The sequence below is a fragment of the Polypterus senegalus genome, chromosome 7 (genome assembly GCF_016835505.1).
Source record: "Polypterus senegalus isolate Bchr_013 chromosome 7, ASM1683550v1, whole genome shotgun sequence".
NCBI lineage: Eukaryota > Metazoa > Chordata > Cladistia > Polypteriformes > Polypteridae > Polypterus > Polypterus senegalus.
Window position 1 is genome coordinate 51,211,046 of NC_053160.1, and position 72,089 is coordinate 51,283,134.

A 72,089-nucleotide genomic window follows, 5' to 3' on the forward strand; every position below is an offset into this window, starting at 1 on the left:
TTGGAATGTATTTTGCAATGCATGTAGTAATAAAATGCATTGCATCTGTCATTCCAATAGATGGCGAGTCAAAAGCATTTGTAGTAATAAAATGTCTCTGTTATATGCCATTTGATATGGGTTTGTATAAGCAGTGTTAATGTTTATTAAATATGCCATCTGTTGGAAATACACACACATAGCAACCAGATGGACACACAGACATTTATTTTTTTATTAATGAGCATAAAACTTTTTAAGGATTACTTTTTCAGTAGCAAGTGTGCTTTAAACATTAGCCTGGGTACAGATGAGCCAATTACCTGACTTAAAATTGGGGAAGGTATAGAAATAAAAGCGAGCTATACACATTAATTTCTATCAACTGTTATTAGTCTTTACAAAGAGTTTATCCACTCTTCTTAAAATCAAAGTTAATTATCTTTAAAAATAATGCATATACAGAATCAAGGACCATAATAACAGAAAACAACCGATAACTCTCTTCAGAATATTCTGTGAGACAAAACAGTACTTAACGCTGAAAATGTGAGAGTAAATGTTCTCTGTTATGGAACATGTAGGGTTCAACAAGTTTCAAACGATATCTAGTTCAGCTGTATTTTTTAAACATTCAGAATATTCTAGTCAGCAGTGAACTAACCTTTGTAACCCAAAGACTACTACACATTACAATAGCAAGGATGAATGGAGTTTTGCCTGGCCCTATAAAAATGAATTTGTTTTGAGAGTTGTGGAAACTCCTGGGTTCTGCTTAACTTATTATAGCCATATTATTTAGTTAAAATGTTTACCATCTAATTTGATGGAAAACTTTCTACAGCATAATAGTTTTCACATACCTGATTGCACACTTAGTGATTTTCAAGTTCTCCTTGATCACATGAATTTGGTTACTTACATTTTAACTATTTTTAATGTTTGTCTTTCATTATAGCTCATGTTGTATTTGGTTTCATAGCTTCGTGAGATGTTTAATTTTAAAAAATCTTTTTATCTTGATGTAACAATTTAGTCATATCATTATTGGAGCAGTTAAGTGTTCATTAAAATATAGCCACATTTACCGTATCTGGTGTCTGTTCACAAACATTCTGCTGTTATTCCATTTAACCTATTGGTTTCTTGCATGACAACATTATATTATGTTTGCCTAGAAATCAGAGGATTTCTGTTTTAACAGACAATGGGAAATGAACATTAAACTTCATAATTGGTTCAGATATACCTTAGCAGGGTTATAAGGTTAAGCAATACTGATGTTGTAGAATGTAGAGTGTCTTGGAAAATGCAGTCCTGACCTTTACACTGATTATACATATGATTAATTTAAAATTGCAGCAGTCTTCCATATGGTGTTTTATAAATCACAATAACATATTAGCTCACCTTGACACTGAAGGCCATATTGTAGCTGGGCACTCAATTATACATTTTTCTTTCATTTCATTTAAAAGGACAGTCACATTGCTTCTTCTTTTCCCTGACTGCAATAGAGAAATTGAATATAAGAATGTATGACAATGTATTTTAATGTATCATTGATTATAATTCAACTGCTTTCAACATATTATATATTCTTCAACAAATTGTTTCATGTGAACATTAACTACAATGAGATTGGATTTAGCTGCAAATTACTGCAAAAACTGCAAAATTACAAACCTGAAAAGGACAATGATTGACTGACTGACTGAAAATCTATCAATCCTCGCAGTTATTAATAATCCTCCATTCCAGGACCTTGCGGACCGGAGCTCATTACATTAGTGTCAAGTACAAGTACATAGTATGCTAGACCATTGAAAGCACTAAATTGTAACAAACAAATGGAGATGAAGAGGACAATAATGCTTTTCTCTCTGTCAGAATGTATAATCCTGTGACAGAGCAGGGCAATTGTGGCATAGAAATGAACATTCAAAAAAGAAAATTTTTGTTGATATTGTCAGAGCAAGCCTTAGGCTTTTGGGTCTGCTTATAATAATGTTTACTATGATCAACATATGTCTGCTTAAAAGATGTTACCAGTGGCCTATTTATTCATGTTGCCTTCATTTTGAAAATAAACTTTTTTCAATTACCTCAACTATTTCACTTCTTCCTTGTGGTTAGCTGCACAAAAGTAATCAATCCTGTAAGGCCACCCAACTACTTGCAGAGTGTCCAAGCAGATGTACTGTAATATGAAAAACATGGCCAAGATTATTTCCATACTATAAAGATAACAAGATTTTGGCTACAAATCTTTCACACCACCAGGTATGAAAGTAATGGATGCAAAGCAGAACAGTGGTTTGAACTGCTCCCTTACAACTTTGACAGATTAGTTTTTAGTTTTTTTATGATTTTGTTCATGACATAGTCACTGTTTGCAGAAAGTTTCCATATTCTACCTGCATGTCTGAGGTTCACCTTCCAGGCTCATCAGAGGTAAGTAGTACCACTCTGGGACAAAAGGGGACGCTGTCTCTGTATCATCTCTTTTTCCTCTAAAGCCTGCTGAAGGCATCTGACTCAACCCTTTCCAGTCCCTCCACTATAAAGCTAAGGTGCTCCCGACAAGCTTTGTCTCATTTTGGAGAGAGCAGACCAAAGAACAGAGCACCCACCCCCACAATGTGGTCCCACCACTGACCATGTTAACAGAACCCAGAATCCTCTTGTTTACTCTTTGTTTTTTTCACTGCTTTGTGTTTGTTATTATCTGACATGCCATCGAGGATCTGTTTATTTTGGACATTACAAATATTAAAAGAGGCCCCAATATTTTCTCTTGAAACAAAGTGTTCCCTCGGTTGATGGCAACTTGCAACACTAGTCTGGGCCTCTGCAAGTGGGTATGGACATCTTAATAACTGAGCATTGCAATGAACTAACTCTCCAAGAAGGGCTTGTTCCCGTCTTGCACCTAGTACACAGGATCTGGCTCCTGCAATCCCGGAAAGTGAATTGAGTGGGTTTTAAATGGATACACGGCATGCAGATTTGCCACTAAAGCAAAATACACACATTGACAAGCTAAAGTTAAGCTGCTTTCATGTTGTACCTTCCATTACAGTAATCATGAAACACCCTGTGAACTCCTTCCCTGAGGCTACAGCAACATTTTGTGAAGTATAAACAGATGAATGGAAGTGGCACGAACTGGTAATGTTCACCAACAGTGTTTAAGAACTGGGCACATCTCACTTCCAGTATTTAAAAGCTCATTTAACTACTCACAGACAAATTGCACAGCAGCCTCTGGGAGCTTCCAATGTGTAAGACCAAATACTGAGGATTTAATTTTCCTGGGAAATCTGCTTTTGATTTTAATTAGTGTATGTTCACTTTTCATCTTTTAATCCCTCTGTTGTATTCTATCGTTTTCCCTTTACACTTATAACAAACATTTCCTTAATTTGCACAACATAATGTTCCCAAACCTGCTTGATCTATATCAGGGTCCCATAGGACCGGTGGCTACACCAGCAGCCAGTCCATTGCTGGGCACACTCTCATGAACCCACACTCACACTCATTCTTACGGGGTCAAATCAGAATTCCTACTGTAATTAACCTTACACACATGTTCTGAAGATAAGTGGGATATTACCTTAATGTAGTTAGCATGAATAAAGTCAAATTGATAAGGAGAAGTGTTGAACTTATTTCAAAAACCCCTTCAAGAAGAATTTGATTAACACAGATGAACAAATAATGCAACAGATGGCGCAACAAGAAAATGCACTCTGATAACCTTCTCCTTTAAACAATAATCTAAGAAGCAATGTTTGACTTTTTCAGGTTCATTTCTTTTGACTTGCTTCTGTTTTCGGTAGTTTACTTAAAACCACTATGGCAATATTTTTAGCACTTCATGGGACATTATTTAACTTATTAACACATTTAAAACATTATGTATTAAAGAACACAAAGGCATTTTTTCTTTAAATATGGCGACTTGTTTGTCAAGAATAAGGGCATATTCTGGGTGCACAGGGAAGAATATTCCACAATTGTCTGCTGGAAGAGAAAGATTAAAAAACACACAAGAAGTTTGCAAATCAGCATGCCAGTGTTCGAAGCATAGGGTCACAAGAGGATGACAGACCTTTTAAGTCATGTACCCACTGAAAGTCAGTAGCTATGGGGGCCTTTCCAAAGTGGGGGATTACTACCTGAGCAGCAACATGTAATGCTATTATATGCTGTTATAAGGCAGGTAAATTAGTGCATTTCAGGGAAGCTTGACACTCAAACTAAGGCAGAAACTCTAGAAAGGTTTGGCAGCCAGATAAAATGCATCCTGGCAGATACACATATGATTCCTTTTTAATGGTGTTTACTGGGAGGAGGTCATTCATAATCTTCCAGCATGGTGGCTGCACATGGTCCCTGACTTGAAGAATTTGACTGTGTTGATTGTCTAACAAAGAAAACCTAGAAGTTGTTTAAAAGATCTGATTGAATGTGACCCTGAAATGAATTCAAGACTCATGTAATTCTACTCAGAGCAGGAATTTTGTTTTGCTTGATCATTTGTAAGCAGAATTTACAGCTTTGAATCTTCTTGGGTAAGTCTATACAAGCTTTACTCAGCTGTATTTGTTCAGTTTATCCCATTCTTCCTGGCAGATCCTCTCAAACACCAATAGACTGGATTGGGATAGCCTGTAAACTGCTATTATCATGTCTCTCTAGAGATGTTCAATAGGATTTAAGTCTGGGCATTGTTAAATGAATCCTACCTAATTTCCCATATCTTACACACATGTCAGTCTCAGAGGTCATACCTGTTAGTATTGATGAAGATTCAGTAAGCATTTCAACAATATATCACAATTACTGTTTACTCTGTACAAAAGTGACTTGAGACAGAACAATGACCACTGCTCCATTATCAAGTATGTGGATGACACCATGCTCATAGGATGCATATCTGGGAAGGATGAAATCCACTATCTAAATCAAGTGGACTGTATGGTAAACTGGTGCAATAAAAACTCTCTCACTCTGTATGTAAAAAAGACCAAAGAAATGATATTTGATTTTAAGAGACAGAAATCTGTTATGTTCACCTATTGTAGTTCTGGGAGAGGAGGTAGAAATAGTGACTGAATATAAATACTTAGGAACTTACCTAGATAACAATCTTAACTGGAATACAAATACAAAAAAAATATTCTCTAAATGCAACCAGCACTTATTTTTCCTCCATAAACTCAAACTATTTAAAGTAGACAAGGACCTCATGTTATCCTTCTATCGCAGTATGAGCTAATCTGTGATCACTTTCAGTTTCATTGCCTGGTTAAATAGTCTGACAAACCAAAACTCAAAAAAGCTCCAGGAGATTACTAAGTATGCAGCTGAAGTTATTGGGGCTGCTATGATGATTTGACTAGTGTGTGTCAGAGGGCAATGTTAAAGAAACTAGAAATCATTTCAAATGATGACAGTCATCCATTACATGTAGAACTAAAGTTCAGGAAATCAGGAAGGATAGTCAATTTGAAAACACACAAAAATCGCTCCAGAAACTCCTTTCTTCCTAGTGCCATATGACTTCTCAATAAGAAATATTGTAGATAATGATTAAGGTTTTGATATATATCCTGTAACCTTTTTTTTGGTGTAAATATGTATTATCTAACTGCCTTACCTTAACCTTTCTTGTTTCTATTTGTCTGCTTTATTTAATTTATGTCTGTTATTAGATGCAACTGAGAAGGCAAATTTCATGTTTTCTTGTGTAAACATAACTAAATAAAGAAACCTTAAACCTCAACCTTAATATATAAAAATATTTCTTATTTTAAATTGTCCAAAATGTACCCAACCAGCAAGCACTGCCATCTAGCTCCAGCATAACTAGGCCAAATGCTTTGGAAATACACTAAATTAGCATTATTTTGGGGCAAAAATATTTACATACTTCTCAAACAGCCTTGGTGTTACACTCACTCCTAATACATTAACAGTGGTATTTAGGGTACTCTCAGATGGCAATAAAGTGCACATGGATAAATCGATTGTATTATTCTACACCAAACAACCACACTACTACCACACAGACTTATCCTGCTCAACTGGAAAAATACCAACCTGTCCTCAATAACTCAGTAGGTAAGAAATGTACTATAGTCTCTCAAATTATAAATGGCAAGAATTCATTAATATAATTTTAGAATAAGCATGCTAGGTCTCCAAATAACTTCCTTAAGTTATTATTTTTTTAATCATATTTAAAAAGGTTTGCTTGTGTCTCTCTTCTTTTATTCTTTCTCTTGGGGGGGGAATTAAATCTTATTTTTCTTTGTTTCTTACCTTTGTAGCTCTTTTTTTTCTTGTATTCCTTTTAAGTGCATCTATCCATTCATTATCCAACCCGCTATATCCTAACTACAGGGTCACGGGGGTCTGCTGGAGCCAATCCCAGCCAACATAGGGTGCAAGGCAGGAAACAAACCCCGGTCAGGGCACCAGCCCACCACAGGACACACACACAGCACACACTAGGGACAATTTTGAATCGCCAATGCACCTAACCTGCATGTCTTTGGACTGTGGGAGGAAACCCACGCAGACACGAGGAGAACATGCAAACTTCATGCAGGGAGGACCCGGGAAGTGAACCCGGGTCTCCTAACTGCAAGGCAGCAGTGCTACCACTGTGCCAACGTGCCTCCACGGCATCTATTATGTTATTATTATATGCTTGATTGAGTAGTATGCCATTATAATGTTCTACATTTTGAAAATAACATATTAAAGAATGATCACATACGTCTCTCAAATTAACACTAGTGTTGTCTTGACTGTTTGCTTTGGGTCATTGTTGTGATGAAATGTAAACTGTCACCACAGTCTGAGATTATGTGCACTCTTGGCTGGTTTTCTTTAAGGACCTCTCTGTATGTTGTTGCATTCAACCCTCACTCAATTCCGACCAATCTTCCTGTCCTTGTTGCTGAGAAGCACCCTTATAACATAGACAGATAGATAATGTAGATACTTTATTAATCCCAAGGGAAAATTCACATAATCCAGCAGTAGTATACTGATACAAAAAACAATATTAAATTAAAGAGTAATAAAAATGCATGTAAAAACAGACAATAACTTTGAATAAAGTTAGTGTTTACCCTACCGGGTGGAACTGAAGGGTCGCATAGTGTGGGGGAGGAACGATCTCCTCAGTCTGTCAGGGGAGCAGGACAGTGATAGCAGTCTGTCACTGAAGCTACTCCTCTGCCTGGAGATAACACTGTTCAGTGGATGCAGTGGATTCTCCATGATTGACAGGAGCTTGCTTAGCGCCCGTCGCTCTGCCACAGATGTTAAACTGTCCAGCTTCATTCCTACAATAGAGCCTGCCTTCCTAACAAGATTGTCCAGGTGTGAGGCGTCCTTCATCTTTATGCTGCTTTCCCAGCACACCACTGCAAAGAAGAGGGCACTCGCCACAACCGTCTGGTAGAACATCTGCAGCATCTTATTGCAGATGTTGAAGGACGCCAACCTTCTAAGGAAGTATAGTCGGCTCTGACCTTTCTTACACAGAGCATCAGTATTGGCAGTCTAGTCCAATTTATCATCCAGCTCCACTCCCAAGTATTTGTAGGTCTGCACCCTCTGTACACAGTCTCCTCTGATGATCACGGGGTCCATGAGGGGCCTGGGCCTCCTAAAATTCACTACCAGTTCCTTGGTCTTGCTGGTGTTCAGGTGTAAGTGGTTTGAGTCGCACCATTTAACAAAGTTTTTGATTAGCTTCCTATACTCTGATATATATTCCTATACTCTTCCAATACATGATACTACCACCACCATGGCTTTCCGTAGCAATGGTTTTATTGGTGAACAGTGTCTGTTCTTTGCCAGACGTACTGCTTGGAGTTCTTCCCAATGAGTTAAATTTTTGTCTCACCAGGCCAGAGTCCTTTAAATACTATTTGGCAAACTCCAAGTGGGCTTTGGCCTTTTACTCAAGAGTGGCTTCCATCTAGCCACTCTACCATAAATGCCTGACTGATACAATGTTGCTGAGATGGTCATTTTTCCAACAGGTACTTGCATCTCAGCAAAGGACTTCTAAAGTTCTGTTCTGTTCTGATCCAGCCTGTTTGTGCATTTTGGCCATCCAACTCTAGGAAGAGTCCTTGTGGTGCTAAATCTCTTCCTTTTCACAATTACTAAGATCATTATGCTCCTGGAAACTCTCAAAGCTTTAGAACTTGTTCTTTACTCTTGCCCTGATCTATGCCTTACTACAATTTTATTGCTGAGGTCCAGAGAGTTACTTGGACCTCATGGCTTGGTTTTATCAAAATATGTAGTATGAGTAACTGGTCCTTATATATACAGGTGTGTGCCTTTCTAAAATATGTCCAATCATTCAACTTGCCACAGTTACACTTTTAATCAAGTTCTAGACACATTTCAAGGATAATTAAAGCACACAGGATAAATCTGACCACAATTTGGTGTATCAGAGCAAAGTGTTATAATATTTCTATAGATGATAGATTTCAGTTTTTTCTTTTTTAATTAAACTGTAAATCTTTCTGAAAACGGGTTTTCACATTGTCACTACTTGTTACGAGTGTAGATTGATGGGCAGAAATGGAAACTTAAATCTAAAACACAATAAAGTGTGTAGAAAGTGATGGGGTCTGGAAACTTTCCAAGTCTACTGTGTTTTAATTATTCTTAATGAAAACTAATTTCTCTTGATCCATTTGCCGTTATAGGGTTGTTTGGATTTCTGAATGTTAGACAATGTGTAATAATTCATTTGAGTGTGCATTATGCTATATACACTACATTATCTGACTGATTTAGTTGCTCACAACCTATCAGATATGACTGTGACATTCTACGGAAGGGTTATCATTTTCCATCCAAGCCAAGTGTCCCAGAAGCTTTGTTAATTTAGCATCTCAGGGCGCAACTTAAAAAAAAAACATTCTGACCATAGTAAGGATTGGTCAGAGGAGCAAATCTTGTTCACTACAGGTACCGAATAATTAAAAGCAAGATTTCATTGCTAACAGCGATGCTCTTAATGCTGTAAATCTGAAAATACATGTCCGTCAAGCTCATGGAACACTTTCCATGTAGAGTTGTCTCTGTCACTTAAACTCTGGCCCTTCTTTTTGTTCCACTATGTGCAACCCTGCTATATTGTAAATGGCAAAAGCTTGAAAGTTTCCAGACACTCCTAAACGATTCATAAATGCCATCCACCCACTGGAACGGCCTCTCTCTGCTTGTATACCTGGAGCATCACAGCTTTGTGGTTTTCAACTCTATGTGTAAATTAGAGTTTTGTTTACATTATCTAAGGAGAAAGATACTTAGGAAGTCAAGCTGCATTTGACAGGTGGGAATCCAGTATTATGTATTCCAGTATTTGGAATCCATCCATCCATTTTCCAAACTGAGTAGTGCCATTTTAGTGTCACTAATTGTAAAAATCAATCTCGGCAGCATTATGTGCAAGGCAGGGAATCACCTTTTCGTACATTCACAAGCACCAGGCCAAATTAGAATTCAATGTAGGGTATCTAAAGAATGTGCAAATACCACATAGACAGTAAATCAAATTTAGTTCCAATGAAATGTAAGAGAGCAACACTAACTACAAACTACTGATGCCTCCTATTCCTGCAGCATCTTAAGACAAGCACAATGAACTTTTATCTGTAAGTACTCCTTGGCAATGTATCTGTATGAAAAAATCATTATGAATAAGTGCTTAGTAATAAAAACAAGGATATATATAAACAATCAACTTCACCAGTATTGCCAAGCTATTAAAATACATGGAACCTTTCTGGGACTCAGAGAGTTTCTATATTCTCACACTTCTTTTACTAAACAATTCTTCTACTTAAAATAAGCACATAAGAAAAGCCGGCTACGTGTTCAAATTTGCTTTAAGATAACAAATGGATATCTAATTTCTTTATTCTGTTAATGACACATGATATAGGTTATTTATAGGATATAGGTTCAAAACTAACCTTGTATGAATCAGCCCCCAATGTACTGTATGCATCCACTTTGATAGACTTGTTTCCTGCTTCGTGCCAAGTGCTGCTGCTACAGGTTCTAGCTCATCACAATTCAAAACCGGATTAAGTAGTTTCTGTGAATAGATAGGTTACATGCATACTGTATATACTATAAACAAAGGGTATATATTTATTTATTACAATATTTAAATATTCTGTATTATGAAACATGTTAATGCTTAAACATGACACTCTCTTTGACCTAAGTACAGCATTTGGCACCATCAACCACAGTATTATTTATAAATCGCCTTAGACAGTAGATGGTGATTCTTTTTGGTAATGTCTTAAGATGGTTTCACTCTTATTTAACAAGTAGAAAATCCTTCCTTCGTTGTAGCGATCATAGTTCGGAAGTTAGTGATATTGTATATGGTATACCTCAAGAGTCTATTCTGCTTTTTTCAACCTACGTGTTTCCATTAGGCCAAATTATGTTGATACTACAGCTATGTACACGATACACAGCTTTGGTTATCTATAGTATCTGATGACCTTGATGCTTTGGTCACTCTAATACAATGTCTTAATTGTATTTTAGAATGAATGAGTAGTAACTTTCTCAAGCCAAGGAAGAAAAAATAGAAAGTGAGGGTATTACAAACTAACTTAGCAGTAAAAATCAAGGCAGAGGTAAAGAAATTAGGTGTAATCATGGACTCTCACCTAAATTTTAAATTGCACATTAACCAGATCAATAGCATGGCATTTTATTTACTTAAGGAACATTGCAAAAGATAGACCCCTTACCACAGTGCAAGATGCTGAGAAATTAATTCACACTTTTGTTTTCAGTCAACTAGATTAGTGTAATGTACTCCTAACAGGACTACCTAAGAAAGACATCAATTGGTTGAAATTAGTTCAGAATGCAGCAACAAGAATGTTAACCATAAAAAGAAAATCTGAATACATCTCTTCAGTTTAAGTGTCATAATATTGATTGTCTGTGACCTTTAGAACAGACTTTAAAATAATGCTAATGGTATATACAGCTTTAAATAATTCAGCTACTTCCTATATTTTGGAGTGTATGTTGCTCTACATTCCAAGTTGTAACCTTAGATTGTCTAATTATTGTCTGATTAATATTCCAAAAGTGAAGTATAAAAGAAACCTGTCCAAGAAACCTACTGTGTTGAATTCTCTGGGACAAAGCCTGGAAACAATGAAGAATGACTTAAGAACAATAATGTTAGGTAGAATGCCCACTGGGGAAGGGCAATCCTTTAGCCTTGGACCTCCTGCAGAGTTTTTTTTTTTTGCTTCAGCTTAATTGGAGTTTTGTTTTTTCTGTCCTCCCAACCATCTGAACTTACCATCATGCTCATATTAGAGACAGAATACAATATTACATATAACAGCTCTACATTTCTACTCATTATATATCTATGTTATGTAAGGTTGCATTGATTTAATATTAACTCATTATTAGCCTTGCTTAATTTTTTTTTTTTTTTGGCAACTATTTCTTTGACATCTTGTAAAGCACTGTGAGCTACATTCTGTGTATGAAAATGTGTTATAGAAATAAATGCTGCTGTTGCTACATTCTTCTAAAAGTGCAGTTCTCACTTCTTGTTTTAATGTAGCCTTTTATCTTATTCTTCTGATAACCAGCAATCTTCTTGGTCACAAGACTGCTGTGAGTTTTAAGTCAGCATATTTATTAATGACCTGTTCATTCAGGTCAAAACAAAAAAAAATTAAACACTGCAGCATTTATGAAATGCAAATGCAATATCTTTTAAAATGGTAAAAATGGAAAAAAATGGAAAAGGAAAAAACTCTGCTCAAAGAAAGACTTGCCTCACTAACTTAATACTATGTCTAGATTTGAAGTTTTTCGTAAAGCAGCATATTTGCTAATAGATTTGCTGGTAAAGTGAATTTTGATTGAATAATAAACCACTGTTTACTTCAGTTTTACTAATCATTACCTATGAGCATTTATAACTTTATCATGTTTGAAATAAAGCCAGTGCAAGTGTGGGTTTAATGAGCTATATGACGATAAGTACTTTATAATAGGATGGCTTTAAGTTAAAAGCACCCTTTCTTAGTATACAAGTACAAAAAGTTTTTATTTGCATGACAAATACTTCTGTGACTTACACTGTAAAAAATACATACTGTTTTACTTTAAAGGAACCTACAAGATTCTGGAGACAAAGATAACGATTAGAAACAATCCCTCTCCCAGTCTCTTGAGAGGGGGGAAAAAACTTTGAAATAGCCCAGCACTCAGCTGCTTTCTACTTGGATTATACCATTTCACAAGCAGGGTAAAAGACAGTCACCTTGAAAATCATGCATACTTGTTATTAACAGGAACTTAAACATCTGCAAATAATTAACAGAGTTACATTTTGAGACTGCAAAAGAAAAAAAAAAGAAAATTTTATAAAGTGGCTAAAATACACAAGTGTGCAAGTGAACTTTGTACCAGTTCTCAGCTGTGAAAAACAAGAGGGGTATAAATACCAGAGGCCAGAGAAGGTTGTTGACAAAGAAGGGAGGCGAATCTGAGTTCTGAGGAGCAGAAAAGAAAGTAAGTTTTACTTTTGCAATAGATTATAGGGTTGTAAAACAATTAAATATTTCTTACACTTTTTAAAGTCTTATTTAACACACAATGAAAAAAGACATCTTGTTTGATGTTGTTAGCTTTAAATGCTCTAAAAAATCAATAAGGTACAGAGATAGACTATAGGTATAGAGATAGTACTTTATCCATACCTAAATATATTTGAATATTATCAAAATAAAACGCTTCAAAATGAAGCTAATCAATCATATCTAAATAAGAATACAGCAAAATCATAAGAATATTTGATTTTTATCTATAAATGTAGTTATTAAAATTTAGAACTAAATTACTCTTACTTCGTTAAAAAAGCAAAACATCTACATTTTTTTAATTTCCAAAAGAAAACATAATACTTAGTCATAATAATGGCAGCATATGTCATTGTCTAACTATTGGAAGAATACGTACAACAGTTGTCAGGGTAATAATAATCTTAAATTATAAATTTCTCAAAGTAAGTGGGTTCAGTCTAAAGTTGCATTATATAAACTAAGATATGTTGACATCAGAATTTTCTTAAAGTAGTCACAAAGCTGTTTTCATGTTCTTTTTCTTGCATTTTTTTGCTTTTGTGTGTATCTAATCTGTTAAAATAATCACTCTATGGATACAAAATGTACCAATAAGAATAACAATTGTGCTAGGAAAAATATTTTTGGATAAATACTGTAATGAAAATCTTTTCAAAATATCTTAAGTAGTGTATAATTATAATAACACCTGTAGAAAAACTGTAAAAAAACATTCTCCCAAATTTCCTGTTTTTTTTTTTTAAATACTTGCAGAATACCTACCCTAGCCATGTGGACAGGGCTTAGCCTTGTCCTGGCTCTCTCCCTACTACATGGTAGTAGGGGAGAGAGTCAAGGACAAGGCGGCCGTTGTCAGGACGCCCCGGAGTGGGCAATCAGAGATGAAAAACCTATGGAAACGTCACTGGGACGAGTGACTGTAGTTGCACTTCTTCAAGCTAGCTGACAGTTATGTATAATGCAGGCATCCAGGTATTTTATTTCAAATTACTGTCTAAAATTATTAGTGAATGTTTTTATCAATGTTAAGTATGCCACAAAACAAACAGGATTATGTATCTCACCAGTTAAAACTAATATACATCTTGCACAGTTCAGAAGAAAGGAGTTTGTCAATTTATTTAATCGAAATGAAATAAGACAAACAATGAAACAGATTTGTTGTATTTTGTAGAGCATGCTTTCATAGCACCTTCTACTGGCAAACCCATAATCCTGAACACAATTATGTTAGACTCTACCTATAAAACAAAATTCCTATTGGTTTTGTATAATTTTCCAGGTTGAATGTATTGATAAATTGTTATTTTTCATGTATTCTTTCTTCAGAATGGAAAACCTGCGTCAGAAGTTAGACAAAGAGGGCCTTGTAAACATTACATTCCTAATTGTAAACCACCATGACCAGAAATCCCGAAATCAATATTCTACATTAAAAAGAAGTGTTTCGGAGTTTATCAAGGTGTATGATCAGGAAATAAATCAAAAAGATGTCTGGAAAACATTATCTGGAACAAAAGATGACTTTCTTATCTATGACAGGTTAGTGTAGTACTGAAAACAAACTTGCCCTAAGTTGGGCTGGGATCCTCCTTAGGGTTGAATTTCAGGTTATGCCCAGTTTAAAAAAAAACCTGATAAGCAATGTACTACAATGTTTATGAATAATGACCTTAGTACTGAGATCTATACTATCAAATGCCTTTGCCATATAAACTACACTGTGAATGAATCATTGAAGAGAGGCTGGGGAAAAAAAACTTTTTAGGATATGTTCTTAGGTTGTTTTTTCATAGTGGCAAATGGCAATGCTAATGACTGTGCAACTCAGTAGATTACAGGTGAGCTTATGCTTTAATTTTTATTGAGTGTGGCCATGACTTTTTATTAGATATGATGTTTATTAAGTGACTACAGGAGTAAAGGGCACTACAGTGCAATTACATTTAATATGCTTGTTTGATTTTGCAGAGTGGCATTTATGTGGGAAAGGCGGGGCTACTTGAGCGATTTTAAATCAGGGGTGCCAACACTTTTTCGGCTTGCGAGCTACTTTTAAAATGACCAGGTCAAAATGATCTACCTACATTAAAAATGTTCTACCTACAGGTAGATCATTTTGACCTGGTCATTTTAAAAGTATCTCTCAAGCCGAAAAAGTGTAAGTATCAGAGGTGGGTAGTAACAAGCTACATTTACTCTGTTACATTTACTTGAGTAACTTTTTAAAAAAAAGTGTACTTCTAAGAGTAGTTTTATTGCACCATACTTTTTACTTTTACTTGAGTACATTTGTGAAGAAGAAACGCTACTCTTACTCCGCTACATTGGGCAACACTCAAATCGTTACTTTTTTTCCATTAGATAAAGTCTGACATACAATTTTCAATCTGCTCTGTGTAGTGTATGCTGTCAAGTTGTGCACACGCCTTCCATTGCGTCTCCAGCTCTAACGCGAGGTTTTGGATATTCCCCAAATCAAGGCGTTGCTGTTTGATGACAGATGTTGCATTTTTCATTTGAAAACGTTAACTGAGCTAATCACAATGACAATGGTTTTCTCTTTTCCTTGCAGCTGTAAATTAAGGTCATTCAACATGTTGGTGAGATCGGAAAAAAAATGCCAAGTCTAGCAGCCATTGATCATTATTAAGTTGCTTGTATTATGAATTTTTAATGACAAAGAGAAACTCCTTTTTCTCCGGCCAGGGGTCTTGAAATCTAAGAAGGAATTTCTCCCTAGTCATCCACCTCAACGAAGGCATCTTTTATCATCTCTCGATCTTGGCAAGACTTCTTATGCTTAATGATCGAGTGAGTCACCCGGAATGATGATTCGGTGTGTCTGCCTTTGCTTTTGAATTCAGCCGAGTGAAAAATGATGGCTGTCTGATTAACTGCGATTTTAGTTCCCTCTCCTTTCTCAGATCGCTTTTTAGAAGGAAGTCAGTTTCGTAATTGTTATGAACAGTTCAGAAGTGCCTTTCCACATTTTCCTTCTTTGGAATAGCAATGATAGATTGACAGATCAGACATAAGCACTTCGATTGTGACATTGTGAGAGAAAAAAATCCTCTTCCAATTCCACATCCAGCCAATAACCAACAATTTTTTTTTTAAATCCCTTCTTTAGTCGATGTAAATTGGAAGGCTAACTAGATCACTTAGATAGCCGGAGTTTTGCAGTAGCTCGCGCGTTTGATCGTGCGTGCGGGATGACCAGTGTGTTAGAAGAAAAGAGATCTCAGACTGGCCGACTTGTATGTCAACCTAGTAGCAAATGCCATAGGGAGGATATATGATAGACTAACATTTTAAAAAAAAAATTATAAATGCAACGCAATCTACCTGCACTACCTTTCCGGTCAACAGGTCGATTGTAATCGACGTATTGGGCACCCCTGTCTTGTCAGTGATGGCAACACATTTACATAGCAGATATAAAGTTAGGATATTACAATTCACTTTTTTACAGTAGCTGGTAATTGTTCATCTTCTACAGCTTACAAAATATTAATATTTTTGTCAAACTTCATAAGGTCTTAATGCTGGACTGTAGTTATTTCATTGTTAAGGGTTATTTACTAGTTATGCTGTTATATGTTTGTTTTATATATGCTTGGGATGGGAATCCAGACAAGGGTTTATGTATATTCTTAAAACAGATCATGTATTATTATAATGCACAAATATTCATTGATATATTTTCCATTTGTTTAAAGAAAAAAGTCAAGCAAAATGACACCTTTTATTAGCTATCTAAAAAGATTACAATATGCAAGCTTTCGAGGCAACTCAGGCCCCTTCTTCAGGCAAGATGTAATACAGAAACTGGAGTTCCTTGTGTTTATATACACACACTAGGACATTTGTTTAAAGAAATATGTTTCATTCTAAAATTTATACAGTGTACAAGTATATTACACTGGTATCTAGTGAATCAAAATAACTTTTAATTTTATATGCTTTTTTTGACAATTCCTAGTTGAACTCATCTATAGGCAGTGCATAAGCTCACTGACACAGGGCTATATTTCTCCATACAAAAAAAAAAACCAAATACCTGAAAACATAATGGACTAGGAGGGAGATTGTTGAAATTCTTTATAATGTATAGGCTACATATAATGGTAGCTCTTGTGATGTGAAAATCAAATTATGACAAATTTTGTGATTTAGGTATGAACTCAATTAATTAAAAAATTATAATTAACTAAAAACATAGATGGGAGTAATTCAGGTACTGTACTATTTGCCATATATTTCAAATGTGAGAAAAATCTTAAAATGTTATTATAGTTACATCTTTTTCCACTTCTTAGATGTGGAAGACTTACATATCATCTTGGATTGCCTTATTCACTGTTAAACTTTCCATATGTAGAAGATTCAATCAGGCGAACATACTGCAATGGTTTATGTGGGAACTGTTCTTTACAGGTGAGTTAATCTAGAATCTGTTTTTTATACAGGTAAAAATAACCTCTTAACAAACATTTTTTAGATTTCATATTTTGTACCTTTTAAGCAAAAACATTTTGATACACTTTAAATCCTGTCTATATTTTTATCATCTAAGTTTTATTTGAAATTAAATTTTAAATAAACAAAAGGTATTTCAAATATGTATACTGTATATAAAACACAATATTTCATAATAAAAATGTTTTTGACTTAACTTCAAATTTAATCAAAGTTGTATTTTTTCTGTACAGACTAATGAAACTACAGAAGGCTGCAAGAAATCTGACATAAAAATTGAAAAGAACAATGAAGATCACATCACAAACAATTCAAAAGAGGCAAGGCATCACCATCATCACCACCATCACCATCACAATCACAGTAAACCTTCAGGCCACAATCAACACCACAGACACACTGATCACCACATGCAAACACACACTAATGAGGAAGGCATGTCCCAGCAACAGGCTATGGATCTGTCTTTACCTCTGGAGAAACCCTGAAAAAAAGGACTGGCTAGATGAAAGAAACTGTATAGCTGAGAACAGCAAAGTGAAATAGGTCTAACATCTGCAAGCTGATGCTGACACTGACGTCAGCTAATAAATGCAGAACACTCTGCAAACACACCCATTTGACACTGTGAGGGCTCACTGCCAGCTTCCTGACAGTGACAAGATGCAAAGGACAAGAATCGGTTCAGGGAAACTTGACAATGACGCTTGTCCTCCTCCAGCTGACAGCTGTTATCAGTGGCTGATCAACTAGAGCAGTCAAACGAAAATAAAAGGTCATGATTATGATCCCAAGAAAGAGCAGCATGACAGTGACAGGAACTAGGAGTGTAAATCCTTTGATTATAAACTCCTTGCATACACACACATTATACGTATAATATATAAACTATATATATATATATATATATATATATATATATATATATATATATAGAATATATTAGCTACCTTGTCACATCATGGAATCTGGCCTGTTACCAACTAGTATTAAGTGGGTTGTATGCAGTGTCTGATTATAATGTCTTGCTGAACTTTTTCCAATGATGCCCACCTTACCTAAATGATGGCAGGTGCATAAACTATGCTCTAGTGGCATCTGTTTGAAGATTGGCAATCGAGGGCAGGAAAAATGTTCTGAAGACATTGTTAACTTAGAGCAGATTATTAAAATAGTGAACAAAGTGGTATTATAAAAACACTTACTTTTTCATCATAAGTGTAATGTAACTTTTATACACATGAAAAGGAACAGCTTTCAGGTGTATTTTTTGTGAATGATAAAGTACAAAAAATGCTTTTACTTAGTCACAACTATTTTATAAGTATAAAATTTGACATAAAGAGTATGTAATTCTAACGTAGCTACAAAAAGATTTATACATATTATTTCAAAAAAAGTGGAAGAGAATTTCAAAAAACTAAATGGGTTAGATAAGGGTATTTAGCATACTTAATGATGGGTTCTAAGAAAACAGCTGTTCTTGGGCTACCTGAGAAATTGTATGGTAAATGGTAGTTGGAACAAGTGTTAAATGTTTAAAATCAAAACCGGATATATGGAGTGTACTTCAAAATACTTCAATAAATCTTGTTTTTAAAACGGTAAGAGTTCTAATTTAATGGTTCAAAATATTTGAATTTTCCACACAAAACAAAATTTCTTATTTAAACATTTTGCGCTTCTGATAATGATTATTTGAACTACAGTGCTGGTCTTCTAATTCTTTTATTTTTTGGCACAATATTTCAATCTCCTTGTTCTTCTCCTCTTGCAGAAACTGAAGTTTCTGTCAAACAAAGACAAAAAAAAGTTATTGCTATCAAGTTGATTTTGATTGTGGAATGAAAAGTCTGGTACTCTAATGTATATTACTATTACTACTAATATATAACAGCCCAACTATTTTTGAAAATGGTACTGCATACTGATTTCATCTGTGGGGTTATCTGATTAAACATTGATAAACCAAAATAAGACACTGAATAGCATTTGCTAACTGTTATAAAGGTGTACAAAAACAAATTACTATTGCTATGAATTTACAATACAATATTAAATTCAGTAGGTATCTACTGTAAAAACAGAATTAAAAAACAGAAAGCAACTTGAATAATCCAAACACTCATTGATTACAGAAATGCACGATCTTACCCATCACAGAAGCATAATCAACACTACAAACAAAAAGAAATAAAGAAAACTATGTCCCAGAAATAAATTGGCTGCAATAATACAGAGGTAATAAAATACAGAGAAAAGAGAAAATTTAACTACAGCAAACAAAACCACGACTGCTCACAGAAGTCACACGATTGGGGTATAAAACAGAATGTTTGCTAAGCTTCAGAAAAATTTAGAAAAGTTGCATCTTACAGTATTTATATAAAAATTAATTATGAATAATGGTGTTCCCAATACACATCTTCCTGTTGCTTGGGTAATTAAACATATCTATAGTTTCATTTATTACAGGAGCCTACATTGAAAAAAGCTTTACACAATTAATATCATAACAGATTTATATACATAAAATGAATACAAAAAAGGGTTATGTTTTGGACCCTAAGTTAAATGAAATATGATAAACTAGCCAACCCGCGACGTACCATACGCCGCATAATCAGGACGGTTTTTTAATAATTTTTAAGCACAGGGAGAAAATTAACATTTGAAAAATCGGTAATGTAATAAGTCAGCAAGAAAAGCGACATTGTAACAATGCACGGAATGAACCAACACACAATCGTCCGTGCGGCGCTCAGCTGCGGAGGGTGGAACGGAAGGAGAGGAGAAGGACGTCCACTCTTGCCCTCCGTCATGCTAGTCTGCTGATTTCTCGTCCAGTATGCACTGCCTGCTAATGTGCCCACCTCCAACTCGTTGTCGTCTTTGTACAGTCCAGATTAGGCTGTGACTCACATAGACTTTTCATTGCTCTGTGCGGTTTTGGCTACCTTTCCATATATAATCCACCAAGACACCCGACCACGGTAGTAGCGAGGTAGGAGGGGGGTGTGAACAAAGTGCAGGAGCATCTAAGAAGATGCATGTTTGTCGCGGATGCGAATTGCTGTATGTAGCGTGTAAAACAGTTTGCTATGGTGCACACGGTCGTGTGTCGTAACCGAAAACTCGTTTTTTAAAGACTGCTCACTTCATTGTGTTTTAACCTCAGTTGTAAAGGAATGTTTTAACACACGTTTACACACTGCATATGGCGATTCACCTCCGCGAGAAACATGCCTCTATTAACAGTCAACGTGTGGGAGGGGGATGTGTACAAAGGGTAGGGACGTAAACAGTGGGAGCGTATGAGTCGCACTTAGTGGGAATTCCACGGTTTGCAGCCCGAATGGGGTTCAACGGCTTACCCACACCGGGTAGACACACGCTCAATGTCATGCATAATAATTTATTGAATGCTAAACACTTCTGGAAAGACACGGTTGTCTAAAACGGGTTGGTGTGAGAATACAACAGTAAGCGAATGAAAAGATGGAACTCTGGAGAGAGCAAAATACAACACAATAGTGAACCCGCGGCATAACAAACGCCGCATAATTATTTATTGATGGTTGAACACTTCTGGAAAGACACAGTTGTCTAAAAAGGGAGCGTTTGAGGATACAACAGAAAGTGAATGAAAAGATTGAACTCTGGAGAGAGCAACATATAATTGTTCGTGAGTGAAGAAGATGCATGTTTGTCGCAGATGCGAATTGCTGTATGTAGCGTGTAAAACAGTTTTCTATGGTGCACGAGGTCGTGCGTCGTAACCGAAAAGTCGGTTTTTAAAGACTGCTTACTTCATTGTGTTTTAACCTCAGTTGTAAAGGATTGTTTTAAGGGTTCCATGGGATACCCCTCGCAAACCGTTTCACACGCTGCATATAGCGACTCACCTTCTTGAGAAACATGCCTCTATGAACAGTCAAGGTGGCTCGGAAGTACATGAGGCCTCCACGACAGACGAATATAAATGACGCTGTTCTTTCTGTGTCGCGTCGAATTGTGGCGTGGCTCTGTGAGTTGTCGTCGTATCCAATGGTCTTGGAGTTGGTGGGTGTGGCTCCTCCCTGAGTGCACCATAGGTGTCTTACTTGTCGGTGGCTTAGTGAATCCACGCCCCTTCCGGCGTGTTTTCCATGGGTGTCTTGCCTTTCCATGGTTGTCTTGCCTTAGTGAATTATATATCTAGATTCCACAATGGACTAGAATCATAAAGATGTGAATTGAAGCACAGAAGAAGGTGAATTGCTTAGGAATTCTGAGGCTCATGAATTGCTCTTTTAAGTACAGAAGATACTTAAGATTAATAAAAGACTAGAAGACTAACAAATCCTAGACAAAATAAAAATTATTTAAGGTCCTATTTATGATCGATAATGATAATGATTTTTGATTGTTTTTTTCTTATGTATAGAGAGAAGGAGTATAGATCCATGGGTTTAAGTCTTTGAGATCATTAATCTGTGGCAAAATTATAAAACTGTCACATTCCAAGGAAAACTAGAATTCATTCCTAAAAAAACCTCCAAAAAAATAACCTTTCAGACACTGTTGTCTTGGGAATTGTCTTTGCTGAGCACTTACTTTATTGGGTAATGCAACCTAATAGACAGATTCCACCCCATTTATTTAACCTCTTAACGCGCACACATGCCGGTCCCGGGACATGACAGCGTTTTAAAAACGTTACAGTAATGTGTGCATGCCCATCTGCCATGCATCTCGACACCCTACCCATCAAATGAAACTTCAAAGTCTCGTCTTTCCGATGATATAAACCATTTTGACACACAACAACCACAGCACTGACACTAAAGCCTTTTTTACAGAGAAGTACATACTTTTAAGAGTTGACTGTCCCTACCTTTGAAGACCCCTAGCAAGTCAAACATCAATATTTCCGAGCAGTATTGATCCCATTGTGTCCGTAAGGCTCCAGCGAATATAATCCAGTAAAACGATTTAGGTCCAAAACACACGATATATTCTCAAAGGGACAAAAACTCCAGAAAACGTTTCATAACTTGAGACCACCTACGTAATTTTTTTTCATTTATATTGCTCATATTAGACGTAATTTGTTTCTGTCGGCGATAACCATGCTACCGCATGAAACACGGAAGTGTTAGCTTCCGAAAGACACCTAAGTTGGCCAATTACGACGGGTCTGGGGTTGACTGGCACCTCGTATAGCCAACCAGTGTCACAGAAAGCTTTGAGGATGACGTATAGCTCTGAACTCTGGTAGAATCTACCAGTTTGATTGGACACTGTGACTGACACTCAAAACTTACAGCCAATGAGCAGCCGAGCATTTTGATATGTAACTTGCCATACTAACTTGTAAACAAAACGATCGGAGCTGCGTGAAGGTGGCATTTGTGCCAGTCTGCAGAGTTGGTGCGTGGTTGTTTATTGTGATTTCGCCAAGTTTTTTCGCATTTTAAATATGAATAAAAGTAGAAGTTTAAACGTAAATAAACGCTCGATTAAATAATAGATGCATGTACGTGTTGCGAAAGTATTCAACCGGCACAGGAGACGTCTAATGGCAGAGAGCGACGTGCCGCCTTGTGCTTTCTGCTTGCTAGTGATTGCTGCCATCAAGTGGCACATGGAAAAACGCTGAGCTGTGTTGTAACAGTTTGTAAAAGAAATATATATAGTTTGTGTGCATTTTATAAAAAAAAAGTAAAAAATAAAAAATATAAATATATTTTTGGCCCATAACTTGTATTGACTATTTTTACATAGAAATGTGTATTTTTTATTGTTTTTATTATGGAACATGAATTTCCATAACTAATAGAGTGACACTGTGTGTAGATATAGATTCCTTTAGGTGTAAGCTTTCAGTAGAGCCCTCATTGATATATGTGGGTTGAAGCATTCAAAAGTTATTACACTTTTCCATACGTTCCAAAATGTGGATAATGGTCCCTCTAAAAAGCCCCTGGGCATGCCCACATAAAAACTGGTGTAAAAAATGTCATTTTTACAGGTATTCTTTTCAAATTTGAAATTTGAGTAGTCAACAAGTTATTCTGTTGGTACATAGTGTGTTTCTGTCCCCACCTACCTACTGCAGCTTTATTTTCCTTTATTTTCATAAAAAAACTTAGGCGAGAACAAAAAAATTAGTTTTTTTTGTGAGTTCTAATGTGCATAACTTTTGATCAGTCACACCTACAGTGATTCTGACTACTAAGGGTGAAACTAGAGAATGTTACCTTTACAAAGAGACCAAACATGTGTTTATACTCCAGATAGTTCAATAACAGCAATGATTCTAATTTGGAGAGGTCGAATTACAAGCGATTTAGCAAAAATGACCCCGAATGATAATTAAAAGAGTATTCATTAATTAAACCCAAGATGGAAAAAATATTGCTTAAGGTTTCACACCATAGTTGTTATAGATCAGCTGAGGATGACATTCTTATCCTAAGAGGTTATTCCAAGTGATTGAAGAGGATTTACTGGAATTTATTGTCATATTCCTAGAACAATGTTGGGGATTTACTAGCTTTGTTGAATTAAGTCTTATACTGATGAAAAAGATTAAAAACAGATAGCTACACTATTGTCAGGAAAGGATGCACCAAGTTATTAAATATGTTCACACATTCTGTGTCACTCAAACAATGGTCTAACCATAGCAAAACATCCAGTGTATGTCACAAAAATACACCCACAGCATTACACCATAACCCAACAACTTGACACCCAGGTTTATGGATCAAAGGAATAATAAAATGTTCAAAATATCTTGGTTCTGTTATGAGCATGAACAAGTAGAAACTGTAATTTATTTGACCATGCAATGTTTATGCATTGTTTACTCTTTTCATTCCTTAGTCTGTATCAACTGCACTTTATTTTTCATTCTCAAGATTAGAACTCCAATGGTGCTGTAGCTGACATGATAAACACCTCTCAGCATTAGTTTTCCTTGGCTTTTAGTTGATGAGATGAAGGCTCTCTGTTATACTTAACAGGGGCCTATTTCCATCATCTACTAGATGTTTTTTGGATGGTGACTCATTCTTGATATATCAGTGTGCAAAAACGCTTAAGGATTAATATCTGCTGCCCAAATCTATGACAAATTCTAAGCCACTTACATTTTAGTCTGGCTCACTTTACTTTTGCATTGCACACATTTATAATTATTCGATTCCTGCCAATGTGGTTTAAATAGCATTGTCAGCTCATACAGAATGTTAATGTCATTGGGTAGTAAATTACAATGGAAGAGCAAAAATAGCCGTTTATTGTATAAGAAAAAAAACATACAAGCTGCATATTCTTGAAACTGCTTAATAGATAGAACAATTTCCAAACACTTACCCTTTGGAAGATATTTTGCTGTGCAATTGGGGGATCCTGATGATGGGCCTTCACAGAAGTGCTTTGAATTCTTGCAAACTTCGCACTAAACTATAAATATTAACATGCCATGACAATTAATGCTTTTTCCAAGATATATGTATAACCATACAACAAAACATCCTTAATGATGGTAAAGTCAAGCACCTGGTAAAGACAGGCATTCATTTAGCATGCTGTTTTTGTTAGTTTTAATCTACATTTTTCACTTTCTCATGCTAAAAAACCACATAAAAAATATATCCAATATGCACATATACTGTATACAGTACTTTTCATTCAGATATTCAATGTGACACATTCCGTGTACATGTCAAATAGACATCTGCTTCCTGTCAAACTTTACTCAGAGAAGGAAAATAGGGAATTCCATACCGTATGATCATTTAACCTATAAAAAATAACGATTAGAATGGTTCATGACCTTTTCAATGACACATTAGCATGGCTAATGCAAGACTTGCCTGATTATATTGCATAAACATTGTGTCATGCAGACAGTCACTCATGGACTGTGAGAGCAGGCAGAGTGTACAGTTCAAGGAAACAGAAAAAAGAATATAACAATAAGGAGGAATTTCAGTAAAGGGCTACAGTTTAAGGAAGATTAAGAAAATTAAGTTAGTCAGACAGTAAGTATACAGGAAAATAAATATTTTCTTATTTAATTTGTTACTAAATCTTGGGTAAATAATTAAATTCTGCATTTTTGAAACTGAAACAAAACAACTAAAGTTACCCAAAAGCAATACAACACAATTAATCTATGTATTTAGTCTTTTATAAACACTGAGCTGAAGTCTAGTCAAAGCATCCATTAAAATATCAGTATTGACTAAGCCAGTTCATCTTCCACCATTAACACAAACTATTACATGAATGCACTTAATATAGAATACTGATAGAGTAATTGATGTTGTAACAGTTTATATATTAAGCCATATATTAAAGAGAGCAGGAAGTGAAGGATTCAGGCCTACACCAATTAAAATGTGCTTCCAGTACACCAAATCAATATAAATAATAGCAGTAGTATATCATGAAACACTATGATTCTTGATAATGAAAGCAAGCCAAAGAATATCAGTCTTAAATCAAAGATGCAGACTAGGATGCATTTTGCAATGATATAGTGCAACAATGTGAATTAATGCCACAGCTTGGGGGGAACCTCAATCCACTTGATCATCTCAGTGAGGCAATAAATGATTTAAAAAGGTTGCCAAGAGCAGAAAGTTTGGCATTTCTTGGTCTTGAGGAGGTGGATCTGTCTAAACATACTTAAAAGAAATGACTGCTGTGCAGCTCCTCATAGCCATGAGATATTGTACTACTGGAAGTTTCCAACAGACTGTCAGAAATGTACATGAACTCAGCAAGGCAGCTTTAAGTAGGTGCATAAAGTCACCATATTACTTCACCTCCATGCAGCAACCTACATTACATTTTCTTCCACTCTGAAGAGCTGCATGAAATTAACATTGTGTTTCATGTAATCCGCAACATCTTTCATTTTTTTGGAGCAGTAAATTGTACTTTCATACTCCTAGAATTTTGTAACCTACTTAACACCTCTCATAAAGGGTTCTCAATTCATGTAGAGGTGATTTGTGATGACCAAATACTTTTCATGAATATTGTATCAGTGTTACGTGGGAGTACCCATTGGCCAAATCTGAAGTGTACCTAAAATGTGGTGCTGTGGAATGATGGTTGCATGTGTATTACTACACAATATTGCTGTTAAAGCAGGCTTACAATTGTCCAGTGCACAAGGCGAAGAAAGAATGGAGGTGGGAAATATGGTCATTCCTGATCCAAGAGCAGAGGATCCACACCAAGTTGGCGTGGAGGTTAGGCAGGCCATTATCAACCAATTTTTCCTAATGAATTTTTGTTTAAAAATTACTGAGCTTGCACCCTTCAAGTATATTCACAAATAACCATTGTACACAGTCCAAAGAAGTGTACATTACTAAATATATAATTTATTCAGTACCTTTATTTAATATCTGTTGAAAAATATGAACTATGTACAGAAACAATTTACAAATTGTCTTAAGTGGTATCTGTGTAATAAAATTAAGTAAATGAGTATGTTCGACACATGTTCACCTTGTTTAGAGTACAGTATTATTGGCACTGATATACAGGGCTAGGTTTACTGTGGCTTGGCTAAAGTAAATTATTTATCCTCGCATCAAGTTTTTTCTTTTTTCATCAGCAGTGTATTGTATTGTTTCCACTGCTCCAGAGGATCTCATTTTAACTAGTGTTTTTCTTGGTTTAATTGTAGCTTCTCTTTTTCAATGCCCTTTCAGTCATTCCTCTGTGCCTGTGGTTCAGGAGGTGCCCATTGACTGGGGTTTGTGTGTGACAGCCTGGGTTAGAAACCTTGCTGGAAAAATAGGCTTCATACCAGGCAAGGAAGAACAGGGTGGCATTGTTGAAAAATCTTTATCACAGATATATCCCTCCCTCTGTAACCACAGTCCCAAGGATTTCCAGTACTCTTTCCTCCTCTAGGGAAAGGGGCAATGTTGCTTTCTGCCCCCTCCAGTCCTGTGCCTCTTCCTGTTTATGTCTGCTGCTCTTTTTCTGGCCAGATATGAGAGGTCTTGACATTTATTTATTTCTTCAACACCTGACCTTTGCTGTGATTTGCAGGCACTTACTCTTTTCACTATCTCTTGCCCTTTTTGTTTCTTTTTACTGTAGGAAAGACTGCTGTGTGCCTTAGTTGACAACAATAATCTGTTCTCGGCAACCTCATCTAATAGACTAACATGCTCACCTTTTGAAAAATGTGCTTTTCTTTTATTGTGTGTCTCTGTCATTCCTTTTCTACTTGTCTTAGAAACAAAAGGTGTCAGAGTTTGTGCTTATGTACTGTATAAGCTTTCATTGAACTGGAAATAATTTACAATGTCAGATAACTTTTCACAACCTTACTTCATCCCACTAAAAGCCCAATGATGGAAATATACAATGATATTGTCATTCAACTGCTTTTCAATCAGTTTATGATTTTTTTTTGTAGATAACTGACAGAGTAGGGTTAACAAAGTAGTAATTTATGCTTAGTCCTAAAGTGGCCAAGATTTTAACAAAATTCATAAGTAGCTTGTACATCACATCATGCATAGTAAAGTTGCTTATTAATTGATAAGATTCACAGTTTTCATATGTATCTTACATACCTATTGCATACCTCAATATGAAACACATAAATATACAAGATCACAATTCACAGTCTAATTGCTAAAACGTCATTTCTTTTAGTCAACAATATACCATGTAATTACTAGATATTTCCTTGCAATGGTTTTAAATTGGTAAGTTGATTTATTTCATGTATTCCCTTTAGCCACTTGTACATTGTGTATAACAAAGAAATGGACTCCAAAGTACATAAAAGATAGGCAATGAAATCACATTTTATTTTAGAATAACTTACAAGACACAAAAACGCATACTAATATATAATGTGTACCTCCATCTGTAGTTTGACAATATCACTCTGTTTTTGCCTTTCTTGGTTTTTCAATTGTTTTTCCAGCTGTTCTATTTTTTCTTCTTTTTCCTTAATGATCCCCTTAAGTTCACTCATTATGGTTTCATCTGTCAAGTAGAAAGACAGACACAATATTAAAACAACTATAACACAGTAGTATATATTCCAGAATTCACAGATGTACAATGAAGGAAAACAGTACCTAAGCAAAGCACGTTTATTATTAATTATGTTTTTCAAAGGAAGAAAACATTGTATGTTTATATTTTCTACCTTGGAAAATAATTGAAAGAATAATCATTGTAAATATAACCACGGACAGCATGGTGGTGCAGTGGTAGCACTGCTGCCTTGCAGTATGGAGACAAGGGTTCATGTAACAGGTCCTCTCTATGTTTACATGTTCTTCCTGAGTATATGTGGGTTTGCACTGGTTGCCTCCCACAGTCCAAGACATGCAGGTTAGGTGGATCTGTGATACTAGATTGACCCTAGTGTGTAGTTGGGGGTGTGGGTGTGTGCGTGTATTTGCAATGCGATGGACTGATGCCATATTCAGTGTTTGCTCCTGCCTTTTGCTCTATACAAGCTGGGGCAGGCTCCAGAACCTTCTGCAACCCTGTTCAGGACTAAGCAGGTTAGAAAATGACTGACAGATGACATATAACCAAGTATTTTGGAATGATATTTCAAGCATTTAAATGTATTATTGTAACTACTGGATATAAAGGGCTTACTGTCACTGTGTCATGTTAGCTAATTTCTTGCATCGATGGTTATCTGGCCTATTTTTCCTCAACTTTTTTCAGCAAGTTAGAAAATGGATGTATCTTTGATTGATTAGCAGAAACTTGGACTATGGGAGGAAACTGGAGTACCTGGAGGAAACATGTGGGCACAGGGAAAACATGAACAATCTAACATACAAAGTAAAACAATAAATAATAAAAAATAAAAAGTAATGCTTTTATTTCTAGGAAAGGGCAAAAAAAGTTTAAGAGTGGACCTTTCATCAATTTCAGGTGCTAATTATATTGACATTTTTCCTAAAAAGGGAAATTAGTTTGTGCTTAGTTTATGGTGTTTGGTGTCTTTCTGTCTGTCTAGCATTTGAAGCTACTACTGTTATCCTTTTTATGTTCAGTGTACCTGTATTTGCTGATCTAAATTAATTACAGGGTGAAAGGCTTCTTGTTAATCTATAAAACTTAGTATCAGCTACTTGTTTATCTGTCCCACAGACTAACCTTCAGGACAACTGTCTTTATTATTAGAAAGGCATTGCACAAAACCATAAATTGGTACTCTGGGCCTGGCATTACCACTCTAATGCAAATCAAAGTGTTCATTGTCTTATCACTAAATCTGCTTTATTTTTCATTCATTATACCATTGCTCAGTTCGTTACCCATTAGGTAAGGAATTGGTAATGGCCCTTATGTTGTTAAACTACACGCAACAAAATGTCCATAAACTTCATTTTCCATATTAACAAGGAATCATATTCAAGTAAAATGTAATTTTCAAAGACCAATTCAAACATTTCTGAGATTAGCATTTTCAGGTATTATAACTTTAATTAAGAATATCAAAGAGTTAATTTTAAATTTTGAATATGTCATTTGTATGCTTTGAATAGGTTACAATTCACAGTACTCAATTTGTGCGTGGAATAAACAGTAAAAACCCTAGAATGCAACTGTAATTCAACCTACATTTCTCTTTCATGTCATTTTGAACCTCTTCAAGTTTAGTTTCATGATCTTTAAGAATGACCATCAGATTTATTTGAAGCTGTTCTTCTTTGTTCCTGTACTCCTGCAAGTGTAAAAATATAAGATTGAAGAATACTTGAAAACTAACTAAAAGTAATCCTATATTATAAATTCTTATTTAAATCTACTGATCCCATTTTATGTTTTTCATTTTTGGCACTTTCTTCAGTTTTTCTCAGCTCACAACTTTTTCTCAGGTTTATCGAATCCACACTTCGCATAAAATGTTTCAAGTTCAGCGATGCATCTACCAATTGAATTTGTTATAGAATAAGCTTAAGTTCGAATGATTACAAAATATTATTTAGGTGATTGAAAAATGCTGAATTTATAGCTGTTGTTTAATTTTTCCTTTATTAATAAAATTACAATATAAAACAATACATTTTGATATATATCTTTTAGTATAATTTTACACATCTGGGCTTTAGCTGCATTTAGGAAAACAAATAAGTGATATCAGTCAGTCAGTCATTTTCCAACCAGCTATATCATAACACAGGGTCAGGGGGTCTGCTGATGCCAATCCCAGCCAACACAGGAACACACACACTCACATCAAGCACACACTAGGGGCAATTTAGGATCGCCAATGCACCTAACCTGCATGTCTTTGGACTGTGGGAGGAAACCCACGCAGACATGGGGACAACATGCAAACTCCATGCAGGGAGGACTCAGGAAGCGAATCCAGGTCTCCTTACTATAAGGCAGCAGCACCACTGTGCCACCGTGCCACCCATAAGTGATATCATTTTATATCAATTCAATTAACCTGTACATGTTAAATGCATCAATGTATTAAATATTCCAAACTTAACTCAGGCACTTAGAATCATTAGGAAATTAATCTGTTCATTACACTTTAATTTGGCCCTTTCAAATAATACATTTCTCCAAACAGATACAATATGTTATGAATTAATTCATCCATTTTCTTAGACTACCTAGCACAATACAAGGTCACAGGGAGCCATAGTCTATACTGTTAATGTCAGTCTATTTCAAGGCACATATAATCCATACCAAACCACATTCACAGCAGATCAATATGAAAAGATTACCTAATTTACTATAACTAGTGAATCATTTGAATGTTGGAAAAAGCACCCTCATTTGTTATACACTACCTGATTATACAGTACAAGTTTGTGGATAAAATTTAAAATGCCTAGTGTAATTTTTTATTCATCTAAAAATTGATTTCTGGTTACATAAACGTTTCTGCCTCTTTTACCACAGTTCTTGGCATTTTGGCTCAATTTGTGTTTAAACTCCTGGTGTTGACTTTCTTGTTTTCAATCTTGACTGAGATTTTTATTTCATATTCTGGGCTCTGTTTACTTGATTCTCAATTTCCTGGTTTTGAACTTGGCTAGTTTGTTATAACACAACCATTATGGAAGAAAAATGAGAGTAATGGGTCACATAGTCATTTACGGGTAATACAGTTATTGCACATAAAGTGTTTTGGTATGCTTTTCACATTAAAATATAACATCTATCTTATAAGTAGTATAAAAGGTTTAATAAGTATCATAAACTTGCTTAGGCATATCAGGAAACCAGATAAAAGTAAAGTGAAGAACAACAAACAAGAGGGTTCTGAGTGATGGTTCAAAAAGATGGCTGACTATTCTATCATGGACCCAGTAAGACTTGACAGATGTCACATACACAGGAACTCAAGAAGTATTGAAAAATATTATAAGGATCAAGAATGTAGTAGAAATTAGACTTTTATTTTGTGGTATGTAAGCTGGTTACTGCTCTCTGCTAAAACACCTCATGTCTTTTAGCTAATCAGGGTGAATGCAAACTAGTGAACCAATCAGAGTAAGAAATAATTCAGCACTGTTATGTAAATTTAGTTATCTATAAATATAGCTTTCTGTCTTTAATTTGTAACCATTCCATAACATGCTGCTGTGGTGGAGTGTATCCTTCTTCACAATGAGAAATAAAAGACAGTAGTCGTCAAGCTTCCTCCTGCCTGGTTCTTTGAGTTGATTATTAAAAGTCTCCCGGTCTTTTTCCAAACTACTACTTCCCAGTACCGCCAGTACAGAAAGACATTAAGTAAGATAATCATAATAAATAAATAATAATAATGATAAAAATTATAAATTAAATGTGATGCATCAACTGAATATTCTGGTTTATATTTCCCCTTGGATTTAAAAAAAAAAATCTTCAAAGAGCTCTTTGAAAGTAGATTTCACTAAAATTTACATTGACTTGTTGTTGTTAATGGTGTATCACATGACTGCATTACACCTTCCTCAAACAAATATTAAAATATGTTGTGTTTAAAGAACATAAAAATGTATTACATTTTTATTACACATTTCCTTTGTATCTACATGAAGCTAGACAAAACAGAGCTCTGCCTTTGGACTTAAAAACATTACAAACCACTCACTAATATAGCGTATTGTTTCTTCTAATTTCATCCATCCATCCATTCATCAATCAATCAAACCATTTTCTAGATTAGATTAAATTCAATAGATTAGATCAACTTTATTAATCCCATGAGGAAATTGTAAACTCTAATTCAAAATTCTAGAGAATTTATTCAGGATTACAGGAGAACCACTGCCAATATTGGGATTATTGGACACAAGGAAAAAACAAATCTCGATAAACCATCATTTAATTGTAAGAAACATTCAAACACATTCACACAAGGCCAAATTAAAGGTAACAGTTAACTAAATACATAGGATGTGGGTGGATAAGCCACACAGATATTGGGAAGTTGTGCAACTTCCAAACTAGCAATGCTCACTCTTGAGATTCAAGCCCAAGGATTCAACTCCTGGAAATGTGAGACAGCAGCCCTAACCACTGTACTAGTATACATGTGATGATTTTATGACATTTTAAATTAGTGAAACAATTTATTTGAAAATAATTGTATCCATACTTACTTTACAAGAATTAAAACAGACATAGCTTGGAGAGGATTCCATGTCTCCAAATACATGCATATAGTCTTGGGTTAAATGGTGATTCTAGACTGGTCCAGTGTGGGTGATGTTATGTTTGCAATACGTACACTTTATGACAGTGTGTTCTTGTTTGCCAAATAAATGTGGTTTGGAAATTAATGCCTTTCTGAGACAAACTTCACCTTTACCCTCTCGTATTGTATGCAACAGGGGGGTGTACCCTGAAATTTTATTAAAGTCCTGTCCAGGGTTGTTACTTACCTTGTGTCAAGTTCTGCTGTGATAGACTCTGCTCCCACCAACCCTGAAATTATTAAATGTGTTTGAAAATGTTGTGTTATTAGAAGCGTCATTCAGGATATGTGTTTTGAACTAGACTCGAGTGCTGTAAGTTGGCTATGTTTAATTTTTTTCAACGTTCAGCACAGAGCCAATGTTTGAAGCGTAATAAATTCCTCTGTCTACAATGTAGTTGAGCTATATTCAGTCTATTAATTAAGTTCTAGTTAGAGGTAAACCTGGTTGGAGAGAGTTAACTTTGGCACAGATTTTCATTTAGCCATAATCAGTATTTAATAATGATTTTTTAATTTAAAAATTTGGCTTTCTAATAAATGCTGGTGATGCTATATAATTATTTCAGGCTTTTTAGATTTAAGCATTGTAGTCAGTTTCTTTAAGTTCAAAGTAATATTTTACCAGAGTTTCTGCTCAAAAAATGTGTTACATAAAAAAAACAATTTTTGAAGTGCCTCCATAGCCCTAAAATGTAACTATTACTTGATATTATGTCAATGTCAAGTGTTGCTTACTTTTGAGTCCAATTTGTTAAGTTTAAAAAGATTTTATTCATAATCACAAATTTGTTAAATGTGTTTCTCCTTAAGAGAATAAATGGCTTGAGATATTTATTTATGCCTCTCTCCACAAGGTGGAGATGTTGCAGCACTGATGTTTAACGAAAACTTGTTTTTGGATTAGAAGGAATTTGGGCATTTGTATTGTATGATAGGGAAAAACTAGTTCATTACAATACTTGTCAATTGACTGTAAAAAATAGATGATTAATGCCTTTTCTGTTCTTTGATGCCTCAGTATTCTGGCAATGAGGATAAGGAAACTAATATAAATGAGTCTTACTTGTTAATTATTAGTAACAAATTCACATAAAACCTGATATGTGGCAAAATTTGTCATTGCATCCTAGAACCCGATGATTATGTAACTGAGACTGTAGTAAACTCTACATCTCACAAAACCTAGACAGAAGGGAAACACATGAATTATATTACTTATTACCAAAAATTGTGTAAGTTTAGTAGAATGTGCAAATACATCAGCTCCAACATAGTTAAGTAAACATACCTGTTCACTGCTTCTTTTTTGCATTTCAAAATTCTGAATTTGTTTCCTTAACTGTTCATTTTCATCTGAAATAAATCAATTTAACAGGTTTTTAAAATTATTTAAAAGCATTATTCTTTTCTGATAACTTTGCACCAGTCCACCAGAATCATGGTACTGTAGTTATTTTTTAAATAATTATACTCTTTGGCTAGGTTATGGTTATACTACTCATATAGATAAATGTAATAAGAGTCAGCATGTGGCAGAGTGGTGTTACACTTTGTCTTCTATGAACTACTCTGTTACTCCCAATTGTGACTTTTTTATTTCTCATTCCTTTGTGTTATTTCATGTTCCAGTAATTCTAACTGTTAATAGCTAAGCCATTGAAAGACACATTATTTACCATAGTTTAATTTCCATCACCAGGTGGCTGCCAGAAATCTTAGTTGATAAACATAGTTGTGATAATCAATCAGTCAGTCATTGTCCAACCTGCTATATCCGAATACAGGGTCTCGGGGGTCTGCTGGAGCCAATCCCAGCCAACACAGGGCGCAAGTCAGGAACAAACCCCGGGCAGGGCGTCAGCCCACCACTGGGCACACACACACGGGCCAATTTAGGATCGCCAATGCACCTAACCTGCATGTCTTTGGACTGTGGGAGGAAACTGGAGCACCCGGAGGAAACCCATGCAGACATGGGGAGAACATGCAAACTCCACGCAGGTAGGACCCGGGAAGCGAACCCAGGTCTCCTTAGTGAGAAGCAGCAGCACTAAACACTGCGCCACCCTGTTGTGGTAATTTATTGGCATATATGAACTGGCCCAGCATGAGTGAATGTGATTGTGTGCCATTGTGTGTTTTTGTTGTAATTTCATTAGTATTGTGTCCAGAGTTGGTTCCCACTTTGCACCTGGGGCTGACAGGATGGATAGTTGCCCCCTGCGGCTTTGAACTAGTTGTGTGGCTGGAAAAATGTACACAAGTGACGGATATGGTTTCATATCTTTTGAATGTACTGCGTGCAGCACACATACAGAAACACTACTGAAATGACTCAAAAACTAGAAAATATTGAAATTAGAATATGTTTAATTTAGAAAAATTAGGTCAGCATTCACTAATTTGATCCTGCTGCTGGTTACTAGCCATGCGTTTTTTTTAAAGAATTAAAGTATTTGATTGCTCACATTACAGGGAAATTAAGCATGTTGTGTATTTATCATTAAGAAAGTGTAAACGTAAACTTAAGAAAAACAAGACAATTTAAAACTCTCCATTCAAATTTGTTTTACATACAGTAAACAACTACAGTACCTTGTCAAGTGTACTATATATTTTGTACTTGTGCACTGATAAACTACATAGCTTTATACAAAATCAGAGGACCATTTGGCCAAGATTCCTGATGTTATTCAAGTTCAGAAAATTACCTGACCAAGATATGTGATTTTATGCATACAATAATTATCGGAGAGTCTGTTGAAACATTCATAAAATAAAAAGACAGAATATAGCTACCTGTTCAGTAAAGTGTATTAGATGTAAAGTTAAACAGTTGAATTGTGTAGTAAAATGAATTAAAATACTAAGTCATCTCAAAATTCTTACAGTTGACACTGAATTTCAGCAAGAGGCCCACTTACATTCAAAGGACCATCTCAGAATGAAGAAGGAATGAGTGAAACAAATGCTCCATTCCAAATTTACATCCAAGACCCATTTAGTTAAGATAATAACTTATAATTCAATACATGAAAAATAATTCTGGCTAATGTATATGTCCCCAACTAGGAAATTAAAGAATTCACATAATGAAAGAACAGGGACACATTGGGACAGACTCTATACCCAGAAATATATCAGTATTATTCAGTACGGGGTTGTACAGATAATTTACTACTCAAAATTAAGACATATAAGCGAAGGGGAAAATGGAAGGAACAACAAACATTAAAGGAGACAAAATAACAAACACTGTGCCCTTTTTGGGAGTGTCAAAACATACTCAAACTAACTAGTGAACTCACAGTTAGCAAGTTCCTTCAGACAACCCAGCCTCATCCATCCTCAGTATGCTAGTTTCATCCTTACCCTCTTCTTACATCCATTCCACTCTCAACTCCAGGCTTGTCTAGGTAATAATGTCGCACGTGCTTTTATGCAGGATATACTTCTATCAGAGTCCAGCTGGTAGTTCTAGCTGCTCAAATAGATCAGGCTCAATGTTGGGAATCATACCATGGAAAATTCATTCCTCCACAAAGTTAGAGTGGTGACAAAATAACCACACCAACAACAAAAATCAATTACAACACAAATAATAATTTTATACTTAGTGTGTATTTAAAAATCTTTCAGCATACACATTAACAACCAGGCTCTGTCAGGTGACCCAAGATAAAAGTTAACAGAGATTAATGCAGCCCTCAGTTGAGATGCTCTTCATGCTTTGGCTGTTACCTTCTTCAGATGTTGCAAGAATGTGCTGTTGGTTAAAGTGTGAAAGGGTATAACTAGGAGTTTTGTAAATCCTTTTTCTAGAAATCATTGTAAAAAACTTTCTCTGCCTTTATCTCTGCAGCCAAGGAATGCTTTCTTAAAGATTTATACAGTACAAGAATGAAAACAAAAGCTAAGCAATGAATAACAAAAAAGAGCAATGTAATATGGTGATAATAATAACAATAATGATTATAAAAATATATATTGTATGTTGCATATGAAAGAATAATATGTCATGAGCTGGCTATTTATATGAGTGCAAAGCTTATTAAATGCATATACCTCAGTGATGCTCTGAATATCATTAATCTACATATTGTTAATTTTCACTGCTGCCTTTATGATCTCACCATCTCAAGATCTAACCTTGCTTTCCCCATTCCCAACATGTTTATTTACAAATATGTTCTTGCCTCTCATTTTAACTATGTTTATAGCCCACCCACAGGCTTCTCATCCTCAAAACCATACCATTTTGAACGTAGTTCTATCATTTCAAGTCTTCTTTCAAATCCACTTTATATCTGATATATGGATATTTTATCATATACAATCATGTCAGTATTATTTAGGTGCATTTGCATGTAACTTGGAAAGCACCTACTGTCATTGTCATGACTGTCTGTGAACATGAAACAACTCTACTCCCAGTGCACAGATTTTGTTGAAATTTGGTACACCCATTCTCCAAAAAATTGCCAAGAAATGCAATTTTATTTGCAATATATCAAATACAATGCATGGTATACATTTTTGAAATGTCAAAAACTTCCACTGAAAAACTTGGCCATCTTAAAACAGAGAAACTTTCTGTGAGACTTCCATTACAAATCAAATTCACCTTGATATATTACTTCAAGTTGTATATTTGTAAATGTCAATTTTTTGCTCATCTGACAGCTTTTTCTGATGAAAGAAACCTGCAGAATTTCAAGTTTGGCAGCAGCTTATGACTGATACTGTTATTGGACACAGTGGCAACAGCCTGCATAAACTTCTGTCACACCAGCTCACTTCTTCTGCTTTCTGAAATCATATACTCTTTTGTGACCATGGAAGTACAAAGGTGCAAGCACCTTAACTTTTGTAGGATTAAATGGATGAGGAAGCAAACTTTCTTAAGAAAATGGAATGCATAAAGTTAATAAACTGGTAATGTGTTTACTTTACATTAAAAACAACCTTACTCCAGATCATATTTCTTTGACATTATTGAAAAGTGCCATAACATGCTTTTATGACCCTTTGCAACCAACCATTTTAGCCTCAATCTAGATTTTAATTTTCCATTGTGTACTTCTTTTTCTGTTCATGAAATTTAAACTGCATTTAACCCAAGATCCTTTACAACAAACAACTAACAACAATGCATCGATCAAAACAATTTTTACATCACTTTAGCCATAATCCACTGTGTATAAATGCTATTTCAGCCGCCATAACAAGTATAGATAAGTATAGATCATTATATTATAAAGTGTAAAACAAGAGGCTTCCACTGAATTACAAACAGCCACTTTATAAAGAATCATGGCTGAAATTTTGAGGCATTGTTGAATATTTCTTATGATTGTATCAGCTGCATAAACTTATGCCTCTCTGCTGTACCACACTCCATAGTTCCCCTTTTCAATTTTTCAGTGTGTTGAAAGGGGAGACTCCTGTAGAGTGTCCAGTGCATCAAAGAGCAGAAGAACGAAGTGCTGAACTCAGTGTCTTTTAAACCTACTATTTATTCTGGTACTGAAAGTACCAAACTGCTAGTACAATACAGCTTGAAAAATGTTGTTCTTTTGGTACCTTTTCAGTACTGGTATGGCGTACAACTCGAATGTTGGCCTCAGACATTTTTAATGCTGATGCTGCAGTTATGTACTATGAAAATGCACTATGCTTCTCACATGTTTTGCTCATTTGTCTTTTTGCATTATCATGAGCATCATGGCTCCAAAAAGATTGTGAAAGACTTGGAAAACATCCAAAGGCTTGAAATGATAAAGTGTAGGTAAATAGCCTTGTTAAACAATACATAACAAAGAAAAAATATTATAACTGTGGTTGTTTAGATGAGTAATGTTATTATTAAACTAACTATTAAACTATTAATTCTATCAATTTTCATGTATTTTTGTGTTATGCAAGTAAAGATATGGGTCATTTTTTGAGGTCTGGGAATGCTTAGTTTTTTTCTATTTAAATTAATAGTAAATATGTGTCTGCATTATGAAAATTCACCTTACCAAGGAGCCTTTGGGAAAAGGATTAGCTTTAAAAAGGGCAGAAGTCTGCACTATGTTACTGACCAGTGGTGAATTCCCTAAAAAGCATCATAATGCTTAGAACATCATACACTTCATCGAGACATTGATATTTAATTTATGAGTGTTTCTCAAATCCCATTGTAACTAAAGCAACATGTTAAATAATTCATAATCTACAAGTTCTTAAACAGCCATTAACTACTATGTGCTTCTTAAATGAGTTTCCTCTTGCACTGATCATAGATGCACGCAGCGATCGCCACAAGGAATACATTACATGCATATTATACAGCTCTTAGAATACTAAGATTTATACTGAGATTATATTACTTTCAAAATGAAATTCATTAAAGCATTAATTGCATTACATTTTATAGATAAATTGTTAATTTAAATAAATTATACTGTTAATAACTACCAATTTATGGTTTACCATTACTATGTTCTTTAAAGGTTTTGAAATACTGATGTTCTAAGGCTGCAGTGAGCTTTACTTTCACTGAGACAATTTATGTGTTGCAATTGGTTATGCGAAGAAGTGGGAAGAAAGAAAAAGGAAAGACAGGAAGTGAAGTTGGTAAGTCTGGACAGAGACCGTATGGCTGCAAAAAAGAAAATCCACCCACAATAACATCCAATGAATCCTATGTTTGTGTCTTCAACCAGTAGTTCGCAGACCCAGCCCTTACACATTATTAAAATTAAACCAGTGGATTGCAGTTGACACCCATTCACACATCCAGCTTTTTGAAGCCTCATACTAACTGCCAGATTTAACTTACTGGTGAATCTAAAGTCACTAAGAACCTTCTACGGATAGTGTGGCAAAGTGGAGTGGAAGTACTAACAATGTCTTTATCTGAGCCAGCTCTCCTAACCTGCATGTCTTTGGATTGTGGAATGAAAGTTGAGCATCTGGAGGAAACTCAGGTGGGCAGAACATTCAAAATTCTCCTAAGAACACTGTGGTATCCTTGTATCACCTCACTCACTGTTTTTACTCACTGTTAGAAAGGCTACTAATGCTTTAATAAACAAAGACACTTGACTGTTATTTAAAAGGTTTTTTTTTTTTAGAAAAGTATGATTTTCTTTTATTGCATGTGACTTTTTCTGTTCTCATTTAGTGAGAAGTCAAGCAAAATGACACAGTTTATTCACTACAACCATAATGGCTAACACGGTTCAACAGCCTAGTACTCTGTGCTCATTTCAAAAACAACATGTGCTTTGTCATATTATGTTATTCAATTATTTTATGGCTACTTCATTACTTTTCACTTTTTTTTTATTCCACATGAGGATTAAAGTATCATCATATAATTAAAGTATTGCCAATCAACTGTTTTTCAATTTGGCGCTTATCTATACAGTAGAGAAAGAAGGAATCAAGAAGCTGTCAATAACACTGGATTCAAAAAGGAGAGTTGCCTGGCCTTAAAAGAAGTACAACTATTTGCTATGCTGAAGAATGTTATAACATAAATGTCCACACAAATCATATAAACTGTTACGAACAATAAAAAGTTAATATACACAAGCACATAATTTGGAATCATTGCAAATTATGTAAATCATAAAACAAATTATAGATTAAAAACATCTGTACATTTATAGACCAGCAGCGGTAATGATGAGCTTTGTATTTTCTTATCGAAAACAGTCAAACAGAGAGAGAAGGGGAGTAATGTTTACTATCTGGTAGACACAGATCCCAACAAGGCTGGCAATATACACAATGGAAACTTAAAAATAATTACAAGAAATATAAAACAAAAATAATTGCAAACAAATGTTATTTGAGCTGTTTCTTTGAGGCACAAACAATATGTAACATTCTTTGAATAAAATTCAAACAAGGATGAACTGCGTGTAGCCTACTGTCTTAATCATCCTTTATAAGTAATGGCTAGTACCATGATGTTCCTACATTGATGGATTAAAAGCCGGAAGTCCTCATGACCGTCATCCTCAAGTCCTTTCATGAGAACCCTAAATGCAAAGAGGACTGTTTTCATTTATGTTAGGTTGAATGCCCAGAGGGGGATGAGCGGTCTCATGGTCTGGAACCCCTGCAGATTTTATTTTTTTCTCAACCAGGCGTCAGGGTTTTTTTTTTGTTTTTTCTGTCCTCCCTGTCCATTGGACCTTACTCTTATTCTATGTTAGTGTTGTCTTAATTCTTACTTTGTCTTTCTTTTCTCTTTTCTTCATCATGTAAAGCACTTTCAGCTACATTATTTGTATGAAAATGTGCTATATACGGTAAATAAATGTTGTTGTAGTAGTATAAGAAATTTCTTTTCTTTTAGTTTTTTTTTTTGCTATACCAAATGTTCAAAAAGTATAGGTTTTGTCAAGTAACAATATGATCCTACCACCATTATTGCCCAATTAAAGAGAGATATATAAGGGGCATATGAAGTACTTTTTGTGAAGTGATCTCACCACATTCCTCTTTACTCCATGTATTGCTCATGAGAGGCTTAACTACTGTTGTATTTAGATTGTACTTATCATACATACAAGATGCATTTCACTAATATTAGCTGTAAATTTTAAAAGGAATAGAGTGCATGTGTGCTGCAAATCAACATCTATTTAAGGGTACTGGAAAAACACAGAGGTGGTAACAGGGTGGGCATTTTCAGTGTCATTTTTTTAAAGGAAAATCTTGCGTGGTACAGGAGTTGAACTCAGGTTGAACAAAATCAATTTTAAGATTTTAGGAGTTTGCCTGTCACTTTAATTTTTGGGTAAGTTTGAATATTACACCTTGAATTCCTTTACAGGGTGTATAAAGCGGGAAGTCATGTAAATGAGAAACATATAAGCTGCTAAAACAGGGTATATATGTAATAAACCTCTACATATTTCTGCAAATTTCGACAAGGTTCGTCTCACCTCGGAAGTCAAGTTGACTTTGTATTATATCCTGAAGTACTTTTACTGTTGCCTGAAGACTAGCACATTCTGAAAGAAAAACAATAGAAAATACAGAAGCCAATGGAACAATACATAGACATTTTAATGTAAATGCCCAAAAACAAAATTTGTAATATTTCTTCTCAAGTCTTCAAATGTTACAAGTTCATTCAGTTTCATTTACTTTTGAGTGCATTTGCAAAATCAAGGATTGTGCAAAAGGCCTGTAAATAATACAACATGAGATATCTGTTTTCTCAGAACAATAACAAATTACAAATGACGCAGAAAACCTCCTCTCCTTTCTGTTTTAAGAGAGGTTTATTTTATTATGATAGAAAGAAATATTGCAAGTGCTTACATTTCAGTGTTTCACCGATATTTTCTTTTTTTACTTTCTCATATACATAGTATAGAGACAGTATAGTAATCAAGAAAAAATTCAGCCTTGAGATTTTGATGAATCTCCACATTTCATGTGCTCCTGAACACAATTTGACCACTTTTCCAATTATGTCTGTGTGCGTGTCTGCGTGTGTATGTACGGAAACACAATAACTTGAGAACACTTTGCATTAGGTAAATTAAATTAGGCATATGGGTATTATATTAAAATTTTAGTTTTCTATCAACGTTTGGGCAACATACATCAACCAGAAGTGGTACTTTACCTGAACACATTCAATAAATTTTCAAATAAACTGGTACATAGTTTAAATAAACAATTAATTGAAATTTTGTATAGTAGTTTTTTCATTCGAAATTTCATTATAAGAAGAGAAAAATAATTGAAATTTTATATTGTCATTATTTAGGGTAAGAAATACATAGATATCGAATTTCATCTTAATCGGATAACCAAAAATGATATCTTAACAGGTATCAGCACTATTTCATATGTATTACTACCATTATATAAACAGAGAAAAATAATTTAAATTTTGTATGATCGTTAATTATCTTTAGAAATAAAATGGTAACTGAAAGCGGTATATTACTGACCACAAAAAACAAATAGATTTGAAATTTGATCAGATTACCAGAAGTAGTTCTTTGCAATAGAAACTTGCATTAAACACAAAGATAAGTGATTGAAATATTGTAAGAAACACACAGATATGAAATTTCATTATAATCGGACAACAGCAAGTGGTATCTACTTTACCTGAGGAAAGTTGAGTGGAGAACAATCCACATTTTTTATGCTTTACATGTGGTGCTTTACAAAAGACTGCCAAATTGGCACTCATCAATGTCCTTAACAAAATAACTAACTATAATTAGTATATGGAAGCATACTTTTGACATTTGGTAAGGATCATATCGACATATCTGGTATGATAAAAGTTTATTGTTTCGTAGGATTTTTATGAAATGGGCATCAAATCTGTGTCTACCTATTTTTACCCAGAACTAGGGATTTTGTAGAATTTATCTCACCACTTTGATTGACTGACAACATTTCAATATTCTTTCTTGACAGCAGATTCTGTGATATTGTTGAAGCAGGTTTATCTGTTAAACAAATGATCATATTTTGACATTTAGGTAATTGTTACTGTCATTCTTAAGGCAAATTGTGGTCCACAATTGTTTTGAGCTGTGGTTTTTTGAAATTTACTTTTTGCTCTTTTTGGTTTTGTGCTTAAAATACAGTAGTTTTAATGATTTAATAGTGTTTGTGAAATTTTCTTCATTGTGCTGATGAATTTCCATGAAATGTTATTAATTCATTGGTGAAATTACATAACTTAGTGCTAGTAAGTATTTGTCTTCAATACATATCACGAAATATTGGCTTCATATGAACACTAACAGTTGGCAAGTTTGTTTTTCATTGTTATACATTTTGTCAATGAAAGAAATGTGTTTTTTCAGTAATTACAGTGGTTGTTTGAATTAATTTAATAAATTATATCACAATCAATTAAATCATTGCTTTATAATTTTTAATTAAAGTATAGATATTCTTTAAAGTTTAGAAATTTACATACCATACCTTTCTGATTTGCACTATGCATTTACTTCTTTGTCCTTATGTTTAATTCCACGAATTGTATTTTATATATGTTTTTATCTTTCACTAATTTTTGTACTGTTTGTGAATTAAGTGACATTTCTTCTTCTTTTCCGTATTTTTTTGGATTGCCTGAATTTGTTTTATTACGTACATCAAATTTTTTTGTTTGAAAATGAGAGTTAAAAAGCAAACATCATCACAAAGGCAGAAGAAATTAATCAGTTCCATACACATTTACGCTCTGATTTTTCATATAAACAGAATGAAAGAGTTAAAGACAGGGCTAGAATAATATATAATTTTGTGAATATATAATTATTCATCTTATTTAGAAACAGTTTATTAACTACGTTGCAGATATAATTATTTTTAACTGTTATTTAACTTATGAACAATACAATCAAATTACATGGTACAAAAACAAAATAACACTGTAATTAGAAATGTATCTAATCAAGTATAAGAACTATCAAATAAACTATAAATTTGAATAGGTATGTGTTTTGCTTCACAAGTTGACAAATTCATACAATTATTATATAATCTCTATGTATATGAGAAAGTCAAGTGGAGAACTCTCCAGATTTTTTAAATTAAGATGATTTACAGAATAGTGTTTTCAACAGGTTTGTTTGCAGTCTCAATCTCCACTAAAGAAAACAGAATTTATTGCAAACTACACTTTAAAATTAATATAATGAGAATTTTGAAACCAGGTCAAAATTTTACTTTAATGCTGGATAATATAGTGCAAGTATGAATCCTGAAAATATATAAACTATATATCAATCATATTATACTATAAAGTATAAAATCCGTTTTTGTTCTTTTCTGCTATAGTTCTCGTATGCCTTGCACATATACTGTACAAATAAACACTACTGATAACTTTCTAATAATTTATTTTAATAAAATATGCTTATATCTATTTTCTTAAGCCATTCAATTTGCTGCATTGTCATTAAAAGCTTGAGGTTATCTTTAAAACATCAGGCACATAGGTATGCCAATTCATGACTGTTTCAAAATAAACTTAATTAAGATATCTCAACATTTAGTGGATACATTAAAGCAAGATAACACTGCATGCTTTAAATTACCAAAATAGCCACAGATAAACCTCTTCTTCTTCTTTCGGCTGCTCCCATTAGGGGTTGCCACAGCGGATCATCTTCTTCCATATCTTTCTGTCCTCTGCATCTTGTTCTGTTACACCTATCACCTGCATGTCCTTTCTCACCACATCCATAAACCTTGGCTTAGGCCTTCCTCTTGCCTGGCAGCTCTATCCTTAGCATCCTTCTCCCTATATACCCAGCATCTCTCCTCTGCACATGTCCAAACCAATGCAATCTCGCCTCTCTGACTTTGTCTCCCAACTGACCAACTTGAGCTGACCCTCTAATATACTCATTTCTAATCATATCCATCCTATTCACACCCAATGCAAATCTTAGCATCTTTAACTCTGCTACCTGCTTTCTGGTTAGTGCCACTGTCTCCAGCCCATATAACATAGCTGGTCTCACTACCGTCCTGTAGTCCTTCCCTTTCACTCTTGTTCATACCCGTCTGTCACAAATTACTTCTGACACTCTTCTCCACCCATTCCACCCTGCCAGCACTCTCCTCTTCACCTCTCTTCCACAATTCCTATTACTCTGTACTGTTGATCCCTTGTATTTAAACTCATCCACCTTTTCCAACTCTATTCCCGGTATCCTCACCATTCCACTGACCTCCCTCTCATTTACAAACATGCATTCTGTCTTGTTCCTACTGACCTTCATTCCTCTCCTCTCTAGAGCAGGGGTGGGCAAAGTCATTCTTGGAGGGCCGCAGTGGCTGCAGGTTTTTGTTCCAACCCAGTTGCTTCATAAGAAGCCCTTATTGCTCAAGTAACACTTCTGCTTCACTTTAGTTGTCTTGCTCATTAAGATTTTAAACCCTTATTGCTTATTTTAGTCTTAAACAGCTGTAGTCTTGGTTTTTAATTGCTTCTTTTTAGCAATCAGATGCAAATGACAAAAGAAATTCAGCATTTCTCCATTTAGCTGGTTTCCATGTACACCTGTGAGTGTTTATCATGCACTATAGGTTTTAATTAAATACTTGGAATGAAAATGAAGAGAAAAAAGTGAATGACTGAGAATTTGTTTTAGACTTTAAATGATTTTGATGGTATCCTTATAAAGGAAAAAAAACCTAGGATATGAGAATGACCTGACCTCACAGAGTTAAAGCATTAACGAGCCCTAAAATTAAATAATTGAGAAGGATTTTTTTTTTAATTAAGCAACTGGGTTGGAACAAAAACCTGCAGCCACTGCGGCCCTCCAGGACTGACTTTGCCCACCCCTGCTCTAGAGCATATCTCCACCTCTCCAGGGTCTCCTCAACCTGCTGCCTACTATCGTTACAGATCACAATGTCATCAACAAACATCATAGTCCACAGGGGACTCGTGTCTAATCTCGTCTGTCAACCTGTCCACCACCATTGCAAATAAAAAAGGACTCAGAGTTGATCCCTGATGTAATCCAACCTCCACGTTGAACGCATCCGTCGCTCCTACTGCAGACCTCACCACTGTCACACTTCCCTTGTACATCCTGTACAACTCTTACGTACTTCTCTGCCACTCCCGACTTCCTCATACAATACCACAGCTCCTCTCAAGGTACCCTGTCATATTCTTTCTCCAGGTCCACAAAGACGAAATGCAACTCCTTGTGGCCTTCTCTAAACTTTTCCATCAACATCCTCAGGGCAAACATTGCATCTGAGGTGCTCTTTCTTGAAATGAAACCATACTGCTGCTCACTAATTATCACCTCACTTCTTAACCTAGCTTCCACTACTCTTTCCCAAAACTTCATGCTGTCCTAACCATTTTTATCCCTCTGTAGTTACTACAGTCCTGCACATCCCCCTTATTCTTAAATACCGGCACCAGTACACTTCTTCTCCACTCCTCAGGCATCCTCTCACTTTCCAAGATTCCATTAAACAATCTGGTTAAAAACGCCACTGCCATCTCTCCTAAACACCTCCATGCTTCCATAGGTATGTCATCTGGATCTACGGCCTTTCCACTTTTCATCCTCTTCATAGCTATCCTTACTTCCTCCTTGCTAATCTGTTGCACTTCCCGATTTACTATTTCCACATCATCCGACCTCTTCTCTCTCTCATTCTCTTCATTCATCAGCCTCTCAAAGTACTCTTTCCATCTGCTCAACACACTCTCCTCGCTTGTGAGTACGTTTTAATCTTTATCCTTTATCACCCTAACCTGCTGCACATCTTTCCCAGCTCGGTCCCCCTGTCTAGCCAATCAGTACAGGTCCTTTTCTCCCTCTTTAGTGTCCAACCTCTCATTCAACTCATCATACGCCTTTTCTTTAGCCTTCGCCACCTCTCTCTTCACCCTGCGCCTTATCTCATTGTACTCTTGTCTACTTTCTGCATCTCTCTGACTATCCCACTTCTTCTTTGCCATCCTCTTCCTTTCTATACTCTCCTGTATTTCCTCATTCCACCACCAGGTTTCCTTTTCCTCCTTCCTCTTTCCAGATGTCATGCCAAGCACCCTTCTTGCTGTCACCCTTACTACATCTGTTGTAGTTTCCCAGCTGTCTGGTAACTCTTCACTGCCACCCAGTGCCTGTCTCACCTCCTCCCTAAACTCAATCTTGCAGTTTTCCTTTTTCAACTTCCACCATTTGAACCTTGGCTCTGCCCTCACTCTCTTCCTCTTCTTGATCTCCAACGTCATCCTACAGACAACCATCCTATGCTGCTTAACTACACTTTCCCCTGCCACCACTTTGCAGTCTTCAATCTCCTTCAGATCAACTCTTCTACATATGATGTATTCTACTTGTGTGCATCTTCCTCCACTAAAAGGGAAGCAAGTATAATATATCCAACTGAGAGGTTATACTATAGGGTAGGGATCTCAAACTCCAGTCCTGAAGGGCCTCAGTCCCTTCAGGATTTCATTCTAACCCTTTTCTTAATTAGTGACCTGTTTTTGCTGTTAATTAACTTCTTCTGAATGAATTTAAATTGACTTGTTTTTTTAAGATCTGTTCCTTGGAATGTGTTGAACATCCTTCTGAATTGCTTCATTTCTTGAGAAATGAAATGTGAAATGAGTGAGTCAACAGAAGACCAACTAAGTCAGGGCCTCAAACTCCAACCAATTTCACTCCAACCAGTTGCTTAATTAGGCGGCGAGTCTTCTAGTTAATTAAACCCATTCTTTAATTCCATGACCTGTTGCTGCTCTCATTGTGAAATAGCATACATTTTCAAAATTGTTGATTTTTACTTTAATTTTCTAAGAGAATTGTTAAAATGTTTTGGGGACCTGAGCAAATCAACATTCCTGAGACCTCCACCCTTTTTATTTTCAGATATTGTATGATGGTCACAGTTTGCTGGTCATCTTTTGGTTTATTTTGTATCTCATTATTGCTTAATGTTTAATTACAACAATTTTTGGGTTTGAGTCTTCAAGAGCAAGTCATTTAAAATTACTTCAAAAGAAGTTAATTAGCAGCAAAATAGGCCACTAATTAAGAAAAGGGTTAGAATGAAAACCTGCACCCACTGCGGCCCTCAAAGACTGGAGTTTGAGATCCCTGCTATAGGGACTTAAATTCTGTGACAGTGAAGATTCCAGAAGCAGCATTTTAAACTTATTGTATCATAGCCATTCTGCACTTTATGCAAGAAGACTGCTTAAAAAAGAGCTGCTATAATTGGATAGTAATGAAGTGAAGGCTAAGTAACAACAATGAAAAAATACAAAATAAAAAGTAGAAGAAATGCATGACCAGAATAGAAAGCTTGTTTTTTAATTACTCCAAAAGAAAACAGTCTCACAAAAATCATCTTATTCCCAATTTATTTTTCTATTTTAGAATTAATATTCACTGTCCCTTACCGTTCTTCAAAGATAATTCTTTATTCTGGCCAAATTTCAAAAGATTGCTGGTTTCTTCAAGCTTTATATCCAGCAAATTATTCTTTCCCTCAAGTTCTAAAGCTTTCTAAAGGGGGGAAAGTATGAACATTGGTCATACAGTTTCTTTTAACTCAATGATATTTCTCTATCTATTTAAAAGTAAATGTAGCAGGTTAACAGCCAAAAATGGAAATGAGCAGTTTACATTATTACTTAACAGCTGTACAATTTTCCTTGTTTATGAACATATGAACATTTCATTATGTAACAAAATTAATACATAAGCACTATATATTCCTTAGCAGCTTTTTCCAGCCCTCCATGGGAAAATTCCCAGGCAATACCAGGACAGTCAAGAAATATAATCCCTCCAGCCAATGTGTTCTAAGTCTGCCACTGGTCATCTCCCAGTAGACCATGACTTTTATACCTCTTGAAGAAAGCACCCAGAGAGCATTATACTCCATTTACCTACCCAAACCATCATTATTGGATCTTATTGGGCTAAAGCAGAGGTGGGCAAAGTCCTTCCTTGGATGGCCACAGTGGCTGCAGGTTTTTGTTCCAACCCAATTGCTTAATAAGAAGCACGTATTGCTCAAGTAACACTTCTGCTTCATTTTAGTTGACTCACTTGTTAAGATTTTGAAGACTTATTGCTTATTTTAGTCTTAAACAGCTGTATTCTCAGTTTTTAAATGCTCCTTATTGGCAATAAAATGCAAATGACAAAAGAAACCAGTATGTCTACATTGTTCTTGTTTCCATTTACACCTGTGTGAATTTATCATGTAGTATTTGGTTTAATTAAATACTAGAAGGAAAGTGAAGAGAAAAAAAGTGAAGGGCTGAGTATTACTCATCCATTTTAGACTTCAAATCATCATGATGATATCCTTAAAAAGGAAAAAAATCTAGGATATGAGAATGACCTGACATGGCAGATTTAAAGCAGTAACAAGCCATGAAATTAAATTATTGGCAAGAATTGTTTTCTAATTAAGCAACTGGATTAGAACTAAAACCTGCAGCCATTGCAGCCCTCCGGGACTGGCTTTGCCCATCCATGGGCTACAGGATTAGTGATTCTATTAGAAGTAACATTTGTATTGCCACGCTCCTCACACTACATGGAAAATGAGCCCAGCAGCCCTGTGCAGGAAACTCACTTCGGCCACTTGTACTAGCAATTAGTGCTGGGCGGTATGACCAAAATTCTATATCACGGTATTTTTCAAAATTATACTGGTTTAATGGTATTCAATGGTATTTTTTTCCCATGCAGGAGTGGATGTTAACAACATTTTCCACAGCAATTACTGCAGTAGACTGGCTAAGAATAACCTATATTTCACTGTCATGAGAACTGTACATTGTACAAAAAAACATTTTAATGTGCATGCAAGTATTAATACAGGTTTGCATGGTCCCATAAAGTGATAGTTTTTAAGATGGTGGCACTAATGAAGAGAAGGAATCACATTGCATGACTGCTGCAGGCAAAATATAGAACTTTTTATTGAACAAATTTTTCAAACAACTTAAACTATCCATCCATCCATCCATTATCCAACCTGCTATATCCTAACTACAGGGTCACAGGGTTTTGCTGGAGACAATCCCAGGCAGGGCGCCAGCCCACCGCAGGGCACACACACTAGGGACAATTTAGAATCGCCAATGCACCTAACCTGCATGTCTTTGGACTGTGGGAGGAAACCGAGTACTAAGAGGAAACCCACACAGACACGGGGAAAACATCTAAACTCCACGCAGGGAGGACCCGGGAAGCAAACCCGGGTCTCCTAACTGCGAGGCAGCAGAGCTACCCACCGCGCCGCCCCAACTTAAACTATAATTTTGACAACATATTTTCAACCATCCAAAGAGGCATTTAGACAGTAAAATATCCAGAGGTGCTTGTCAAAAGTTGTACTGCACTGAACATGTCTTAGAAAAGGAATAAATAGTAAATATTTTTTGTAAACCAACTATACTTTCTGTTAATGTTAACAATCTCTCTCCACTGACACGTTAGCTATATGAATTATAATGTCATTGGTTATCTCGATCCACCACTTGATTTATTTGTCGTAGGCAGTACCTCTAGCAAACGTATCTACAAGTGACGTCTGACTCGAGTGTCCTCTAGCTTTTTCAGTTTTACCTGAGGACGTGGAGGGTGGCAATCTTAGTTCCATACATTCATTGTAATCCAGAGCATGTTTGCGGCTAAGGTGGCACAGCAAATTGCTCATGTTGCCGCCAGCTTGACAGCATTTGCAGTAAATAGTTGTTTGGTCCACATCTGACCTTTTAAAACCAAAGTATCTCCAGACAACAGACACGGCTCCTTTTTTTGGCAAAAGTTCTTCTGTGTTATCATGTGCAATTTTATCGTCTGCTACAGCTTCAGTTTCGGAATGTTCTCTGTCCATTTTCACCGCTCAATACCTCCACTAACGCATGTACTCCGTTGCATGTGTGTTTAGCGGTGTAGCAGTGAAAAACGTCCCCCTTTAAACAGTTTCCCTCTGCGCATGTTCCGAACGTTGTTTAGGCTATTTAAACCGGTGTTGCGGTATAAGAAAAATCCATATCATAACAAAAATAAAAAACGGTTTTCGGTATGAACGGGTATACCTCCCATCACTACTAGCAATCACATTTTTTGGTCACTAAGTACAGCTTAAAGCCACAGGTTAATGACTGGCAAATTAAATGCTTTGTTAGAGGAATTCCTCTTTCACTATCATGATCTACTACAATTTATGCAAAATATCTGCTGCTACATAATTTCATTGAACAATTTCTCAATCACCTCTAACCCCACTTGCAAACATAAACCTAAATTACTTGAAATCTTCTACTTGGGTCAGTTTTGTTCTGCTTTGTTCTGGGAAATACAGTACCTCCATCTCTTCTTATTTGAGTTTTCTATATCCAATTTATTGCTATAACAGGTTTTGTTTTTTATGCCACAAATTTGGTATCCATAAAATTCACTATATATTTCACTATAAGGCACATTTCCTCAAATGCGCCTCTGAAAAAAATTTGTGCAGCTGTGCCTGTTTAGCCTTGTGAAGTGGCACCTGTCTATGCAGCAGCATTTCCAGATTTGTATAGAGCAACAAAGTATGTTGTTTTGGCAGTCGTGCAGTGCAGTGCGACCAATAACTGTGTAAGCCAGATAGAAACAGGATGGATGGCTGGATGGATGTACAGTACATAGACATACTCTTTGCTAATAGGGAATGAATGCCATGTCTCTATTCCTTTATTATTATTGTGTTTAAAAAGCAATTAATCTTTCTATCATTTCATCTCCTCATTCTAATACCTGACCTTACATATGATCGACTGCATTATTCCTCATTCAGCTCAATGCACACTTAAATCTGTTTTTAACTCCACAAGATAAAAGTGTCAATAATGAAAGTCTGTGTATATGTGGTGACTGTGTCAAAAGCTGGTGAAAAGGTTTTTGTTAAAAGCTTCCATACTTTTCAATTCATACTGTATATCCTCAAAACAAAATTAACATGAACTATGGTAATAAGCTATTTTCAAACTGTCTCTCTCAGCATGATTTCACAATATTAAAGAATAGGGTTCAAAATACTATGCCTAGTTTAGTGCAACACTGAAAATAGAAAGAAATGTGGGGCATAACATCTACTTTTTAATTTTCATATCTTCACTGATATCAATGTTTAATGAGAATATGAAAAAAGAAAGACGGTATTTTGCAATTTCTATGCTGATATTCCAAAAATTGCATCTAAATTATAATACACAATCTGAGCTACACCTTTAAACAGTGACTTGAGGTAACTAAATGCAACTTTCATGCAGTTCATCCTTCAATTAATTTTAAAAACCTCTTTTTGTTTAGCATCAGAATTCATCCATCTTCTGTATCAGCTAAACAGCAGCAGTACAGGTGCCTACCTTGGGAACCAACTAATTAATTCTAATTACTAATACTAATTGCAGTATATTATTCTGCAAAAAAATACTTTTGTAAAATGAGTGCAATACTGGCCAATTGAATCCCTTACATTTTATTATTTTAAATGAAGGCATAGACAGTGATAAAGCCTGTTTCAAGTGTAATACATTTGTTAAGAATTTAGTTGGATTGTTTTTAATTATTTCCTATTTTTAGTTTAAGCCTAAATTTATTGAGAGAAAAGTGGGTTAAAGAGGGGATTAACCTGCTTGGGTCATGTTCTGTCTGCCCCTTTTTTTACCATATTTATCCATTAAATTGAAGAATACTTGAGTATTCTTCAGTTATTTTTATTTTATTTAAAGAAAAAATGCAGTAAACAAGACACAGTCCTACCAGAAAAAAAAGCAAATACAATACGTTACAATAACAATCCATGAAGTTTAGCACTCAATGCTCTCCAACCCCAGAAAGCTATATGACTTGAGAGACCCATCTAAAATGGTTCTCCATATTGAAGAAAGAATCAATACAATACCTGCATAATTAGTTTATAATTACATTAATCAATTCTTAACAACTTTTTCATATCACATCATGTTATCCCATCTCTTATTATTACAGATATTTCTGTCTGTTAGAAGGGATTTAGATCTGAGGCTATTCAAGAGATTAATGAAAATTTTTGCTCGAAATGGTTTGATTGTAGACAATTCCTAAAACATGACGTAGCTATTCTGTTCATATTTTTGACTGAAACTTTGCCACCTAGTGATTATTTTAAGTATGACTTTGCCAGTTAAGTTTTAAGTCCAATCTACCATTCTTAAAAAGTAGCTTAGTGAAGTTCCAGGCATAGTATTCCATTAGATCTTTTATGTTAAGCCTTGGCAAAGATATGCCTGTACGTTTCTCATTTAAATAATTACTGCATTATTATGTAAGTGCTTGTCAGGATATTTAACTGACATATCTAATTGATTTATTCATAGATATATTTCTGCGCTGACTTATTATTTTGTATGAGTATTGTACTGAAAGCACACCTTGTATTGTGTTTTGTAGTTTTGCAATCTGGAATGAAAGATTTGCCAGTAAAATCCTCATTCTGGGCAGGAAAGAAGATTACTAGAGTTATTGCTCGCTGTCTGTCTAGCTTTGTACAAACATACAAACATGAGGGCAGAATACTAGCAATTCTGACACTTGAAGACATCACTCAAAGATTGAATCTTGCCTCAGATTTTCAGATTTTAATGGATGGCACACATGGGTTAGTATCCCAGACAGGGTTAAACTGGGATTCTTACGTATCCAGGAGACCAGTGTAATGAAGGACTGGGGAAGATGTTGTCTGGTGAATATTTTCTCCCCCAATATGCTAGATGGCAGCATCCTTGGGCTTTGGTACAAAAGAATTATGCAGTTATAATTGGGTGTTTTGGCTATGTTCACAAAAAAGTGTTGGGGAGAAATAAATATCCTTTATTTGAACTCGGAATTGTGGTAAGATATACATGTATTCTTTGGATGTTTAACTAATAAACTGTCTGTACTGAATGAAACAGAATTGTTAGTAAGGTTTTTAATGAGGAATGACCAGGAGAAAAAGGATGGTCAGAAGCAAGCATAGGTTGATACAGGGAATCAAAAAGAGTAGCTTCAAAACAAGAAATGCTAACTAAAATTAAAGTTGGGCAATCAGAGCTAAATTCTTATGCCAGGTGTCACAGAAATATTGCACATTTTCACTATCAAAGTCAAATCTCAGATAAGATAGGACAGTGTGAAGTGACCTTTATATGAATGTGCCGATTATGTCACCATTGGACATTCCCATTGCATCAAGAGATGAATGGCAATTGGCAATGCACACTTCTCAAAATGGTGGCGCCCAAGACTCCAAAAAAATGGCATCAAAACTGACGGGAAAAAATATAACTTCTAAATTATAACCCTATAAAAAAAAAAGAAGTATTATACTCTTGCTCTCTGCACAATAAAACCCCTGAAAAGATGCAGAACAGAATTTTTAAAGGTGCGATAAAACCAAAGAAAAATTAAATTAAAAATCTCAATCACTACAATGTCATAGTAAAAAAAAAAGGGCATTCATTTTATGTGTGGTAATTCTGTACATAAAAAAACAATACTGAACACTTCTAACATAAAAGATTTCAGTTATAATTTGACTACATCTGCCAATAAAACAAATGTTATGTTTAAAGCAGATTTACCTTTTAGTTATCATAGCCTTTTTTCAGCTTATAAATGTGGCAAGATCATGTACAATAAGTTCATTCATTAAATTCATATAAAATTGTTCAAATGATTTCAAACCGAAACAATGCAACTAAGATATTCAAATCAAATTTTTGTCTGCTTAATAAAAAAATGTACAGAAAATAAATCAAACTGAATGTCTATTGATGCATGTTAAGTAACAGAGTGGTGTTTTATTTTTAAATAAATTATGATCAAATGCCAGTTGTGCAATTTTAGAAGTTACAGTATTTAACATCAATACGGAGCAAAGGAAAGAAACAGCTACATGAGAAACTGAATTTATGCTGTATACAGAAATGACCATAAATACCCTACACAACAAATGTTCTTTATTTTCTTTAACCAACATATGTGGATTTTCAACAAGGATACCTTTTCTGAAAACGTGTGAATGTTTTATACTATTTTTCACAACTATCATTAAACAATGAAGCAATCGTAATGATCATTTTCTGAAGACGTATTAAGATATATCTTTTCAGTAATGTACCTTAATTATTCTTCCTCACTTCATTGGGGCTTGGATATGCAACCAATGTGCAATTATCTATAAACTATAATTTCCTGGGAAGTTAATTTTTTTCTAGTCTAGCTTTTCCTCTTGATTTGACTTTTCTTGACATTCTAAGGCTTTAGTCCACCCTGAATTCAAATGTGCAATTATTTCTTTAACTTCTTTTTTATTTTTGGTTAGTTATTGTTAAGTTATTATTTGTTCTTATGCTTCACCATTTTGTTTTCCATGGTCACTGCCATTTTAAAGTCCTGTTAAAACATTTTTTTGTTGGCAGTGCTTGCCATTGGTGTCATGTAATACTAGGAAGTAGCATGCTGTGACCTTGTTTCTGTGAAGGAGTAAAGGTTGGAGTTCTAAACTTCTGGGTTGTCCCAGATTGGGCATAAATATCAAACAAAAACTTTGTGTGTGTGCTTTAAAATCTTAAAAGGAATATTTAGTTACATTTTCTTGACTTTAAATTATGGTTAGCATATTTACTGTAGTTATGTGCTTCATTCTTAAGCTTCTGGTTTTTTACTTGTACCTGTTTTTTGCATGGTCTTTTATATCTTACTTTTGTGACCTACTGTTATGTTTTTCATCATCTAACAAAATATATGCATCAATATAAGTTTATTACCTCTAAGTGCAATCCATTACATTTACAATTACATTTAATTGCTCATCTGTCGGTTTTAGCCAAAGCGAATTACAAAAGAGATCAACATAATCGAGTAAACATCAGTTTGGGGTACTGTTTGGAAAACATATATTACAGGACAAGGATACAAAATTGATCATTATGAGTGAAGAGCTTAGAACAAAATACAACCTAATTATGATTCATAGGTTACAAACTTAACAGCTAATATCGATTAGATAGAAATTCACCAAATAAAACAGCCTTCAAATATTTCCTAAACAGATTGATGAAGACCACATTTCAAATTGAGGTGGGAAGCTAGTTCCACCAGCTAGGAGCTAGATGTGAAAAGAGCCTGGACTCACATTTGATGCCACACAGGGGTGGCATCACCAGATGCAGTTCAATAGCAGACATGAGTAGTCGAGAAGAAGAATAGGACCTCAGAAGTGTCTCCATATATATAAGTGCTGACCCATTGACTACTCTATACAATATGCTGGATACAAACTTTTTTTCCTCAGGTATTCTTGTGGTCATTATTTTTAATGGAAAATTTGATTTCTTCTCTTACAACATTCTTTTCATTCAGATATTTTTCTATTACCAGATTAACATACAGTTGTGCTTGAAAGTTTCTGAACCCTTTAGAATTTTCTATATTTCTGCATAAATATGACCTAAATCATCATCAGATTTTCACTCAAGTCCTAAAAGTAGATGAAAAGAAACCAGTTAAACAAATGAGACAAAAATATTATACTTGGTCATTTATTTATTGAGGAAAATGATTGAATATTACATATTTGTGAGTGGCAAAAGTATGTGAACCTCTAGGATTAGCAGTTAGTTTGAAGATGAAATTAGAGTCAGGTGTTTTCAATCAATGGGATGACAATCGGGTGTGAGTGGGCACCCTGTGTTATTTAAAGAACAGGGATCTATCAAAGTCTGCTCTTCACAACACATCTTTGTGGAAGTGTATCATGGCACGAACAAAGGAGATTTCTGAGGACCTCAGAAAAAGAGTTGTTGATGCTCATCAGGCTGGAAAAGGTTACAAAACCATCTCTAAAGAGTTCAGACTCCACCAATCCACAGACAGATTGTGTACAAATGGAGGAAATTCAAGACCATTGTTACCCTCCCCAGGAGTGGTCGACCAACAAAGATCACTCCAAGAGCAAGGTGTGCAATAGTCGGCGAGGTCACAAAGGACCCCAGGGTAACTTCTAAGACACTGAAGGCCTCTCTCACATTGGCCAATGTTCATGTTCATGAGTCCACCATCAGGAGAACACTGAACAACAATGGTGTGCATGGCAGGGTTGCAAGGAGAAAGCCACTGCTCTCCAAAATAAATTGCTGCTCATCTGCAGTTTGCTAAAGATCAAATGGACAAAGCAGAAGGCTATTGGAAGAATGTTTTGTGGATGGATGAGACTAAAATAGAACTTTTTGGTTTAAATGAAAAGAGTTATGTTTGGAGAAAGGAAAACACTGCATTCCAGCATAAGAACCTTATCCCATCTGTGAAACATGGTGGTGGTAGAATCATAGTCTGGGCCTGTTTTGCTGCATCTGGGCCAGGACGGCTTGCCTTCATTGATGGAACAATGAATTCTGAATTATATCAGAGAATTCTAAAGGAAAATGTCAGGACAATCTGTCCATGAACTGAATCTCAAGAGAAGGTGGGTCATGCAGCAAGACAACGACTCTAAGCACACAAGTCGTTCTACCAAAGAATGGTTAAAGAAGAATAAAGTTAATGTTTTGGAATGGCCAAGTCAAAGTCCTGACCTTAATCCAATCGAAATGTTGTGGAAGGACCTGAAGCGTGCAGTTAATGTGAGGAAACCCACCAGCATCCCAGAGTTGAAGCTGTTCTGTACGGAGGAATGGGCTAAAATTACTCCAAGCCGGTGTGCAGGAATGATCAAAACTTACTGGAAACGTTTAGTTGCAGTTATTGCTGCAAAGGGGGGTCACACCAGATACTGAAAGCAAAGGTTCACATACTTTGCCACTCACAAATAAAGTATGTTATATTCGATCATTTTCCGTAATAAATACAGTAAATGACCAAGTATAATATTTTTGTCTCATTTGTTTAACTGCTTTCTCTTTATCTACTTTTAGGACTTAAGTGAAAATCTGATGATGTTTTAGGTCATATTTATCCAGAAATACAGAAAATTCTAAAGGGTTCACAAACTTTCAAGCACAACTATAACTAGACTAATAGGGGACAAACATTGCGCCTAAACTCTAGAAGCAAACTGCAGCTCAAAAAATGGTTTCAATTTATATATTTAGTGGACATTTATAAAAATGTAAAAAATTGAAAGATAATACACTGCAGCCACTCACCTTTTCTAACATATTAAAGTCTTCAATGAGTTTATCCAGATGAATGCTGTTTGCCTTCTTCATTATTTAGCCAACAGTTTTATTATCTAGATAAATGAAAGCTAACACACACAAAACATTACTATGTTACACTTACTCAGGAACACAGTGCCAATATAGCAAACTATTTTTAGCTGACAATTATATATACACATACATATATATATATCTACTCTCTATATATAAAATCCTAAGCCTAAAAGTGCAATGATTTTGTGCAACCATTTTATGTCACTTTTTTGTCATGCTTTAAATCAGGCTTATTTTAAAATCTGCATACTGTATATATATATATATATATATATATATATATATATATATATATATATATAGCAAAATACCCGCGCTTTGCAGCGGATAAGTAGTGTGTTAAAGAAGTAATGAAAAAGAAAAGGAAACAATCTGAAAACAACGTAACATGATTGTAAACGTAATTGTTTTGTCACTGTTGTGAGTGATGAGTGTTGCTGTCATATATATATATATACACACACACACACACATATAAACATATATATATACATATCCATACATATATACATATACACATATACACATATATATACACACACACATATATATATATATATATATATATATATATATATATATATATATATATATATATACACATGTATATATAGTCTTTGGGGTGCGAGCAACTGTTGCTGGGGGTGCCAGAATCTATGAAGGAAGAAAAATGAAAAACATTATTTGTACAAAATCTTAATTTATTTATCCATTCCTAAATAATTAAATGGGCAGGCTATTTCGTATCAGTGCAATACGCTGCTTGTTAAAACGGATGACTTCCGCTCTTACGTGCAAGTCTGCATGGATATTATGAACTATCGTTTCTGTTCAAGTTCTATTTAAATTTTAAATAGAAGGAATTTTTATTTAGTCGACAGAATATTATTCCGGAATAAATCAACTCAAACCTTAAATAACTTATAATATTTTGCTCTCCATAAAAATATATCCTGTCTAAATTATACAAGTTAGAAATAAAGTAAACATTAAAAGAACAAACATTCAAATTTCTTTACTCTTATGTAATTTTATATAAAAAAAAAACTTCAATTTTAACTATCCCAAAAGATTTTGCTCTCCATAAAAATATATCCTGTCAAAATTATACAAATTCAAATATGAACATGGTGCATAACAAAACCTGGAAATATAAATAAAATTTGTTCTTTTCAGCAATAACAAATCAAATCATTCTGTTGTCTTTGCTCATATGTCATTTTATCAGAGCTGGAGCGTGGCATCTTTTTGGCAACAAGTTCGTTTATGTTTGGTGTGAGGTTCTGTGTTGTGGAGATTCTCAGGATGGACTGCAGGTGCTCATCAGTGAGGCGACTCCTGTGTGCTGTTTTGTTAGTCTTCATGACTGAGAAGAGCTTCTCACACAGATATGTGCTACCAAACATGCACAAGGTTCGAGCCGCATGTAGGCGGAGCTGGAGCATTTCTGGGAATGGAGTGAATAAACTGTGCGGGCGTGCAGTATCGACTTTGCCTTCAGTGTGCCATTACACTGCAGCTCAATCACCTCCATCTGAATCTGCACAGGTGCAGTTTCCACATCGACGGCAAATGGGTTGCGAAACAACTCAAAATTCTTTTTTTGTTCTTCAAAGTCACCAAAGCGCCGTGCCAACTCAGTGCGCAGTGCGCTCAGTTTATCAGCAAAGTGCGTATTTGGGAACACCGTTGTGCCGACTTGGTTCAACATTACTTGGCAACAGGGAAAGTGGGGCAAGTTGCACTGGTGCATTTGTGTCTCCCATAAAAGTAGCTTCACTTGAAATCACTTTGTGATTTTGCACGGTAAAACGTCTGCTGAAGTGTCAGATTCTTCTTTAACTCTTCTGCTTTCTGTATCTTGTGCATTGCATTCAGGTCTTTCAGGTTATCTTGATGTTTTGTCTCATAGTGCCATCTTAGATTAAATTCTGTAATTACAGCCACATTAGCTCCACAAATGAGACACACGGGTTTACCGGCAATGTCAGTAAACATATACTCAGCCTCCCATCGGTTTTTAAAGGCTCTATGTTCAGAATCACCTTTTCTCTTGGCATCGTGTGGGCTAGCTTCGCAATAACTTGCAGCATCATAAGCTAGACTTGATTAACGCGTAAGTGTTGGCAAGGCAGCTGAAGCGCTGCATTATGGGATCTGTAGTTTATTGTGTTACCAGCGCTTCATATCCCGGGCCATTAATAACAATAATACAGTATATAAAATGATCTTGCGGGCGGATATAATTACGCCGGGCGGATGTGGCCCGTGGGCCTTGAGTTTGACACATATGGACTAAATAGAACTTGAAAAGAAATATTTTTCAAATGTGATCGCAATTCAGATCGAGTTGACGCACTACAGTACATCGAGCCCGCGTGCTATTGTGGTTTTGCCTGTGTGCCTCAATAAGTTACCCTCCCCTCGCTCTTACTTTTTTACCGTTCATCTAATGAATACACTGAGTATGGCTTTACCAAAACAATCATTGATCGCGAATAAAGTATCCATTATTCATAAAGCTTCAATTGGTGATCTGTCTTTCTGCGTTAACCGCATATTTTTTCATACATCTCAAACCAAGGGGATGCGAGGCTAAAATGAATCGAGAAGCGCGCGTACATACTTAGTGCATCCCCTCTCGGGAATCGAACCTCGGCGCTAGAGGCGAAGCCTTTACTATTGCGCCACGGCGTGCAGTTTGTCTATTTGAGAGTAGCAGTGTAATTCGGTTTTTGTTCAGCACTCTTTGGAACTGTTGCTTTTTGTCTCCGCACTGCGTCAGTTCACATGAGCCGCTGAATATGGTTTTATATGTCACTCGCTCGCTTCTAATTGTTTCGCTGCCTTCTTAATTATATAAAGCATGTTTTCTTCAGCGCTTTTTGTAGCTCTTCCTGGTTTTCTACGTAATGCGTGATTACGTGAGAGGCGTGATGATGTCACATGAAACTCCGCCCCCACGGCTTTCGAGCTCAACTCCATTACAGTAAATGGAGAAAAATACCTTCTAGTTATGACCATTATGCGTAGAATTTCGAAATGAAACCTAGCCAACTTTTGTAAGGAAGCTGTAAGGAATGAGCCTGCCAAATTTCAGCCTTCTACCTATACGGGAAGTTGGAGAATTAGTGATGAGTCAGTCAGTCAGTCAGTGAGTCAGTCAGTCAGTCAGTGAGGGCTTTGCCTTTTATTAGTATATATATATATTTTTTTAGGAAGATTCCAAAGAAAAAAAAACCCTTTGGGACTCAGGTTATTACAGAAAAAGACATACTTAAATCCATTTGATACACACTATAAATGACCACCCATCCCTGGGCATATGTCATAATGTATTATAGTACTGTATAGCAGGGATCCCCAACTCCAGGTCTGCGGCCATCTGACAGCCGGGGCCGCGAGAGAACTGCCAGCAACAGAGACTCACTCACTGAAGGCCTACAGCAAAAAGGCTGTCCCCTTCGCTGAGGACACTTTTCAGAATGCTAGGCGGGCGGGGCTTTGCAGCAGCACAGAGAGAGGAGAGAGACCGAGGTGAGAGAGTATTACAACGAAGTATTTTTATGTTTCTGACAGTTTCCCCATATGACACGAATCTATAGAAATCTCGTTACTACTAAGTACATTCAGCAGCAGATACTTTCATTACAACGAAGTGACCTTGAAATGCTTGAATGAATCATTCACAGAGCAGTTAGTTCTGTGGTCACAGCTCAGTTGTGCAGATTTGCACAACGATCCCCAAACAGAAACATTGTAAAAAATGTTCTTTCTTCGAACTTTCCTCTTACTGTTTTTTTTTTTTTTTTGCTGTTTTTGTTTTCTGTGGTTTTCAGTGATACCTTTTGCTTATTACTCGTCAACATTTGAAAATTTTGTCACCCTCCTATTGAAATGGCAGACACGAAAAAACGATAACAGTGTTAATGTTTGTGATGTGCAATCTGTTGGAATGACAAATGCAATGCATATGTATTTGTTATATGCAAAAAAGAAGAAAAATCTTGGGTTGCAAACGTATGCGAACTGCCGCATTTGAAGACGCCGAAAAAGCTGTTTTTATGTGGTTCAGTGATGCTCGTTCAAGAAACATTCCTATTAATGCGGCACTCATTCAAGAAAATATGAGGTTTTTAAACTCTCTTGGGACCCGGACAAACAATCTCACACAGATGCGGCAATAGCGCTTCGGGACACACTTCAGCGTGTCGTTCACGTTGGGTGGGGGGATCCCAAAAGAGTTCAGAAACCTCATAATATAAAGAGGAAGAAAAGGATGATTTGGCTTCTGTTTTGATAACTGTGCTGCCCACAACATGCTTCCACATTTAGATAATGTTCACGTTGAATTCCTCCCACCCAATTGCATGGTAGTGTTTCAACCATTGGATTTGGGTATCATTCGCACCCTGAAAGTGTATTATTGCAAGGAAATGCTGAGAAAAATTCTCATCAGCATAACTTATAGGCAGAAGAAGATTAAATAACATGAAAGAAGCTTTTGAAGCTGCTTCCATTTCCAACATCCTATCTTTGTGAGGCAGCATTTTCTACAGTGGCAGCAACCAAAACGAGATTGCGGAGTAGACTGAACATAAGCAACACACTTTGTGTGCCACTGTCTTCCATCGTCCCCATTGTGATCGTCTGGTTGCAGGAAAACAAGCTCTGGGCTCTCACAGATTCTGCATTATGGTAAGCTGTATAATTTCTATTACTACTAACTTAATAGAAATGCAATGTAAATTGTGTATAAAACTGCCCTATGAACCCGCCCATAATCACCCCACAAACTCCAACCTCCAGCATATTGTAAAAAGACTATGTAACATGATGGCTGTCATCGGTAATTTACATGCTTAGACTGATATGGCATCTATAATGTAGATCAGGGGTCTCCAACCTTTTTTCCCCCGAGAGCTACTTTTACAAAATGAAAATGGCAGAGATCTACTCATGTTTTCTAACGTTAATTCTCATAGCTTATTTCAACCCAAACAAACTGAATAAGCTTATTTTGCCTGAACATTTATAAAATATTAGTGTCCACAACTCACATTTTGCATTAAAACATCACAAAAAATATTTAGTTCACATGCAAGTGCATTTTGTATGTCTGTCAGTATTTTCTAGTGTATCTCACACTATTGAATTAAAACATGAATGCTGTCAAAACAAAACAATGCAATTACAAATACACAGATATTACTTATTCATTTGTCATTTTGTTAATGTACATGTCACTGTTTCACTTCACAAGAGTATTCACATGTCCAGTTGCATGTGTGATGTGTTTTTTAGTTAAGTCAGATGACTGGCACTGCACGGAGTGAACAAGAGAGGTGTATGGTGGAGTGTAGCCACTTAGGTTCACTCTTAGGGAGTCGTTTAAATGTTCATCTGTCAGTCTTGTTCTGAAATTGATTTCATGACATTCGTCTCAGCAAAGGCAAACTCACAGAGGTATGTAGACCCAAACAATGCGGACATTTACAGAGCTGCTTGGTGAAGATTCGTATAGTTATCTGGCTCTACTAAGCTCCAGAAATGCCGAGAATGCTGTAAAGACTTTAACCGCATATTATTTTGAAGGTTTACAAATATATAATAAATAAAATCCAATCTCTGTCTATCTGTCCGTTTTTCGCGAGAGAACTACTTAACGGATTTAGATCGGGTTTTTTTCTAGAATTTGCCTGAGCATCCCGGTTGTTTTTGCGACGGCCATGGGCTGGGGTAGTGGGGTGGAAAATAGGGTCTCTCCTCACTCACTCTCCAGTTTCCGGGCATGTTCCTTAACTCCGTTTAGCTAGCGAACGAGAGAACAATTGAATTCAACTTTGTTTGATATTTAAAATAAAGTGTTACTTAGGTCTTGATGAGTTTGAGTCCGGATATACTCTTAACTGTATGCCACATTGAAAAGATAGATTGCAATTCAGACTGTGGATCGTAGTATGATTTTTTGGAAAGATCGCACACCCCTAATTTGACTAATCAAGTTTTCAAATGTATGTAGGATTCATTAACCCTTTGGCGAGCTACTTGGAAAGGGGTTGCGACCTACCGGTAGTTCGGGAGCAACGTGTTGGAGATCCCTGATGTAGATCATGCATGAATTTAGTAGTCCTATCTCTATAGACGGTTTCTCTTGCAGTAGATTTTCTTGAGAATTTTAAGAATGCTTATATCTTACAATCAGTCTGAAATATATTCATTAAAATGTTCTGCGAGATACAGGTGGGAAAACTCATTTACAAATCATTACATTAAAAAGTGAATCCTAAAATCGGTTGCAATCTTAGCCAGTGTAGTGATTCAATAATTGCAGCTTATGGTCCTGCTGCATAGTTCTAGTAAAGATTGTTGCTGCCGTTAAACTGTCATTTAGTAACCGAATGATTAGAGCACAAAATTATAGAAGACAATTCTGATTAATACAAATAAATGAACTACACTTTCTATATTGTGTATTAAAACATTTTGCAGTATTTCTAAGCTAGAAAATACAGACATTAAGACAGAACTAATACGTAATGAATTAATGCATCACTTACAAATATAACATTTTTCATCATTTAAACGAGATTGTACGCGCCATTTAAGCCCACGAATTATACGGTAGTACATGACAATCTCTGGTGATCAGCTGAAAAATTCATCCTGATTCTTGGCTGATCTTACACCCGAGTCCTCCTGCTTCCGAAATAGGTGAATATTAGGTGGACTGGTAACTCCTGATTATTCAGTTACGGGTAATAGTCGTGATGGATTACTGCCTCCCTGATGCTCCGATACGGTTAGCATAAAGCGGGTAGGAAAGTAAAGAAATCCATCTCCTTCAAGCAACCACTTCATGCTTTACAGAAGGCTCAAATGATCATCATATATAGAGTCAGCTAGTATGCCTAACATATGTGTGCTGAATTAAAAAAACATCTAACCACGTAAACTAGTTCCAAAATTAGTGATATAACCCGAGTACCCTTTCTTTGCCCGTGAGTCAGAAGAACCATGTATATGTTAAATGTGCCCCGCAAATGTACTTCTATTTGGGATGATTTCGCCATCAAGAGTCTAGTAATAGTAACAAACGCAGCGCCATCTTATACGTGCTATTAAAATTATGTATAAAACATAAACCTAGAAACATCTTGAATCTGACTTAGTCAATTTGATATTTATTTCAGATATTTACATTTCCTTAAGCGTTTCTCCAAACACGAATACGTGTGCACTCACCGTGCTACACCGCTGGATTCGGGTGGGACTTGAATAACATCAGTCGCTTTCCGCCACTGAAGATTCCCTCGTGTTGTTGTAGTTCGTCTTATTCTCAGCAACTGCTTGTTCAGATGTATAGCCAGGTATGCTGTTTTCCCGCCCAGTTTGCTTGTTTTTGATTGGCTTCCGCGGGCGGGTTACCATTTCGAGGGTTCGTCGGGAAAACAAAAGAAAAAAAAACCGCAGTAATATCGCTACGATTATGCCACGTTTTATTAGCATAACGTTACGCGTTTTAACCTTAAATTTTCAACAAAAGAATACAAACCAACTACAAAGCCCCACTCAGTTCCTGAGACATGCTATTCCGGGAAATGATGTTATTCACTTTGTAGTCATGTGCCTGAGAGTAACTTGCAACTAATGGTAGATGCGCTAAATGAAAATTGGAATGCAGGTTGCCTTCCTTCAGAATGAAAGTTAACAGCAATCGTTCCGGTGTTGAACTCAAGTAAGGAACTATCAGATCAATCTACTTATAGAGCCATATCATTAACTTCATACATGTGTAAAATTACGGAACAAATGGTGACGGACAGATTGATATATTAAAAACTGTGCCCTGCACATCAGTATGGATTTAGCAAATGCAGAATGACTCTAGAGTCAGCATTGTGTCCTGAGGAAGTATCATCAGGAAGACACAGGCAAATAAGTAGGTGGTGGTTTTAGTTTTCTTTGATATACTGTATAGAGAAAGCATATGATATGCTTGGGAAAGCACTGTCTTAAAGTATTGGCACAATGGGCATTCTGATGCCTATGTATGTTTCTGTTTTGCTATCAAAACAGGGGCCTCAGTGCACTACTTTGCCTGGGGGCCAATGATGCTGGTAAAATGCCCTGGGAAAGGGTGACTGTTGAAAAATTTACAAAAACTACACAATAAGGGACCAAATATACAGTATATATATATATATATATATATATATATATATATATATATATATATATATATATATATATATATATATATATATATATATATATATATATATATATTTGCATCAAAGATTTATATTTAAAGACCACTCAGGTCAGGGTGGATAGGGAGCACTGAAAAGTATAGAATATTGAAAATGGCACTCCAGAAGGTTGTGTCTGCAATCTGATATTGTTCAATATATTGATAAATGTTATTTTCAATGTGCTTGATGTTTAAAATTTATAAGTCATTGCATGTTGATGATGAGGCTGTGTGGAAAGAATGCAGAAATCATGACTTTACATTTAAGTTCAAGCAACAGTACAAGATGAATGGATTTTGATTCTCTGTGATAAAGAATCAGGTTTATTGTTTTAGTAAAAGATTATCTACAATGACAGTAATCTGAGATTATATGGTCAGTCTATAGAATTGGTGTCTATTGTGAAATTCTTGGGAATGTGGATGGATATGAGACATACAAGGAAACATTATCTTGGCAAAATAATAGGACAGTGTAAAGTATTTCTAAATGCCATTAGATGTTTAATGGGATATGATTAATGGACAGATAGAAAGTCTCTCAATACAATATATTGTGCATTAATGAAACCAGTAATATGGATGTATTGTTTACAGGTCTGCTGATCCATCTGTATTAGAAAAGTTAGACAGAACACAAGAACAAGGATGTAAACTCCATAGGTCAAGGATGTAAAAAAGAGATGGATGTTATTTACTTCAGAGCACATGAAGGACTAAAGATATTTATAAAACACAAGTAAATTATCACAGGCTTCATGCTTGTTTTTGGATTTATAGCCCTTGATGATGATGTTGAACACTTTTTTACATAGTTTAGTAGTGTTGGAGCATTTTGCCAAAGGAGAACTCCAGAAGCATACACGCACATGCCAACAGAGGTTTTAAAGAAACCAGGGGCCTCATGCATAACGCTGTGCGTAGAATTCGCACTATAACATGACGTAAGCACAAAAGTCAAAATGTGGTTACACAGCACACACAGCATGCTGTCCTTTCCCAACTCCTCCCAGAATTACGTCTCTTTGAATATGCAAATCAATATGAATAGCCATTAAGATCAGCCTTCTGTGAAAAGACAATGGGAAAAGCATGGGGGAGAATATAAGAATTTCAGTGAATACCAAGTGGAGGCAAGGAAAAATGTGCTTCTTAAACCGGCTTTCTTTAACTCCGACGGGACACAGAATCCATTACATTTGTGATATTACAGCTCTCTGAGTAATTAAAATACTGAGATATATACGTGATATTAGAACGCCAATTCTTCAAAACTTTTAAGGAGCATTGAAATATTTTCATAGTACGTGTTTAATTATTCTATCCATCTATCCTTCCAGTGTCACGCCAGTCCCAGTAAGAATACAGCGCGAGGCAGGAACAATCCGTGAACGGAGCGCAAGCTAATATCTAGCGCTGCGGCACTGTGTCCTGGCATGTTTAATTATTGACAATTATACTCTAGATTATTTAAATGAAGTTAAAGTTTTATCTGTATAATATAATAAACATATTTTGCTGCATTTCATCTTAAAAATGATATCGTCATCATATGTAAATACATGCTTTATGACGTGCCTCAGGTTGTGCAATATTATAACTGTAGTGCAAGTTTACAGTGAGGTAATTCTACTTATAAGTACAGACAGTTCTACAAGGAACACTTGATTGAGTGCGTTTATAGTTCTTGGGATTAAACTCTTTTTGAACCGCGAGGTCCGTACAGGAAAGGCTTTGAAACGTTTACCGTGTGAAAGCAGTTCATTAGACAGCATGGCTGAGGCAGCGTGTGTTTGATGCTGCATACCGATAATTCTCTTTCTCAGCTTCTGTAGATCTTTGATTCCCCACTCAGATACAGTGATATAAATACTCTGAGTGGTGCAGTGAGAGTAATATGGAAAAAGATGATCCGCTATGGCAACCCCTAACAACAACAACAACAACATTTATTTATACAGCACATTTTCATACAAAAAGTAGCTCAAAGTGCTTTACATAATGAAGAAAAGAAAAATAAAAGACAAAATAAGAAATTAAAATAAGACAACATTAGTTAAAATAGAAAAGGAGTTGAATATACAGAGTATAAGGATTTTAATTACAGTGAAGTTATGAGAAGGCCATGTTAAAGTAATTTGTTTTCAGCAGTTTTTTAAAGTGCTCCACTGTATTAGCCTGGCGAATTCCTATTGGCAGGCTATTCCAGATTTTAGGTGCATAACAGCAGAAGGCCGCCTCCGCACTTCTTGAAAGTTTTGTTCTTGGAATTCTAAGGAGACACTCATTTGAGGATCTAAAGTTACGATTTGGAATATAAGGTGTCAGACATTCTGATATATAAGATGGGGCGAGATTATTTAAGGATTTATAAACCATAAGCAGAATTTTAAAGTCAATCCCGAATGACACAGGTAACCAGTGTAGTAACAGGGAGCACCTGAAAGAAGAAGAAGGTGCAGTGAGAGAAAACAACGCTAAAGCAGCTATCGTATTTAGAATAGTTTGACCATTCCCTGGACCATTATATTGTTACTGGTTAATTACAATCAGATGCATTAAACTAATAAACAATATGCGGTTAATTTCAGTGTATTTATAAAACCGTATCAGGGATGTTGATCTAAAAAAGAAAGGATAACCACACAGGAACAGTAGTACTGCTTTGACGCTGGGTGCCACCAGTCTGCAAAACCGAGCGCAGAACTTGCGTACGACAGGGTACGAGGTACCGTGGAAATGTGCGTGGCTTTACGCCAAGTTTAGGTTTTATACATCGCGATTTGAATGTGGAAATGTTCTTATGCAACATTTCTGGGCGTACGCACCATTTATACATGAGGCCCCAGGTTACTAACCTTATCCCAGTTTTTGTTGCAATTTTTTATTATAATCTAAATTTTTTTTTATAATAATCACACATCTCAAAGGCATGATTTACTGGCAAAGAGGAGAAATAACAAGGTATAGAAAAAGAAAGAAAAACTGTTAGTGACAGTGCTAGCCAGCAAGTGGGCTAAATATTCAAAAAGATACTGCAAAGACTGGGAAAAGGAAAAAAAAAAAAAAGAAAAATCTTAGGTATTATTTAAAACTGCCAACACAGGTGTGTATCCAGTGTTACAGAAAGGGTATTCCTTCCTCTTAAAAAAAACAAAATGTCTTCATGATTTTACGAAAGATATTGCCTGTTGTGGTCAGTATCATCATGCATGTGTGTACTTTAGATGTCCTGTGACAGCCAGTGGGGAATAGATTAAGGACATGAATGTCATGCAACCAAGTGGCAAGAACAGAACAAAAATCATAGACATACATTTAATCCTGCATGTGCTGAGGGGTATATTTTATCACCGAGTTTAGGGTCACCGGGAATCAGTGATTATCACAAGAAGGAAACATGGTGGATAGCACATCAGTTATTTGCAGAGCACAATCACATGGCCAAGCAGAAAAGAGTATGATGAGTGCAATCCACCAACAACAACCTAAAAATGAAGTATCTATTTAGTTTTAATGTAGTTATTAATAAGGCTGCAATGATTAGTCGACGTAATCCATGTTGTTGATGTGGATTTTTTATTGTTGACACGTCATAAACAAAACCTTCAATAGAGGCTCCAGTCACAGACATTGGTTTTTGTAACTGTAATGCACTACATGAACGTCTGGGGGCAGTATCGTTTGTTAAAGTCTGTCAAGACTGCACACAGTCCTACCACGAAGAAGATCTTCTAAGGAGAAGAAGAATGTAGAGGAAAATAAAAATGGCTGCAATGGCGAGATGGATAGAGGAGGGGATAGGAGATGGAAAAAATGTAGACACAATGTTTTCCAAAATGTGCTATAAGGTCATAAAATAAATAATTCCAAATATAATATATACCTATGTCTCTGTATTTTTTGTCAGTGCAGCTTTGACATCACGGATTATAAGGCACATATTAATTCAGTGTAAGCAGGAACACTCAATAAAACTGAGTAAGAAAAATCAAGCGACAATGAGATACGAATAAGGCAGATTCGCCAGCGTTTGTGTGTCAGCTTTTATCCATCCACATCAGAGAATTTCCAGTTTGACTGTTTCAAAACACCACTCACATCTACAGTTATTCCCAGTTTCAGATAAAAAGTAACAACGTCAGATCCCTGGGGGGGCGGTAGTATGTATCATGATTGTGACTGAGAGAATAAAAGTGAAAAAAAAAAGGTAACTTTTATAAGTACTATACATTTACAGTGGCTGTTACAGACACAAATTAAATGTATGTGTTTATTGTATAATATTAACAATAAGAGCAACTCACTACTCAAAACAGTAAATTTACGAGGCAGTCAGGATCGAACCGGGGGACTCTTGATTATAAGTCAGCAATTCCTACTGCTGCACCATGGAAGCTATTGTATCATTTTTGAACCTTTTGTGAAAATGTTTATTTGATCTTTGTACTTCAGGCTTTACACATTATATAGTTTATGTCTACATTTTGTCATTTATTACTAAAATATGAAAAACGTTTCAGTTTTAACAATTATTTTTTGGTTAAGTTAAATGCATTTTTTTTGTTTAAAGACTATGTGCACTTAAGTTTGTATTGTTTAATGTATTTCTTTTTTATTGTGATGGTCACACTAATATAAAAACATCTGATTATTTTCAAATTCATATGTTTCACTGTTTGTTATTTTAATTTGATTATTATTCATTTTAATCGTGTTAATGCAGAGACATCAGGGTGGCATTCACAGGTTGACAGACGTAAGCAGATGAGGTAAGACATGCACTGGAGCCCAGAACAGGTCGCAGGCATCAAAATAGTCAGGCATGAAATAATCGTGACTAATCGACTAATCGAAAAATAAATTGAAAGATTAGTCGACAACCAAAATAATCATTAGTTGCAGCCCTAGTTATTAATGATTGATATTTTGAAACAGTGTGATCTGGGGGTGTAGGGGCTAGTATTCATAGCTTGAAAGTTCAGGGGATCAGGTTAGGGATGGAACAAGAGGAAGGATTTTATTTACTTTATAGCAAATGAAGGACTAAATGTGTTTTGGTAATTGAGAATTATTCAAAGATCTTTCCAGCTGCTGCCCTTAACATCGGGCACACTCTTGGTGGTAGAGGTTAAGCACGCACATAGCATGCAATTA

At 35.6% G+C, this 72,089-nt stretch overlaps 2 protein-coding genes across 2 annotated transcripts; one reads left to right on the forward strand and one right to left on the reverse strand.

Moving 5' to 3' along the window:
• Positions 1 to 12,454: 12,454 nt before the first annotated feature.
• On the forward strand, positions 12,455 to 18,776 carry LOC120532541 (selenoprotein P). The gene is made up of 5 exons (XM_039758615.1): positions 12,455 to 12,615; positions 13,440 to 13,658; positions 14,016 to 14,228; positions 17,009 to 17,126; positions 17,402 to 18,776. Exons 2-5 carry the CDS (start codon positions 13,456 to 13,458, stop codon positions 17,654 to 17,656), a joined length of 789 nt encoding a protein of 262 aa, XP_039614549.1. The 5' UTR covers positions 12,455 to 12,615; positions 13,440 to 13,455; the 3' UTR covers positions 17,657 to 18,776.
• A 55-nt stretch (positions 18,777 to 18,831) lies between these two features.
• On the reverse strand, positions 18,832 to 58,672 carry LOC120532021 (coiled-coil domain-containing protein 152-like). Its single transcript, XM_039757940.1, has 7 exons — positions 58,610 to 58,672; positions 48,833 to 48,938; positions 41,838 to 41,906; positions 34,178 to 34,242; positions 29,799 to 29,901; positions 19,097 to 19,167; positions 18,832 to 18,957 (listed from the first exon to the last, which is right to left on the reverse strand). Exons 1-7 carry the CDS (start codon positions 58,670 to 58,672, stop codon positions 18,832 to 18,834), a joined length of 603 nt encoding a protein of 200 aa, XP_039613874.1.
• Positions 58,673 to 72,089: the final 13,417 nt, after the last annotated feature.

Excerpts from the sequence above, each read along its gene's own strand:
- LOC120532021 (XM_039757940.1), bottom strand. The coding sequence starts at position 58,672 with ATGAAGAAGGCAAACAGCATTCATCTGGATAAACTCATTGAAGACTTT. Across the intron at positions 34,243-41,837 it reads AAGTCAACTTGACTTCCGAG|ATGAAAATGAACAGTTAAGG; the intron begins GTGAGACGAACC and ends GATTTATTTCAG. Across the intron at positions 29,902-34,177 it reads AAAAAAGAAGCAGTGAACAG|GAGTACAGGAACAAAGAAGA; the intron begins GTATGTTTACTT and ends TTACACTTGCAG.